Source organism: Anarhichas minor, unplaced genomic scaffold, assembly GCF_050575085.1.
Source record: "Anarhichas minor isolate MPS153535 unplaced genomic scaffold, ASM5057508v1 ptg000086l, whole genome shotgun sequence".
NCBI lineage: Eukaryota > Metazoa > Chordata > Actinopteri > Perciformes > Anarhichadidae > Anarhichas > Anarhichas minor.
In genome coordinates this window covers 1,114,896-1,175,843 of record NW_027466532.1, presented here as the reverse complement: position 1 = coordinate 1,175,843, position 60,948 = coordinate 1,114,896, and the positions used below count along the sequence as shown (strand labels likewise).

At 40.0% G+C, this 60,948-nt stretch overlaps 3 protein-coding genes across 5 annotated transcripts; 1 reads left to right on the top strand and 2 right to left on the bottom strand.

Moving 5' to 3' along the window:
* The first annotated feature begins 3,432 nt into the window (after window positions 1-3,432).
* Window positions 3,433-10,920, top strand: lactbl1a (lactamase, beta-like 1a). The gene is made up of 6 exons (XM_076081750.1): window positions 3,433-3,538; window positions 5,133-5,236; window positions 5,344-5,501; window positions 5,912-6,132; window positions 9,648-9,753; window positions 9,942-10,920. Exons 1-6 carry the CDS (start codon window positions 3,433-3,435, stop codon window positions 10,918-10,920), a joined length of 1,674 nt encoding a protein of 557 aa, XP_075937865.1.
* Window positions 10,921-23,674: 12,754 nt separating this feature from the next.
* trappc6b (trafficking protein particle complex subunit 6B) lies at window positions 23,675-30,624 on the bottom strand. Of its 3 annotated transcripts, none has more exons than XM_076081705.1 (6): window positions 30,385-30,624; window positions 30,231-30,298; window positions 28,799-28,916; window positions 28,553-28,636; window positions 27,818-27,929; window positions 23,675-25,868 (listed from the first exon to the last, which is right to left on the bottom strand). In XM_076081705.1, exons 1-6 carry the CDS (start codon window positions 30,463-30,465, stop codon window positions 25,837-25,839), a joined length of 495 nt encoding a protein of 164 aa, XP_075937820.1. In that variant the 5' UTR covers window positions 30,466-30,624; the 3' UTR covers window positions 23,675-25,836. The 3 variants fall into 3 exon arrangements, with proteins under 3 accessions (XP_075937820.1, XP_075937821.1, XP_075937822.1); XM_076081706.1 differs by having other exon boundaries at window positions 27,818-27,911; XM_076081707.1 differs by lacking the exons at window positions 30,231-30,298; window positions 30,385-30,624 and adding an exon at window positions 29,438-30,230.
* Window positions 30,625-31,586: 962 nt separating this feature from the next.
* On the bottom strand, window positions 31,587-42,907 carry foxp3b (forkhead box P3b). Its single transcript, XM_076081692.1, has 11 exons — window positions 42,761-42,907; window positions 40,383-40,470; window positions 40,049-40,223; window positions 39,023-39,115; window positions 37,287-37,374; window positions 35,843-35,917; window positions 35,498-35,651; window positions 34,411-34,487; window positions 33,338-33,439; window positions 32,285-32,406; window positions 31,587-31,886 (listed from the first exon to the last, which is right to left on the bottom strand). The coding sequence occupies exons 1-11, from the start codon at window positions 42,905-42,907 to the stop codon at window positions 31,829-31,831; spliced, it is 1,179 nt and encodes a 392-aa protein (XP_075937807.1). The 3' UTR covers window positions 31,587-31,828.
* Window positions 42,908-60,948: the final 18,041 nt, after the last annotated feature.

Here is a 60,948-nt window from a genome sequence, read left to right as displayed (position 1 = left end):
GTCTTCCGTTTATCCGTGGATGGGTCGCAGCTAACAGCAGGTTAACCAAGGTATTCCAGATGTCCCTCTCCCCAGCAACATTTAAAACCTCTAAACGGAAGCGTCCTGATCAAATGCTTGAACCAGCTCAACTGGCCCTTTATGACAACCATAGGTGAGGGTAGGAGCATAGGTCAACTGGTGAATTGAAATCTTTGCCTAATTGGCTCAGCTCACTCTTCACCTTAAGGGTCTGGTACAACGGTCTGCATCACTGCCAGAACAATCTCATGCTCCATCTTACCCTCGCTCGTGGACAAGACTCTGGGATACTTGATACTTGGGGCAGTGACTCACTCCCAACCCAGAGTGAGCAATCCATGGTTTTACAGCCTCAAACTTGAAGACTGATCTCGAAAAATACTCAAAAATCAAGTATTTAATAGTATAACAAATAGCTGTTTGTTGCGTAAGAAGAATCAATGTAATACGTTACCACCACACCTGGAGGTGAGGCTGAATCTCCTGGCGGATGAAGATCATCTGGAATGACAACATAAAAACAAGGCCATGTGTAAAAAGGATGAAAGGTAAACAAGATCATAAAGCAAAAAGTCCAATAAATGCCAGATAAAAACTAAAGCACACAACCACAGCCTCACATACCTCCTGAGTGCATACAGGGCTTCTCCTATAGGCGTATGGCACCACAGCAGGATCCTCTGCCTAAACTATATAAGGACAAAGCCTCATGAATTGTAGAAGGCTGATCTGGAGGAGTGTGGACCTGAATCATCACATGCTGTCATCAATCACTCACAAGCAATTGGTAAAGTAATAAATAAAGGATTATCTTATCTTATCATATGTTCTGGTGTTGTTAGCTAAAGGCATTATATTTCTCCGGTATGGAACCCCAAAGTGTTCAATATCAGATTCATAGAAAATGCATTATTAAGAGGTATGGATATAGATAAATATATGAATGTGATAAGTGAATCAACCAACATTTTGTGACATAGTTAAAGGAAATTATTAAAACTAAAGTCACTGTTTTGAAATGTGCATTTTATTGAAAATAGTACTTTAAGAAACATTAATTAAAGGAGCAATGTCTAATATCTATCATACAATCTCAATTTAAAGTCATCATTGTTCATATGTTCTGTTTGGTTTGTTGGGATTTTTGCATAATTACATAAACAAAAGGTGAAGGCATTTTGGCATAAAATGTATTCTTTACCTTGAAAAAAGTTATTTCTAACAACTGAGCAAATATATGCACTGCCCTGTATGACAGCTCAGGAAATAGGGCATTGGAACTGATACAACTATGCATACAATAATGAAATGTTCATCAGTATGGTTGCGGATAAAAGAGCAGAAAATTATTCCAAAACAGTTAAAAACATTTTATGAAACAAAAATGGACATGTGCTCTGTTTATGTGGTACGTTGGTGAATTTATCATGAAATGTGTTCTGATATGTAATTCCTTTCTTCAAACTGTGATGTCTGATCTTGCTTGTGTTGCGTTAATAAAGATTTGTGAAAAATGAGTCTCATGGCTAATGACTAATGATTTGTTGTCCAAATAGCATATAGAGGCACAAAAACAGGTGTTACATACATACAATACAAACACCTTCTATATGTGAATAAAGTGACATCTGTATCATATATATGATATATAACTGAGCCACAAGTAGAATCATTTTCTAAAACCAAGACTCGAAAGACAAAGATAAATGTTGATACAACATGTTTTCACTGTATGTGTCTTTGAGGAATTGTTGTATAATCCATGATTTAAAGAACCTGTACATGTATGTTTCCAGGGATTTTGTGAGTAATTCAACACATTAAGGTTGAATGCTTAAGAGTACAATGGAGAGACTGTATGCTGGATTTCTTTTCTATTGAATTGGAAGTCAACAGTTCCATCTAGGGGTTGGAGAGGTAACTCCACACAAAAACGTAATTTGGAGGCAACAAGTACCAACTTGAACATAGAGCATTTTGAACAGATCACTCTGACAGCTCCTAAAGCACCTGATATCAGATACTGGTATGTGGACAACACTTTGTCTAAACCGCACTGCTCCAGCATCGATAGATCAGTACCATCACATGAGTGGTAAGCTATTATTCCCGTCACTTGTATTCAAGTAAAAGCTGAGGGAGCATAAAGACCAGAGTGTACAGCAAACCCACTCACACCGACCCCAATCTAAACCCTCACTACCTCTTAATACTGTCAACTTATATACTTTACTGTTTTACAACCTGTTTCATTTTTATTCTCATTACGCATATACAATTATTACATTCCTGATTGATTGATTCGATATTCATATATTAGTTTCTTGTTTTACTTGTGTGATTTTCTTTTTATACTTATGTAATGAGCATTGTTGGAGGGAGCCTGAGATCTATTCTGAAACACTTACAACATAACGATGAGTGGAGAGGAGGCTCCTACACAGAGAAGTACTACCTATCAGTGAGTGGAGAGGAGGCTCCTACACAGAGAACTACTACCTATCAGTGAGTGGAGAGGAGGCTCCTACACAGAGAACTACTATCTACCTATCAGTGAGGATAGAGAGAGATGTAAGAAGCACTCCAGGAACAGATAGGTTAATCCTGCTCTGATTTACTATAAAACAGGGACCACCAGGAGGATCCCCGTGAGAATCCTTTATCGGGCTGAACTGTCAGAACATCTATTGAGTCACAAGCAGCCAGCACTTACCACAAACCTCTGGTGGTACACCCTAAAGACACCCCCCCCTCTACTCAGCAATTTTCTTTCGAATGCTCTTAAAGATAAAAAAAAAAAGAAAATCCTCCCCCGTACCGATATGGTGATGAAGTCATCCACTGGATGAGTGATGCATGTGTGGAATTAACCCCGGAGGATGTGAGATGATTTGATTGTAGAGAATGAATGCTTAGCAGGTTTCCATCCCACAGCTCTCCATACATTTGACTTGCGGCTGAATCTCCCAGCAGATTATGACGTCACGGTGGAGTGGGAGAATCAACGCTTCATCTGGAGCCAGTCAGGATTAAGTGCATGTAGGTAATGCTCTGTAGTGAATGCTCAGGAGCAGTAGAGATGAGTTCATGCAGTCCTGCTGGCTTCTCCCCTGTAGACCTCGCAGAAAAGGAAATTGTGGATTTTAGCTGTCTAAAGATGAGGAATGACAAAAAGACAATGAGAGACATCTGTGGCTTGTTTTCCCTCCTTTGGTAAGATAAATAATCTGTCTTGCAGCTGCTGTTTGTGAGAGTAATTTTCAATTGAACTTGTCAACGGAAAAAGAAAGTCTTCGTCAACCGTTATTCAAATCCTAAAAGAGGCTTGTGCTTTATGTTGAGGTACACTCATTCTTCAGTACGTGTTACTAACACTAACATTGTTGCTACTCATAAGAACCAGCAGGCAAGATGAAGGTGAAATGGACCATGCTGGGCATGGTTGTCTTCTTTCTGCTCTCCGTGGTCATGACCTGCTGCTTCATATGGCAGTATAGGATGCCAAAGCTGAAAACAGGTAAAGTCTATCAGACCAACACAGATTTACACCCCAGAACACCCACACATGACTTTCCAACCTGGAACTACGTTTGGGCCTGCACCTCCTTAGTCTCTTTGGTGTAATTGCTCGTTTGCAGGAGCGGCAGCAGGATTACACAAAACTGGAAATAGTAGCAGCAGGATTAGCAGCCGCGTTAAAGCTGATTTGAACTCCTGCTGAGAGACGAGAGGAGCAAATGTGGAGCTGAGCAATGCCGGATGTTTCTGGGTGAAATGACAACAGCCACGACCTTCAGTTGCTCAAGCGTTGTGTGTGATGTAAATATGAATTTGTCTCAGTGTTCAGAGTGTACTGTCTGACTGTGACAAACATGAGGTTATATAATATAAAACACTCATCTTTATAACCTGGTACTGCTGGGAAAATGAAAGCAGGTTGACATATTTACAGCACTTAATGATAAACTGTACAGTAGGATTGTTTTACAGCTACAAGCTGCATTTTTGTTCTATCAAAAACCTGCATTCCCTCTTACCTACTACCACTAATACATCATGACTTTAGCACCTTAATGGTAATATATATTTTATAAACTGGAGAATACTGTCCTATCAAAAGACTGTATTAGTAATAATGTATAGATAGGTATAAGATGTTTTTCTCACTTTTAGAAGCATGCTTGTCATTTACTTTTACTAAAAGGGCCATTGAAAAATATTTCAGTTGTGAGCATTAAAAATAATATTCCATTAACTTCCATTGTGTTGAGGTTGAGACATGTCAGAACCTGGACCAGTAAAACCAAAACTATCTGCACAGAGGTACACTAACAGTGTTAGCAACCCTTTAACATGCTGCACATAATACAATTAAAGATGTGCCATTCCCTTGCTAGTTATGTCTCTGCTTATATTCTAAGCTTGCCATTTTTTTTCGTGGAACCATTGCATGGACCGCTTACTTGAGGGAGAAATGTGGTGAGCATCTATTAATTCGATTTTTGAAGAAAGGATAACCAAACAAGAGGCAAGGCTATCAAGATTCAGGTTAGCAAGATTTAATAAGATGGACGGATCATTGATGGGAAGGAAAAGATCATCAATCAAACATGTCCATCAAATCCCAAATAGAGGGAAGCATGAAGTTCATGTTTATCTAAATGTCATATGGATTAAATCCAACGTTTTTCTCTCTTTTGCTCAGAGTTAATAAAATCCAAATGACAAACGCTAGATGCTTAACTACAATGTTTTTGTGTTCTGCATGTGATAATCGCACAAGTTACAACATGAACAATAGACCGCATTGGAGTTCTTGTTTACGTTTGACTCGGCTAGGCTAGCAGTTTCCCTCTGCATCCTGTCTTTGTGCTAAGCTAGGCTAACAATCTCCTGGAACTAGTCAATCTCTAGGATTGACAACAAACAGCTGAGTTTCACACATGGTCAAAATCTTTTAACATGTTTAATTGATGCTCATTTGATCCACTTTTGGATGTCTGCATCTCTGTTACGATTGGGGTCGTATTGGCGATTGGCGTCCCCAACAGTGACGGATGAGTTGTGTATACATGTTTCATACGTGATAAGCCTTTCATCCTTTTCCACAGAAGTGGTTGGAAAACAAGAGGCAGTAGAGGAGATGTGCCCTCTCTTTCCTGAGCCTGTGCCCCTCACACATCCCATCACATCGCTGAGAGTGGCCTTAGAAAGAGTGAATCTCTTTTTTTTGTCTAATTTTTTTTCATCATATTAAAATGTTTTGTCATGGGAATATCCTGGGTATGCTTGTAGTTTTCTTACTGAATCTTCTCCTAACAGATAGATGTACTTCTGAGGTCGAGCGTTCATACCACCAAGCTGCCAGCGATATCAGCCATTGTGGTTTTAAATGACTCTGTTTTGTGGAATGGAAACTTTGGCAAGAAGAACGTAAGCGACCCCTCCTCATCTGCCCCCAATGAGTACACAGTGTACAGGTGAGATTTACAGCTGGTGTCAAAGAGATTAACATCAAATATGACAGAGATATGACAAAAGGGAAGTGGTGATTTGTCTAAATGCCAAATACTTAGTCATTAATAATAATGATAGCCAGTCCATAATATTAGCAACTCCATCTGAACAATAATCATTACCACATGATGTAACCTGCAGTCTAATTCTTCTATTGGATTGCATCTTAGATTTAGAATTAGGATTAGACATCATTGTATTAAGTAAACTCCATATAGGATCAGTGATCAATGAGACTGAACCACTCAATAAATGAAGTGCTTTAATGGATCTGTGCAGCAGCAGTGGGGATGCTATGTATTAATAAACCAGGATACATGTAATCAATGATAATATGCATGTGTTACGCTCACTTTATTCACTGTGATTGCAGAATTGCAAGCCTCTCTAAGATCTTCCCCACACTGATGCTATACAAGCTGTGGGAGGACGGCCTTGTGGACTCTCTGGACGACCCTTTGGACAAATACGCAGACAACTTCACCATTAAGGACCCTCTGTGGAAAGGTGGGGGGCCGGCATCCTCGTCAGTCAGGACCCTCGGCAGCCACTCTCCTGGACTCACCTTACGCAGGATGGCCGGCCAACTCTCTGGTAACCACACTTTTTTTTTGTCTTTAATGACATGGTGGCCATCTTTGATAATCAACATTAAAGCTACAATACAGGGAAACCAATATTTAGGATAATTACACAATTTATTCAGCAAGATAATCATCCCAAATGAACACCAATGTTTTTTTTATTTTGAAGTAGAAATACAGTCAGCAGAAGTAAAAAGCTAAAGTTAGGCTATAAACAAACTACAATACGGTCACATGATTTCATGTCACCACCACTGAGCTAGAGGCGGTCTAGTCGGCGTGATGACGTTCTCATTTAGCCACTTGTTAGCAACCGCCTGTTTTAAGATCCGTAAAAGCTTGTGGGAGATTTACTGATGTATTTCATGTCATTGAACAAAACGTTAAAATCTCTTCAGTTTGTGTCAACCACAGACCTTATATCAGGCATCTAACCAAAAACACATAAAAAAAAAGAAACAGAAGTACAACAAATGTCAGGGTTTTAGAACTCATTCCTGCAGCACTGTATGACATTTAATAGATTCCACTGGGCCCGAAGAAACACAAGCAATCAAAGCCAAGGAGTCAATTACTCTGATCAATATTAAGTTACAACATTGCCTTTTTCACCTCAAATGTTTTCATAAAAACTTCATACTGTTCAGCTGCAAAATGAGAAAGTTTGTGACCCAGCCGCCATGTTGAAAGCAGTCAAGCCAACACCAAGCACTGGCCACTGAAAAGTAGTTTGTATTACAGTTACTAACTGTAGCTTTAAAGGAACAAAAGAAATGTGCAGCCTGATTCCACATCTCTGAATCACCAGCATCATCTCTGATTTGTTCAGTGATTAACATAGTTTTGGTGTTCTCTCCGGAGAAACAGTCAAATAATTGCTTGGAAGTTGGGAGTATAAGAATGGGGGTGCCATAAGTTATCTTTTTTTGCAGATTCTTCATTCATATGCAGAATTTGTAGGCAATGGGACAACACTTTGGTATCAGAAGCGTTCTGTTTCCCTTTGCAGTTCGTGTAGTATTGACCAATCATGTACAAGCAGGCTTTGGTGGAATGCAGGGAAACAGTCCGTGTGGAGAGCAAATGAGGCAATCAGGGAAGCCACTGGCTATCTTTTATCTATGATTTGCTTTTTATTGATTTAAAATTAGCTTAAACTGGCTACTTGTGAAATAATCCGGTCGTTTCACGTCGTCTCTCAACTCCAACTCCAGACCCGCATCTTGCAGTTGCTAATCAGACTGTAAACAATGAGCAGCGCATGGAACAGGAAGTCTTGGCCCAGATACCTGCTGGCTGCACCGGAACCCTGGAGGCTTATCTGCTGTCAGGCCGATGGGTTCCGCGATTACAATTCAAGTGACCAAACTACATCCAAACTATGCAACAAGCATGATTGCAGGGACCGAGCTGTACAGGTTGTTGTAAGAGCGCTTCTGAAAAAACATTGAAAACAACATCTTTCTTCAATAATCATGGAAACAATAAGTTAACTGTTAACTGCTCCTAGCAACTTCAGTTTTCAGGTCAACGGCTCGATCCTCGACTGGGACGTGTCACGTGTCGAAGTGTACCTGAGCAAGACACTGAACCCCAGGCTCCCTGGGCGCCTGTCATTGGCAGCCCACTGCTCCCTATATACAGGGATGGGTCAAATGCAGAGACAAATTTCCCCCTTAAAGGGATCAATATAGTATAATAAATTAAATTAAATTAAATTAAATTAAATTAAATTAAAAAGTGAAACAAAACGTCAATTCAGTCTGATTATCAGGCTAAGAACTTTGGAACAAACAACATTTTATTTGATATTGTGTAGAGCTGGACCAGACTTGAGTATGGAGGGCACACTGTCAGACAGAGCTTGAAGGCATTCTTTCTACCGCGTTCTGTTCTTCAAACAGTGGCAGAAGCAGTTGTGTGAAGGATGAAGAAGGAGCTTGAGAGAGAAGCTCCTCATTTCACAACTTCACACACCTGACCGATCCCTTTTTACTCACTCCCTAACTTTGGGCTTTGCTACAAAAACCAAACCACCCCCCCTACTAGATATCATTACATGGACTAACCACACCCTGATGACCGCGGTGGAAGAATTGCCGTTCTTTACCGCCAACTCATATAAGCCAGCCTGACTAACATCCAAAGTCCATCCTCATTTGAACACCTGACATTCAAACTCTCTGGTCCTAAACCCCTGGTCATTTCAATTATCTACCGCCCCCCCAAACCCAATCCTGCCTTCCTCTCTGGCCCTGTCTCGAGTCCTCCCTCCACAGCCCTCTCCAGGTTCAAATCATACCTCTCGGACCGGGAACAGTTCATTACTATCAACAAATTCAAGTCTGACACAGCCCCAGTCTCTCAAGGTGTCCCCCCAAGGTTCAGTACTCGGTTCATAACCTCGCCCCTTCATACCTTTCGGACCTCCTGCATCGACACGCTCCCACCCGCAACCTCAGATGATCCACCGATGCCAACCTCCTAACCCCCCCTACTCTGTCCAAGCACCGGACCTGGGGGGACAGGGCCTTCTCCATTGCTGCCCCCTCCCATGGAACTCCCTCCCCCAGCAAATCACACATTCTCCGTCACTCGTCACTTTCAAAACTGCACTTAAAACTCACCTATTTAAGTCATTGATACATTAGTTATGTATGTTTTTTGTGCTGTTCCTTATTGTTATGTCATCTATTTTGTTTATATTGTAATTGCTTCTATTGTAGTACCTTTTAAAGTGCTATACAAATAAAATGTACTATTATTATTATTATTATTATTATTATTATTAAAAGACACATAAATAGAACTCCTGCATTTCCACTAAACCCTGCATTGAACATATATTGTGAGGTGCAGAAACATCCAATGGACTAATAGAATAATTCCTTAGATTTGGGGCGGTGGAGCATTGGTTGTGCACATCTACAGAAATGAACACTGTGTATCCATGTCTAATACTGTCTAATACTTGGTAATAACAAAGCTGTTACATTGTGTAACTGGTGCTTCCACATCCTATCATTCCATTCATCACAGTCACATAGCTCAGCAGCAGCGTGTGAAGGAAGCACATTGGTCATAATGTAGCTCTAGTCACTCATACTCACCACGTTGTTTCTGTTAAGGACAAGTCTCCCACTACAGCACCTTAGCTAACCTGGGCTCACATGAACAGAGAGAGAGAAGCTATATTTACACTGAGCTGTGTCCAGATATAGAGCTAATCAGCTCTGTGCACTAAGAATGAAAAGGAGGGATTAACAGAGGGGGATGCACTGCTGAGGGTACAAGTCTTTCAGGTACAGCTATTAGAATTCATCTGAGAAAGACGTGAATGTATGTACCAAAATTCATGGTTATCCATCTAATCAAAAAGATCCCCCTCATGCTATGGAGGAAAAGTCAGATCAACAAAGTCAATGGTCAAAATGAAAGTCAAATTCACAAAAGGGTACCTGGACGACATAGTTTACAGATTTACTCACCAGTTTTGCTCACTGGTGTTTTCTAATATTTTCACAGGGTTACCCAGAAGATTAAGGTCAACTAATCTTCTTTGGAGCGGAGACACACAGGCAGCCCTTCATTTGTTACAGGATGATGTCCTTGTGGCTGATCCAGGCACCAGGTAATACTCTGTTTCCTTCCTGTGTTGCTCTATTTTTGACTCTAGTGACTTTAGACTTTCCGTGCATTTCTATATTCTGAAAAGAAAAAGGAGGTTGATTCTTATTCATAGAACAAGGATCCTATTGGTATTTTGCTTCCAAAAAGAGCTTGCAAACCTTTCTGACATTACTTTCTCTTTTCCCTCAGATGCCACTACAGCAATGTTGCTTTTTCCTTATTGGCCAACATCTTAGCCCAGAAGGTGACTGGCTCAGACTTTGAGAGCTGGGTGTCAGACAATGTTCTGGAGCAGCTCAGCATGGAGGACACGGGTTTCAACTTAAATCCAGCCATTCAGAGGCAGATGGCTGTGGGTGTGTACAGCAATGGCCAGCCAGCTCCCCTCTACAACCTCGGCTGGTACCGACCTGCAGGCCAGATGTATTCCACAGCAGCTGACATGGCCAAGCTCATGATGGCTCTTCTGGGCGCATATGGCGGGACCTTGCTTCGCCAGGACACCCTGAACACGATGCTGACCCCGCTCTTCCGATGCCACAGCGGCTACTTTGCCAACTCCACCGGCACACCTTGGGAGATCAACGAGCAGTTTGGCTATGATGTGGTGAGGAAGGACGGCGACCTGGACGGTTATGCGGCCAGCCTCTCCCTGGTGCCACGGCTCAAACTGGGACTGGTGATCCTAATGGCTGGGGTTCGGCCTGCAGACCAGGACCTTGTGAGCCAGGCCTACAGCTATCTCATCCCTGCAATGGAAAGGGCTTTCAGAAATGCTCGACGAACTCTCAGACCGCCGCCCAACCCAGCTCCATATGTGGGTTTTTTCACTTACAGGAATATGACCTTCTATGAGATTAAGGTAGACTCAGACGGGGTGCTGGTGATGCAGCAGTTTGGACCACAGGTGGACTCAACTGTCCCTTCCAAGTATCGAACTATTCGGCTGGATTACCTGCAGGACAGGGTGTTCAGGGTGGTGTTTGAGAGCCCATACCCCTGCAAGCTGAAGGTTAACAGTGCCTCTGTCTCCCTGGAGGCACAGGACAGACAGCTCTTCAACTTTTACCTCTTTAACAAGAAAGGCGTGTCGCCAGGGTTTGATTCCCCAGGACTCAACACTTACAAGGTGACAAGGATAGCTGGCAGACCATACTTTACTTCATAAATACAGGAACTCAACCAGTTTCACACTGTGAAGGACAAATGCAGTAGGAAAATTGATATGGCAAACACATGGCAGTTTTCAACTGTTGTGCCACTGGTCATGTGATGCTATGGTTAATCAAAACTTGTATTTTAATATTATTTATTAATACACCTCTGCTTATAATACTCTACCAATTAAATAATTTAGTCATATCCAAATGTCCAAAGGAATCTTTGAACTAGCTACAAGCAAAGCAACACTGATGACAGTACTGTTTCAATGTTTCCTTAGACGTGTTTGGTTAATGGACGATGTGGCAGTATTCCTCTTCAACCTTTAAGTGCCTACAGTGTGACCTAGAAAGAGGAAAAACACAACTGTTGAAATGTGGAGTAGTCAAGTTTTTCAACATTTAAATCCACCATAGAAGCATGTGAACATGCTATGAGCAATAAAGAGAAAAGTTACAGAAAAATATGCTAACTAAAACTTGTGGTATAAATGTTTATTAAGTTTGTATTAAAGCATGAATTAAGTGTTTTAAGTGATAATGTACATGTGAACATTAATATACATGCATATCTTTCCTACATACTGGTAGACAGACATATAGCTAACACTGAGGTGACGAGAAAATAATCCATTGAACAACCCAATATAACAACCCATATCTACATACAAGAAAAAAAATGATTAGAAACGTTTAATAAAACATAATAATTTCAAATCAGCATCTAAAATGAGAGTAGACCTCACTTTTCACACAGTGTTCACAAAAAACTGAACCGTAGGTACGTTTAATGCAGTTTTATATTGAATTAGCGCACATTATATTACATTTCTACTTACATGCTTCCAACAACAACGTGTACCGCTGGGATGGTGAACATGATAAACTAATAGTACCTATGAATCTCCCCTTTACATACTTACTTTATAATAATCCCATGCTGTTTGGGGCAAAAACCAAGCAGTTTTTTTGCATGCAGTATAAATTGGTTATTTTCAACTAATTCTCATTAGGGTGTGTATATATTATTTTTTTAATTACATATGGAATCGCATTAATTGGGAATAACTGGAAAGCTCAGACTCTTGTGGATTCAAAGAGCCCAATTGTATTCATGTGTGATGCTGTGAGTCCCTATAGTAGTCATTGTATTGTAGTGAGGCCAAACTTGATGTCACTGTATAAAATGACTTGTGTGACTTCTGAGATAATCAGTCTCATGAAACTTTACAACTACAACTTAAAGACCTGGGGCATTCAGAGGACTGATAGCTGCCCTGTGGATATTGACAATAAGAGGTTTTCTGAGCAGTTTTAAAAGCTCGCCATCCAATCGCCGAGAAATGCAAAATGCATGAGGAGACTCTGTTAACTGACAATGTAAATGTGGCGTCAATTCTACGGCGCATGTACAGCGTAGTTTTGCATAGTTTTTTTTTATATCTGGGTCAAGTAAATAAAAAAAATTGCAGTCACTAATGACGGTTGCTTGGCTATTAAAAAACAGTGTGTTTGTGCAGAATGCCTTGTGCTAGTGGAGATTATCTCTGACCAATCAGTGGTCTGCAGCAATTTAGCTCCGCCTTCTAGGATTGGGTAAACTCGCTTGGAAACTCGACCGACAAGTACCAGGTAGCCTACTATCCACAACTTTGCCCATTGAAAAACCCCAGAAACATGAGTCGAGTGGAGCGGTGGAATTGTAGCATCAGAGACTGCTGGTGAACATCGTGGGCATTTAGCAGCTGAAGAGACAGACATGTCTCTGGATTGGGAGTTGAGGGAAGTTTGTGTTTCCAGCAACTAGACAAAAAAACAATGAAAGCAGCTTTTAAACCGATTACTGTATCATTGGAGTTCAGAAGTTTTAATTAAAAAAAGTCGAAGATGGCTGCAATAACATAAAATCATGGGAAATTATACCCTGAACCTATTCATCTCAATGATGGCTAAATAAAATATAACTATTAGGGACAAATCTGATGAGGTTGTAACTTCACCTGACAAAACTAAATGTCTAATATGTGACACAATAAAAAAAAATCTCAAGCCAGACTCAATACTTCTCAATAGCTTTTTCTGAGGTAAATTGAAGGTGCGTTTGAGTCTCCTTGGCGAATATGCTATTCCAAAGGTATGGGTTAGAAAATACAACACAAAAGTAAACACAGAAAATACCTCATAGCTCTCATTTAACATTTGGTTTCATTTATTTATTATTTTACATGCTCTTATCTATTTTCATTGTTTTTTACATACACAATAATGGTCTCATAATAACATAATAACAACCAAGGCCTAACTAATTATAATGTTGTTTTTGTGTTTGAACGTCTTGGACAAATGTAGATGCTGACCCCTGACCATTCCCATAGTGTATGTGCTGCTCTACACTAGACTAATGCTGGTGCGGACATCTGTGCTTCCAGTTGTTCCCATGTAGAGTAAAAGAGGCCTAACCTTATGTAACTACATGTTGGCCAGTGATCTGAGGCCACTTTATGTGTTTGTTGGTTTGAAACGAAAAACGAGAATACCATGGTATTTCCATATTTTCGTCTGAACGGTAAAACAGATGACTAAAACGTACACAGACCTTATTTGACTTTGGTTCTTGGTTTTTCCGTTTTTGAATTCAGAACCAAAAACGGAAATACGACCGCCCATTTCCGTTTTCCCGTTCTTGGTTTGAAACGAAAAACGAGAATACCATGGTATTTCCATATTTTGGTTTTTCCGAATTAACGGTAAAACAGATGACTAAAACGTACACGGACCGTGGAGATCTGCGGACGTCACTGCATGACTGACGAGTCTGAAAGGTCTGGAGAGGCAGCCGGTAAGGGAGCTGACACTGCAAACAACAAATTAGCATTAGCATTAGCATCACGTAGCAGTCTGATCTTCACAAATGCATACACCGAGAACCCTTTGTTTTGTAATGCCATTGTTTAATGATTGATTGTCCGAAATGGTTTCTATCTGGTTGCGGTAAATTATAATAGTTAAATTGTTCACTGATAGTATTGTAAATACACATGAGACAGCATTAACTGTATTTATTAATATCAGGACATTTTTAGATTATAGGGTTTGACACTGGTGCTTTATTTAATCAAGCTATCATGAAAGCTTTGCCTGTGTAAATTAATTTGTATATTTAATATGGGTTGTTTCTTTTCTATTTAAAGTTTTTTTACCGAACAGTACTAACAGTGCTAAAAGTGCTAAGCTAAAAGGCTAGAAGTGCTAAGCTAACTGAGCTAAATGGCTAACAGTGCTAACTGAGCTAAGTGGCTAACTGAACTGAACTGAACCTACCAAAAATAAAAGGAGGAAAAAGGAAAAGTTGTTTGGTTTCTGAGGCCCTGTCCACATTACTCCGTTTCTCCTTAGATGCAGATTTGTCAAATAGAAACGATCTCCGTCCACACGGGAGTTTCAGCATCATTCTCGAGTTGATCTGCGTCCACACGGCAGCCTTCGAAGGCGGACAGCACGTGACCATTAACGTACACTGGGCATGCGCGTGACGGTGTAAACAGGAAGTGGATTGCTTGCTTAGTTAAAAAAAAAAAATACGACAGAGTAATAAAGTAGTCTTTAATAATGAAAGGTTGTATTTGATACTTAAGATCTTCCTCTAAAATCTCCCCCTATGAACTCAAACGGACACAGTTCGTAGAAAGTTTTAGAAGTTTTATTTTTCAGACGTAGTTACAGCGCTGCGGGTCTCTCGCTCTCCCTCTCTCCAAATTTACTTTAACATCAACACTTACACATAAACGTTTACTAGATTATGGGTCCATCAATGTGGTCTCTCACTCGTTTCCTCCGTGTTGTTGATGTCTGTTCTCACTAGTATCTCTGAACATCATGTCCGCCTAGCTAGCTTCTAAGCTAATTTTAACTTTACCGCCAATGGAGAAATGCTAACCGCGATTAGCATTAAAGCGCTGGTCTATCTCTCTCTCTCTCATCAAATTTACTTTAAAATCAACACTTACACGTAAACGTTTACTAGAATATGGGTCCATCAATGTGGTCAACACACGTCTGTCACTCTATTCTGCTCTTGCTTCGTGCATAAAGCTTAGCAGATCGCTAACAGTAGATCCGTGAAATAAAGACCATGGAATCCATAGAAGAGTTTCAAGACTTCAGTGTGAATCTTTCTTATTTGTAAAACTGTGGAAGCACAATATGAAATATGGCTTTACAAACTGTCCCTATACACATTACATGAATACAAAACAACAATCCATGATATAGCCAGCATGTAACATGTCCGCCTAGCTAGCTTCTAAGCTAATTTTAACAGTACCGCCAATGGAGAAATGCTAACCGCGATTAACATTTAATACAACACAAATGTTATACTAAACACGCGAATAGAATATATCTACGTACATCTTTTCATGCTTCATAAATACATACTTACAGACTAAGGTCTCTCAAGGCTACCAAACGGAAGAAGTAAAACGTTAGTGCAGCGTGTCTTCTCATTAGAATCTAAAAACAACGAGCTGCTCCATAGGGCTGATGCCGGTCACGCCGCTCGCTAATCACTCCAATAACAGCTGCTTCCTCCACAGAAATGCAGACTTTTACTGCACAACAGCTGCTAGCTGCTGCTAGCTGTTGTGCTAGCAGCAACATCATGTAGCTGTTGTGCTAGCAGCAACGCTTGCAATTAGTTATCCATGTTGAAATGAATCGGGTACGGGTCACGTGATAGTGAGTGTGACGAATCAGGGACGGAGACGTCATGGTTGCCAAGAACCAATCCAGTAGCGAACACGAGTGTGGGCGTAATTTTTTCTAAGCACATCCGTATCCGACCGTCCACACGCAAACGCAACCCCGGAGTTCTCAAATACCTCCAACCTCGGCGGAGTTTTCAGATTCCTCCGTTTAGGGTGCTCCAAAACTCCGGCGTAGTGTGGCCGCTCAGTGTAAACGTAGCAAATACGGAGTAAAAACGGAGTAGTGTGGACAGGGCCTGAGTGGAATCCAGTTGGGACCCTTCAGGTGGACTCGATCCTTTTCAAGTGGGGAAAATGCAGACGTTAAGAACTTAACTTAACAGTAAAAAACGGATAACTTGACACATGTAGTGTTAAACAGCTTTGAGTGGTCAGAAGACTGAAAGGCTCTATACAAGTACAAATCCATTTACATTCCTTTCCAGTGAAACCCACGAATCTACAGAAGGGAAAATTCTCATACTTCTTCAGCTAAATAACTATTTAAAAAGCCTCTTGGAGGAACTGGAACATGCATTGTCACACAGCTGAAAACAGGGCTGTTTTTCTTTTTAATTCTCACAGGACATTTAGAAACAACGATGTATCCATTTTATCCATATGGTTCCCAACATGGAGGTCAGGAGCCCCCAGGGGTTAATAAGATAAAGACAACATGATTGAAGGGATAAGAAAGAAAATAATAATACTTGCAACTACAGTACACAGTGTTTACTACTGACATTTCATAAATGTTTGGCATTTTCTTGTAAAATACTGAACACTTTTACCTCTTCAAACAATATACAGTATATCCTTCAAAATGAAACAATCTGAAAAGATCACTGTTTGGTTAATTCATCGCAACTCACATCCACACTGGGTCATAAGTAAACACTTGTATTCTACAGGGTCACAATCAAACGGATTGGAAACTGCTGACTATAACCACTTGATTTGGAGGGCAAACTGAAAGTGAGCACACCTGAGAGCTGATAATAATCCTTCACTAATCTTGACTAACTTTGTTTCCAACCTGTCTGGTCATCAGTATCATTGTCAGTAATGTCACTGTGTTCCCAGATTTAAACAATGTTCTGACTTTATCTGCTGTGGATTCAGGTTGAGGTGTTGTTGTCCTACAGCAGAGGCCCAAAGGCTTCAGAAAGCTTCAAACAAACTAGTTTGTATGACGTGTTCTCGGACCACATCTCATGTGTTCATAGCGGTTCTAAATGGCCCCATGTTGTTTGATGCTGAGGTCTTGGGGATGGTGATGTTCCTTGTTCAGTCTATGCAACACTTTGGTCCACAGTGAAGTATCTCAACAACTACTGGCCAGATTTCCATGATATTTCCGTGGACATTTATGGTCTCCAGCAAATGACTTGGACTATTTTTGGTGACGTTTTCTTTTCCTTTTTCAGCACTTGTGGCTTCCCACTCTGACGCCTGTGAGATCTGTTGCCTGCACTGGATGTTGAAAGGGAAACCTGCATTGTGATGTCATCTGTCCCAGAATGAAATATAAAACAAAACAAAAAGAAAAAACATTGATATATTTTTGTTTGTGTAATGATTGATTATGTGTTTCTTCTGATCTGTCTTCTAAGGTTTGTTTAGTCATTAGCTGAAGGTGTCTGATCAACAGAGCAGAATACATGTCAAAGTTTTGTACATCTTTTAAAAAAGGATTTCATTGTTTGTTTTTAAAATCTTTCATAAAAAGGTATATTTTTCTTTAGAAACTTCCTGTAGGTTTCAAAGCAGAGTTATACTATGTTGTGTTAAGGCTGAGTGCTAAAACAAACACTCTTGACTTGGATTGAATTCCTAACCTTGACTTAAGAGTGTTGCGTCATTGATGTACAGTGTAGTGCCTGGTTTTCTCCACACATACCGCTTAGAATTAACACCAAAAAGTTCAATCTTGGTCTCATCAGTCCAGAGAATCTTATTTCTCATAGTCTGGGAGTCCTTCATGTGTTTTTTGGCAAACTCTATGCGGGCTTTCATATGTCTTGCACTGAGGAGAGGCTTCCGTCGGGCCACTCTGCCATAAAGCCCCGACTGGTGGAGGGCTGCAGTGATAGTTGACTTTGTGGAACTTTCTCCCATCTCCCTACTGCATCTCTGGAGCTCAGCCACAGTGATCTTTGGGTTCTTCTTTACCTCTCTCACCAAGGCTCTTCTTCCACGATTGCTCAGTTTGGCTGGACGGCCAGGTCTAGGAAGAGTTCTGGTCGTCCCAAACTTCTTCCATTTAAGGATTATGGAGGCCACTGTGCTCTTAGGAACCTTGAGTGCTGCAGAAATTCTTTTGTAACCTTGGCCAGATCTGTGCCTTGCCACAATTCTGTCTCTGAGCTCCTTGGGCAGTTCCTTCGACCTCATGATTCTCATTTGCTCTGACATGCACTGTGAGCTGTAAGGTCTTATATAGACAGGTGTGTGCCTTTCCTATTTAAGTCCAATCAGTTTAATTAAACACAGCTGGACTCCAATGAAGGAGTAGAACCATCTCAAGGAGGATCAGAAGAAATGGACAGCATGTGAGTTAAATATGAGTGTCACAGCAAAGGGTCTGAATACTTATGACCATGTGATATTTCAGTTTTTCTTTTTTAATAAATTTGCAAAAAATTCTACATTTCTGTTTTTTTCTGTCAAGATGGGGTGCTGAGTGTACATTAATGAGAAATAAAATGAACTTTTTTGATTTTAGCAAATGGCTGCAATGAAACAAAGAGTGAAAAATTTAAAGGGGTCTGAATACTTTCCGTACCCACTGTACATTCCTCGTCAGCCTGTCCAAATAAATTGGGCAAAGAAAGCTTTAACCACATTAAACTTAGCTTTATTAAATGTCAGGTCTCTGTCAGGAAAAACATTTTTAATCAATGATTTTATTGTCAGGCACAAACTGGACATTTTGTTTTTAACTGAAACATGGTTAAATCAAGATAACAGCTGTTCTTATTGAATCAACACCTCACAACTTCAGGTTCATGAGTGAAACAAGAGTGCATAAGAAAGGAGGTGGAGTTGCTATTGTATTTAATGATTCTCTTCAATGCAAGCAGATGTCCTTTGGTCATTTTACTTCTTTTGAATATGTGGCTCTGAATTCCACTCAAGCTTTATTCCTAAACATTTACAGACCGCCTAAATACTGTGCAACCTTCTTTGATGAGTTTACTGAACTGCTGTCTATAATCTGTATTGATTTTGACTGTGTTGTTATTGTTGGTGATTTTAATATCCATGTTGATAATCCCCAGGACAGAGGGTCTATAGAACTATGTGGTGTCCTTGATAACTATGATCTGACTCAGCATGTGACAGGACCCACCCACAACAGGGGTCACACTCTGGACCTAATCATCACCAAAGGTGTAAACATTTCCAAGGTCACTGTGACTGATGTTGCACTCTCTGATCATTTCTGTGTTTTCTTTGAGAGTGCAATCTCCTTGCACACAAATGTCCAAACCAAGGTTGTGACAAAGCGTTACATCTCTGAAAACACCAGTGAACTATTTATTCAGAAGTTCTCCTCCACACCAGCCCTCTCTTGCATCTCAGTCAATGAGCTTGTAGATGGCTTCAATTTTAAAGTTAAAAATATTATTGATGCCATTGCACCCACTAAAGTGAAGGTTGTCTCGGGTAAGCAAAGATCTCCTTGGAGAAATGCTACGCTGGTCAAAATAGAGAAACGAGTGTCTGAAAGCTGAGCACAGGTGGCGAAAAACTAACCTCCAGGTTCACTGTGACATCTATAAAGAGAGACTTCGCAATTATAATTTGGAACTTAGAAATGCAAGGCAGTCCTTCTTCTCTGACATCATAACCAATAACAATACACGCGCCTTATTTGCTACCGTCGACAGGCTAACAAACCCTCCAGTGTCGGTAGCTACTGAGCTCCAATCCACCTGGGCATGCAATCAATTTGGCTCCTTTTTTACTGACAAAATTCAGAAAATTAGACAAGCAGTCAGTGCCTCCACACCAACCACAGGATATGTGTTGTCCCCTTCTCTGAATAACATCCATTCAAATGTCATGACACAATTTCATTCAATCGACCGTAGAAGCCTGGAAGACATTATACAACATCTGAAGTCATCCTCCTGCTGCTTGGATATTCTACCAACACACTTTTTCAAAAATATTTCAAACTGCGTGACCACTGATCTTTTACAAATTGTAAACACATCCCTTCTTTCAGGTGTCTTCCCACAAGCCCTAAAAATTGCAGTTATTAAACCGCTCCTAAAGAAGGCTAGTTTAGACTCCGCAACAATGAAAAATTATAGGCCAGAGGTAGCCAACACGGTGCCCGCGGGCACCTGGTCGCTCGCAGGGACCATGCAAGTCGCCCGCAATGCATGTTCTAAAAATAGCACTAGGTCCCCATGGAGCTCCGTCCATGAACGGCAAAAACGCTTGCATTCATGTCGATTTTAAAAGGAAGAGGCCGCCGCACCGCACTAGGTTTTCAGGTTCCGAATGGCGGGCGCTTCCTGTTGGCACCGGACGCACCGCCCCCGCCGCGATCGCACACCATCGTCAGGTCCATCAGTCCTCGGAACAAGCCGCGGGGCAACAACTCGTAGGTGGCGGGGGTAGAGGCGAGGCAACGCAGTACGATCGAAAAGGCCCAGACTATAGGTTTGAACGCAGGCGACCAAAGACGCTCGCGTGCCTCGGAGGGTTGGATCCCCCCCCCTCGGCTATAGACAAGACTTTTTACTAGTTTCTTCGTGGAGAAAAAGGTACCCAAAAAAAAGCTGGTGACTACAGACTACAGGCCGGCATGCAGGCTTCATTGCACAATGCAAAGTTGACCCAGATTTCCCAAAATGTGGTGATTAGTACTAATGTAATAGGATTCATTTAAACATGTGAAAGAGTTGATTTGTTTTATCTTATATAACTGATAATTTGTATAAACATGGGACAGAGTTCATGATTTGTTCAAAAATGTTACGAAGGTAGTGGTTAGTACAAACGAGTCATTATGTGAAGATATGAGAGTTAATGATTTCCAAATTTTTTTTACAAGTGATCATTTTTACAAAAAAGAACAGGTGCGATTTTGAACAAAATACACAATCATTGTTAATAATTATTGTGAGGAATAATTAACATTGACATGTGATCAAACAGTCTCTTCACATATATTATTATTGTTAAAAGGTGATCTGTGCAACTTTGTTATTCATGAAGTTTGTATCAAACAAGTAGCCCTTCATACTGCTCAGTACCCTTGAAGTAGCTCTCAGTTTCAAAAAGGTTGGTGACCCCTGTTATTGGCCAATATCAAACCTCCCATTTTTAAGTAAAATAATTGAAAAAGCGGTTTTCCAACAGCTGAACAAATTCTTGGCCGTAAATAACTGCTTTGATGTCTTCCAGTCAGGCTTTCGACAGCACCACAGTACTGAAACTGCTCTTGTTAAGGTTTTCAACGACATCCACTTAAACACAGACAATGGCAGAAGTTCAGTCTTAGTATTACTGGATCTCAGTGCTGCATTCGACACGGTCGACCATGCCATACTACTAGAAAGACTAAAAATCTGGGTGGGACTTTCTGGCACAGCACTTAACTGGTTTGAAGCCTACTTGAAGGAGAGAGAATACTTTGTGTCTGTAGCTAATTACACATCAGAGCTGACTAAAATGACATGTGGTGTTCCACAAGGTTCAATACTGGGGCCTCTTCTGTTCAACATCTACATGCTTCCACAAACTCAGATTATGGAAAACAACAAAGTGTGTTATCATAATTATGCAGACGACACACAAATCTACATAACTATATCACCAGGGGACTATAATCCCATACAAGGGTTGGGTAAATGCATTGAACAAATCAACAACTGGATGTGCCAGAATTTTCTTCAACTACACAAAGATAAAAACAGAAGTAATTGTTTTTGGTACCAAGGACGAACGATTGAAAATCACCGCTCAGCTTCAATCACTGATGTTAAAACCCACAAACCAAGCCAGAAATCTAGGTGTAGTTATGGATTCAGACCTCAACCTGAACAGCCATATCAAGACAATTACAAAATCAGCCTACTATCACCTGAAGAATATATCAAGGATTAGAGGATTTATGTCTCAACAGGATTTGGAAAAACTTGGCCATGCATTTATCTTCAGCAGACTGGACTACTGTAACAGTGTGTTTACAGGTCTCTGTAAAAAGTCAGTCAGAAAGCTGCAGCTGATTCAGAACGCTGCAGCTCGAGTCCTCACTAAGACCAGGAGGGTGGATCACATTACTCCAGTTCTGAGGTCTTTGCACTGGCTTCCTGTCAAACAAAGAATTGACTTTAAAATCCTGCTGTTGGTTTATAAAGCACTGAATGGTTTAGGGCCAAAATACATCTCTGATCTGCTGCTACCTTATGAACCATCCCGACCCCTTAGGTCGTCTGGGACCGGTCTACTTTCTGTTCCCAGAGTCAGAACTAAACATGGAGAAGCAGCGTTCAGTTTTTCTGCTCCACATATCTGGAACAAAGTCCCAGAAAGCTGCATGTCTGCTGACACCCTCAGCTCCTTTAAATCAAGATTGAAGACTTTTCTGTTTGCTGCTGCCTTTAATTCAACCAGATTCAATTAATATACTAATCAATTTCCTGCATTTCTGCATTTTACTACTGTATTTTATTTCTTACACTGTTTTTTAATGTTTTAATGACTGTTTTTATTGTTTCAATGAATGTTCTTAATTGTTTTTAAATCTCCTTTTCTTTTGCCTTATGTTTTGATGCTTTTAATGGTTTTATGTGAAGCACTTTGAATTAACTTGTTGTTGAAATGTGCTATACAAATAAACTTGCCTTGCCTTGCCTATGGAGCAGAGACGGATAGCCGTCTATGGAGCAGACGGATAGCAGTCTATGGAGCAGAGACGGATAGCCGTCTATGGAGCAGAGACGGATGGCTGTCTATGGAGCAGAGACGGATAGCAGTCTATGGAGCAGAGACGGATAGCCGTCTATGGAGCAGAGACGGATGGCTGTCTATGGAGCAGAGACGGATAGCAGTCTATGGAGCAGAGACGGATGGCTGTCTATGGAGCAGAGACGGATAGCAGTCTATGGAGCAGAGACGGATAGCCGTCTATGGAGCAGAGACGGATGGCTGTCTATGGAGCAGAGACGGATAGCTGTCTATGGAGCAGAGACGGATAGTTGTCAGGCCCTGGTCAGTGCTGGCCGATGCTACGCTGATTGGCCAGTCTGCATTCCAGCGGCGGGACTGAGTGCATTGTCATTTCATACTTACTGCAAACGCTGCATTAATGCACATAGTTTATATTAACAAGGTGTCGCTCTTCAGGACAAACCCACAGACCACAGTCGCTCTACAAGAGACTCAGGAGTCCTCTGGTCTGCCTCTAGCTTCTCTCAGACTGAGGAACTGCTTCTAGAGCCACAGTGCTTTGTGATTGGACACTTCAATCCTAAAATGATTTTTATTATTTCAACTCAGCTAGTTAAGAGCTACTTCCAGCCTGGTTTCCAGTAGCAGCAGACAGCTGACGTCCTGTTCTGTAACTGTCAGATGGTGGGCAGGTAACAAACAGTGTGCCAGCTGCCTTCTCCTGCTGGGAATGAGGATGATGAGAACGCTGAGATAACCAACACAGTCTCAGTAGGTCAAAATCTGGAAATTAAAGTTGTCTGAGCAAATACTTGAATTTGAGTAGCTTGAGAATTCTGATAAAGTGTATTGCATGAAATGTATTTACAGTGTCCTCAGAGAGTATTCATTTCATAAACATAGTTTTGGCTTTGTCATGAGGTATGGAGTGTAGATGAATTAATTTGAATTATTTTAACATAAGGCTGCGACATAACCAAATGAAAACATGTGAGGGGTCTGAATACTTTATGAATGCTCTGTAGTTTCTGAGATCTGTTTCTATATATCAGAAGAGTTGATATCTGGGCTTCTACCCAGAGAATGAATCATGTAAGCTGGAACGTAGACAGAGAGGTATTTATTGCAACTTAAAAGATGACATCTACATATTGTAAACACTTTGGATATTTCCATGCTTCAACAGGATGGCTGACCAGTATTAGACAGTAAGTGTCTTCACTATGTGGGGAGCACTGTGATCACAGGCAATGTCTTTATTCATTCATGTACTCATCGCTTTATGAAATCACAGGTTGGCATGTCTGAGGATAATACTGTTGAAGGGAACTCTGTCTGCCTTTTACTGTCGCCACACCTTCAACTCAAAGTTGCTTTGTTTGACGTTGAATTGTAGAGACATGGACTTGTGTTGTATTTATTATTTTTGGTATATATAATGTTATTTTTGTTTAACAATTGTTATTTCTCTTTGAACTGCTTAAACATAAAATTGGTTTTTGAGAAGCTCTACAGCTCCAACTAGTAGGGCTGGGACCATACACATCCATCTTCAATCCAAACAAACTAATTGATTATTTAATACATTTATATCATATTTTAAAATGGATGAACAGTTTACTGTGTATGAATTCAAACTGCTGTTACCTTTGTGCCACCAGAGTGAAGGTAATAGGACCCTATTTAAAGGCTTTAAAGCTCATGGTCTAAGTGTATGCATGGCGCAGGTGCATTGAGGACATGTCCAACTCCACTTCTGCATGGTATTTAGTGTCGTAGTTAAACGGCACATAACCTGGGAGAAAAGTAAGGAACAAGGGTCACAAGAGCTGTATTTGGTCTCAGGTGTGTTTGGAGGTGTAACATGAATTAAACCCGTCAGAAGGTCATCTCCATTCCCTTAAACTGGAGAAGCAAGCCGTTTTCTGCAGGGAAGTTTTTTTAAGGGTGAACGCCGATAAATATGGACTGAAGCAGAATATTTTGTTATATCAAAACATGTGAATTTTAGAAATGATTACAGCCATCTTTTTCCAATTAATTTGGACTTTACATCACACATTGTCCATTGGGGGGGGGGGGGGGGGGGGGTAATGCACAGAGACATCAGCCTCAAAGCGAGGACACAGAGGGGTGATGCTGCGTTCACACCAAACGCGTCGCGAATTATTCGCGTGAGTAGATTACATACAAAGTATATGCACAGACGCGATGAGACTGGCGTGGCGCGAATTTGCGATGGACGCGAATCCGCGTCAAACGCCAAATTGCCCCAACGCGCGAGTTGAAATTTTTCAACTTCTGCGAAATATTCGCGTTACGCCCCGGCGCGATAGCCTATCAGCGTTGAGTTGCTCCCCCTGTCATCAGCGACGTCCTGCCGTTGTTGAATCAGGAAATAAATCCTGTAGCCGTCTGTGTTCACCCAGAGCTCTACGATACCTCATATCAACAGAGACCGGACCAAACTATGTGTGTAAATGTGTGTGTGTAAACCATATGGTACAAACAATGAATAGACGCTGCCGTATTTACGTCTAGATGACGTTATTCTGACTGTTGGTGGAGCTGCTACAATGTTAGCATAGCCTAGCACCGATCCATCCGCTCCATTGAGAAGACAGGTAGCCTACAAATCGGCATCATTACGTAGTTATTTCGGAGTCCCTTTTTGTCGGTTTATTGCCGTTAAATCACAGCCAAATCAGTTTATTTTGTGTTCATACAGCTGTAGTAAACAGCGACAGCGACGTGTGGCTTGCACAATGTGGCTTGCACAGTGAATACAGCTCAATAAAATCCATGGAGCTCCTCTGGACAATATTATGAACCCACACATGAAGGCGTTTAGTTTCCCGGGATATCTGTGACTTCCACAACACCTACTAAGCAGAAATAGGTTATTTTTTTTCATGGTTAATTGCGGACAGTTGAACAGCTTTCAGGGCGATAAGGCCCGCCCCCTCTCCGGCGCGTCCAGTTCGATTCACGCGAATGAACACTTGGTCCCCGGCGTTTTGACCGGCGGCGCGATGGACGCAAATATGTGGCGCGATGAATTCGCGACGCGTTTGGTCTGAACGCAGCATGAGGAGGCGCTGAGGACACAGAGGGGTGAGGACACAGGATAGTCGTAGTTGGAAGTCTAGACAAACTAAAGTGCAGAGTGACATTTATTTTACTGATGAAGATGGGTGGCATTTCCCTTTAATGGCGGCAACTCAAGGATGTATGACAGCAGTAGAGTGCAGAGTGAGTGTGGCCTCATCACATTTTCTGGATCATGATCTGGAATTTACCTGCAGCGATATAAAGAACAGAGAGAGAAGAAAGCATGCGTTAGTCCACACGTCATTCTTATTCAGAAATAAAAACAATTTCCTTCCTTAAATGTTTCAAATTCATACTCTGATCATTCATACACTGCGGGCACCAGTGGTGGGCCGTCAGGGCCTTCAAGGCCTTCTCTGCTGGCCTAAACAGAATCACAAAGTTATAGCTATTTTATAATTTAATAATGTTTCTTAAATACACTACATGTATTATAATTTATAATAATATTTTCCCCATTATCTTGTGTTCTCATTGCACAGCTACTGTCTTCCTCAGTTGCTCTGCTTCCAGTGCAGCTTGTTTTAAGTAGAGCTTTTATCCAATCAGATTTCAGCTCTGTGTCTCTAGGTAAGAAGAGAGGTGCGAGGCCTGCAGACTCACAAGTGAATCCATGTGCAGTTTAAGTGAATGGGGACGATATTGTTGATTGTCATAGTGTTCAACCAATCAGATCTTTAGTTTGACATGTTGGGCGTATTCTTTGACGTGTCAGAGCCTGCTAGCTGGCCTACAAGTACGTCATCATTACGTGCAGCTCAGTTTCCAGGTGCAGCTCTGCAGTGAGGTGCAGCGTGCGCTGTGATTGGTCAGTGGGCGAGCACGTGACTATCGTGAAACAAAACTTAACAGCAGAGGCTTAGTAGAAGTGAGAGTTCAAATTGAAAGATATGGAAGAAATGACATTTTTTGCATTTTGCTTGGTGTAGATTATTATTATTTTTACCCAGCTTTGTTTTTCTATCACTCAATGGCTGAAGGAGGAGAAACGGATTTGTGGGTTTAACCGTGAGATTAAACTCTTTGTCAACAAAGAAAGGAGGATGGAGTTTGGTAAGTCAACTGGTTTGTTTTTTTACATCTAATATAGAATGGCCCTTGAGTGTGTGTGAGGGAATGCGTGGTGTTGCTGTTGTTTTCACGTTAAGCTAGTTAGCGTAGCCTCCCAGAACACTTGCGGAGCTCCAGCTGTTTTTTGTTGTGGTTTTTTTTGTTCCGGTTCAGAGGTCACACAGACCGTTGTCTCCTACATCAGTGATTCTCAATTGGTGGATCGCGGACGCGGACCCGTTTTCAGTGGGTCGCGGCCTTTGCCTGACAAAAAAAAATAAATCTTGTGCTTTTATTTTAAAGGATATTTTTTATGCAGCGGAATTATTCCAGCATTTACGGCACTTGTTCACCGGTGCAGGGAAACACTAACCAATGCGTTGTGAATCACATCACGTGATGCAGCTCAGCCAATCAAATATGGGTATTCTGACAAGTTTCCTGACTCGAGTGAGATGTACACACACCGTGACACACGGGGCTGAGACGACGAAAGAGAAGGAAGAGCAGTACAATTATTACGTGAGTTGCAAAAATAAAATCTTTAAACGGTCTCCAAAAGAGAAAAATGGGTCGTGGCTTGTCATTAAGGGGTGATGATGGGTCCTGCAGCCAGACCAGTTGAACACCACTGTCCTACATGAGCGCAGAAAACATTATATTTCCCACAATTTAACCTTCTGCCTTTTCCAAATGCAGTACTATTATTCAAACGTATTGTTCGGTTTGTAAGCCTCGTACCGAACGAATATGTATATAGTTACAGCCTTAGAAACTAATAATAGATGTGGCGCCATCATGAGGTGATAAGGTGGTATTTCAGCTGCAGCACAGCAGTGAAGGCCCAGGTATAAAATGCACAGCTTACGGGAGCAAGGAAACACAGACATTGACTAGAGGAGCCGGGGATCAAACCACCAACCCTCTGACTGAAGGACAACCTACCACTGAGCCACAGTTGCCCCTAATTAAAGAACTCGATTCGCTGATGATAACAACAGAGATGCGGTTGAAAGCTCTTGAAAAAAGGCAAAAGTTAAGATTTTTCTTTTCTCTGATTGGATGATAGGCAAGTGATGTGTCTTACAAGCAGGCATGATGGACACCTCAGCAGTCACAATGCTCTTCACTCCCAGGTTGGACAGAGCTCCTCTCACCAGACCACAGGTGAAGGCCAGATACTGCAGAGAGACACACATCTGCGTCATAAGAGGAGTAAGGATGTCCTGATGTCACATAGAGGCATGTCTGATGGACATCATCAGCTATATAAATCCTGATTAATGTGCGTTTGCTGTGGGTACAGTGATCTACTAAAACACTGATAATGGACAGCCATGAATGAACTAAAGAAATACAGCAGTGTGTGTACGCGTAAAGGAGGTTAAGGTTTAAACTGCATCATGCTGAAGGAGGTTCTCTAAATCCTATCCGGTTATCTACATTACAAGAAACACCAAAGGTGAGCTGTGACACAGGCTTTATGTTCTTACAGAACTACTCATACAACTCTAGCTGTGTACTGTCAACCTATTAATGAAACTAAAATCTAAAAAAGATGAAGCGTGATTTGACAGCAGATGCTCAATATTAAAAGAGTTGGATTGTGACCAGGATGTGTCTGCACCTGAAGGTAACAAAGTGAACATGAATAACCTGCAGGCTATTTGCTTACAGCTAATCAACCTACACTGTGCAATGTTGCTCATTTAAAAGTGATCTTAATGGGACTCTGGAGCAGGTCTGGGATCAGCTGCCTCACAAACAGGAAACTGCAGAAAGTCATAATAAAGTGCAATTGTCTGAAATGGAGGCGGAGCACCTTTGGGGCATGTTCCAGGTACTGCTTCCCAGCTGACAGCTGACTCAGTAATCGGAACTTGTTGTCCTGGAGAACATAGATGCCCTAAAACACAGCATTCAGCAGTACATCTGGTGAATAACAGTGATAGTTATTTGTGTATTATGCATGTTTGAAACTAAATGAACGATGTCAGTTTGTCGGGCTGGCTCGTGTTACGTTAAAGATAACCTACTGTATGAATGAGAGTAACTACAGAGAGCTTGCCTGGTGGTTGGTTCGAAGGTTGTCGATTTGCTTCTTGAACACGCAGGTCCAGAAGTCTTTGCAGACAAACTTCATGATGTCCAGCTCGTCTTTGAACCGTGCTGTGTCTTTTGTAAGTCTGGAGAAAAGGAAAAGCGGTTCACATGAAGTCCAGAGGCTTGACACTGTTCGTACCATTGTTTTTTTGTTTTTTTTACACGAGACCCAATGTGTTAGTCCCACTTCTCAGCTTTGTCGGTGGCTATATACCGTATGCAGTGTCATTCAGTCTTTTGTGAAACAGCTGGTCACTGCAGTTTAAGTCAAGCAGAACTCAAACAACAGGAAATGATGCATGTATTTGGGGACCATTCTCCACAGTTGTTTCTCTAGTGAGTTCATGTGGCAGCAGGGTGGTGTATGTAATAAACTAAAGTGTGTGTTCATGGAACATATCAGTGCGGCTCCTTGATGTGTTTTCATAGTTCCGGGACAACACTGGAGGAAGAACATATATCAGGCTTTGATACACACACACAGTACTTGGTAGTAGATACATTCAGTAGTCACATTTCCCTTCAATTGTCAAGCGAATCTTAAGCAATTCAAGCTAACTTTTTAAAATATCAAAAATAATGAGTGCATTTCCATCAGACAAACCGTGTTACAGCGTAGCTTAGTCTGAAGTTATGCTGGGCTCCTCTGTTAGCATGGCTGTAATCTGAAGAAGTAGAGGTTATGAACTGGAAACAACAAGTCGGCATGGCCACCAAACCATGAGAGAAAATAGAGAGGTCTTCAGGAATTTGTTTTCATTGTTCTTTCATGTCAGCTAGTATTGGCCATGTGAAATGCAGAGACTAAGACTGAATAAATGAATAACCAGGAAGGGGTGGAAACTGGTTGAATTACAACTTCCAGGTGTGTCACGTGACGCCATAGGGCCCAAAAAGATAGGAGTCCTTCATAGGAATGAATGAGACGCATCTTCATGTGTCCATGGTGTCCATGTTCAAACTTCTTTCTTTTAAATCGAACTATGCTGTTTCCATACAGCTTATTTTGATGCAATACAAATATGGGAGTGGAAACACAGCTAGCGTTGGTTTGCCTCTGCATATCAGATTTCACTTTAAAGTATTATTATTGTAATAATTAATTTGTGTTGCCTCGTGCCTGTAATGTATAACAAATAAATTAAAAACTGGTTAACCGCTCATTTGGTTCCATTTACAAGGTGAAAGTAAAGTAAATAGAATCCATCAGAATATATGAAACAATGAAGAGTCTCTGGAGGTCCAAGGCATTGCTATTGAATCCATAATTAGCCAGTGACTCAAACACGTATTTAGCATTGAATGCAGCCAGAACACTGGCCGGACTGCAGACACACCTTGTCAGTGTACAGAAGAGTTACCTCTCTATCAGACCTGTCAGTGTACAGAAGGGTTACCTCTCTATCAGACCTTGGCCCACTCTGAAGCCCATATTCTCCAGCGTGGCGATATTTCGTCCATTCTCCTGAGCGAAGGACAGAGAAGTGATGAATGACACAGGTGACGACCACTGACTGTCCGGAGGAAAGTGCAGTTTACTGACACTCTTACCGTCTCTCCGTTCTCAGCTGACTTGTAAATGTACTGAATGACTTCGTTGTGTAAAAACTGGAAAGGAGCTTCGTCTGCCATTGTTGTTGGTCTGTTAGCAGCTGGTTCCCCGGGTCACTCACACTGGGACCGACATCATGACACCCACAGACAGACCTGTGTACAGGACCTTTCTTAAATAACGTTACACTCCAACACTAAACAAACGCGTTCTGCTGCTTCCTTGTTGAGCTCGTTCACCCGCCGGTGAGGGGCTAAGCGTCGAATATCTGCACCACTACCGCCACCAGCTGGCCTGGAGGTGAAACTGCGTCATCAAAATAAACAGACAAGTTCTGGAAATAGCAATAGCAAAGAAAGTTAATCTAGCTTTTGTTAAACTTTTTAGCAATAATCTTTTGTGTTTTTGTCTGGCGAAAATATTTGTAATGTAAAAATTAGGAAAGCAAAGACAGAATAGATATAGTTATTATGTTATGTTAAACATGCAGGTCCAGAAAACTATCAGAAAGTCACACATGTCCCTTCATTACCATGCATACACAGAGCTTATTTTGACTCAATCCCACATACACCATCCTGCTGCCACGCATACAAGTGCAAAATGTGGATTAATCTGCAAAAATAGTTCTGAATTTATACACACATGTATATCCACCTGTTTGAATAAATGATAAATTGACTTAAGCGCCTTTCTAGTCTCTTTAACACTACATGTCATCCAGCCACGTTTGTTACCAATTAAAGTGACCAGCTGCTCTAGGAAATGACTGAGCCTTTTTGGCAAGATTTAAAACCTTTTCTTTTTAGGTTTATGTCTTCAGAAGAAACCAATGTGCTCAGAGCTGAGAGCTCAGGAAGGTTTTAGTCTTTTCATGGGATTTGTTACCTTTAAGAACAATATAGAATATCACATAGCTGATGGATCAAATACATTTATTTGCATGACAGTTTGTTGCAACTCTATAAACCACATATATATTTCAGTATTAAATCATGTCATAGAATATATGGTAAATAAAATAAAACAATAAAAGCAGATAACTAAGTGTAGGAGGACGTTCTCTGTTGAGCACACAGATGGCTTGTTTGAGGTGATGTGAACATATTTTGACAATGTCTGACCTCTGACCTTGTCTGACCTCTGACCATTGACGGGATTCACCAGTTCATGAATGTTTAAAATCAGACTGAAGACACACAAATGTTAGTTTCATTTATTTTTCCAACACTTCTTTTGGAATTAAAAATCGGTGAGTACAAAAACTGCTGTCGTACACGTATGTGTACAAAACATATTGATGTAACAAACGTCACAGAAGTGTTCAACAAGGCATTCGAAAATAAATCAAAACAAAAACAGGCATTTCAATAATTCTTCATGCAGTTCTGTACACCTCTCCATGTGAATGGGACTCAGCTCAGTGCTTCCACCTGCTGGTGTTCAGGGGTCCTCTGGACAGTAACGGGGGTAGGAGGTGAGCCACTTCACAGGACAGTCCCTAAAAACACACACACAGATACACGTACACACTTATTGTGACACACACAGTGCACTGCCTAACTGTGCTATCACTCTAGCCATTGTTGTTGTTTCTATCTATGGGCAGACATTTGCTGGATTAGAATCTGCTGAGTATTAAGTGGAATTGAATTTCAAATTTCTTTTTAAGCTCCACCTTTTCTTTCCTACATTCTCATTTCCTTTCCTACAAACTCTTCTCCTTCCTTTCATTGTCTTTCCTTGTCTTGTGGAAGTTGGAAATTCATTAGTGCCTGTCTCTTGCTTTGGCTGAGGAAACAGGAGTGAACCAAATTCAGCACTTCCAGGCCCAAATGTCTGCCCATGAACAGCACTGGACTTCTGACTCCTGAGTGTTTCTTGTGAGGATGTTTGTACCTGTGATACTTCTGTCCCTTCCTCCTCTGGTACTCGGTTTCATCCACCGTCCACACAGCTCCCTTTCCTCCCTCCACCCGCACAAAACACTTGTGCAGGCTGAGGTTGTGCCGCACTGCATTCTGGTTAGAAAAGGGACATTGTATTGTCAATAGATGGAAACTCTTTTGTTGTTGTTATCACTTAACACATGACTAAATCACAAGGCAGCAAGACTATGGCTTTTAACAGTGTAACCGTGATACCGTGATACCTGCTGCTGACTTGTCGTATTTATGAATGAGAATCTCCGATTTGTCTGAGAGCTTCAACATATCTGACTCAGCCAGAGTAAACCCACATTTTATTTAATTCAGGCTTCATCTGCACTCATTACCATTTTCCTGTTGAAATTTGTAATGGATTTAAATATGTAGCTTGCTATCTATGTAGCAATATGACGAGCCCATTCTTAACTCTGCCTCTAGAGCTCTGATTGGTCAACTGTTTGCCTAACCTGAGGAACAGCCAGCAATGAGCACCACACACTCTTGCTCTTTTCTGGAATATATGATTAGGAGAAGCACTTGTACCAACCCGCCGCCAGACATTTGTTTTGACTTTGTACGTTTCTGTAAATCACTGATACATTGAATGTTGACGTTTCCAATCCAAAAATACGTTTCATAAATATGTCTTATATCAGCCTCTTTTCATGCTTGCAGCAACACACATTGCCATCAGGTAACATCGTGAAACATCGTGAAACATCGTGAAACATCGTGAAACATCGTGAAACATCAGTCAGGTCTAGGCAACATAACTACTTGGTTAATGTTAGTAGAAAGATCATGATTTGTATTTAAATAATAACATAATGTAACAACTGTAACAATTGAAGTAAAATTAACTTAATATAGTGTGAAATATTCCCAACGTGACTGAGCCCTAAGAAAAAACAGATGCATTTAGATGTACATAGATGATTTAGCAAGTGATATTTGCCGTAAGGCTCCAACAGTTTAATGCATATCATTTCATCAGGTGTGAATGTGTAATCTGAGTAGTTCAAACCTTCCAGGTAGCAGTGTTGTGTCTGAAGTAGAAGAACATGGTAGTGAACCAGTTGTAAATCTCATTCAGAGTGCGCTGTTTGTCTAGAGACTCCAGGATAGACTGCAAACGGTCAGACACAGTGAGAAACACACTCGGACAAGATGTGACAGGAACTGCCATCCAATGTAGAGATCAGCCACCATTGCAACAGTGTGTAGCAGAACTACAGTGCATCAAATACAGTTACTTTCAGCTGAGGCATCATTTCCCTAGCTTGAGCCATAATGTCATTCTGTCCAATTTAAACCTGCACTCAGCTTTGCATCATTGCACACACACACACACACACACACACACACACACACACACACACACACACACACACACACACACACACACACACACACACACACACACACATACGCACACACATTAATTACACCTGTCTTTGTACTGATTAGGTTATAACATGTTTTATTGGACCCATATCTTCATCCCTTCTTCAGCTCGGGATTAACCGAATATATTATACCTTTAGAGCTAACTTAAAGGTATAGTGTGTAGCATAAGGGGATCTATTGGCAGAAATGGAATATAATATTATTATGTTTTCTTTAGTATATAATCACCTGAAAATATAAACTGTTTTCATTACTTTAGAATGTATATCTACATACGGAGCGGGTCATCTTCACAGAGCTAGCCGCCATGTTTCTACAGTAGCAGACAAACCAAACACTGGCTCTAGATAGTGTTTTCGTATTTTAACGTCGTCTACCGTAGTTCTCCTACACGCTTGGCACACAGGAGAACTTCAGTTGGGTGCAATCTGCAACCTCACCACTAGATGACACCAGATCCTACACACTAGACCTTCAAACTCATTTTTGAAAGGTTAATCTAGCCATGTATCTGAATATATTTAAAGATGTTACCATGAAAAGATCCAAAAAGTAACTTTACAATTTACTGTAAAACACTCCTAAAGAGTGCAAAGTCTGCTCTCTGAAATCACCAGTGAATGCCAAAGTACATCGGTCATAAAAAGACCAGCTTTACAAATAATAGAACATCTTATAAAAGAAACTCACCCATCTTATCAAGTAGGCGTAGGTGTATGGAGGTCTGATGTTGTTGTATTTGTAACATTCAATACTGGGGACCAAATCTGTACAACAACAATGATATGTCATCAATTCATGTCATCAAACACATGTGATTAAGATTATGATTATTCATCTGATCTTCTAAACTACCATTGTGTAAATACGAGTGTGTTGGTGGGAAGCTTTAGTGTAGTCGCATATGAATGAAAAGCAGTGAATATAACTGTACAATGTTCAGGCGTAGTTTGAAACTCAAAATTTGAAAGAATTGCATTACATTACATACATTCCAATATAAAGATTGAGATAACAAATTGTTAGAAATTGATAAGAGTACTGTAGCTACAAATCTCATGGATTTAATTTAGAATTTTGACTTTTTATTTTTCAGACTGCTTTCTCAAGCAATCAGATAAGTTATCAGACGTTATATACTGTATGGTGTCGGATGAATTAGGACAGAGTGAAGGTTTGATTGTTTTATCTTGTGTGCTCAAGCTCAGATCTATTGTATGTTATTATCTTGCACAAGATGAAAAAAAGTATTACCTCCTGGGACTGTGGAGGTTTCATAGAAAGAAGAACTATTAACATATAAATATAGAATTCTGACATTAATTTAACTATTGTCAATACTAATTACAATTACTTTCTACACAAACTCCAACTGCCTAATCTAATCTAATGATGAAATGTGTTCTATCAGTTTTTTAACTGTCTAAAGGACTATAATAGTGAAAACGTAATGAATATGAAACTGTATGATTTTAATGTGCCCTGCGATAAACTGGCGACCTGTCCAGGGTGTACCCTGCCTTCGCCCAATGTCAGCTGGGATCGGCTCCAGCGCCCCGCGACCCTGAACAGGATAAGCGGTTTAGATAATGAATGAATGAATGAATGATTTTAATGGCCAGATGTGGCTGTTGAATCATGATAGTCAACATCTGTAAGCCCATTTGTGTCCTTTCGAGAGCTCAGAATGTGGCACAACAACAAAAATGTGTGAGCAGGTATTGCTTTATTTCTTGCTGTAGTGTTGGTCATTAAGCTTCCATACAAAGTGTGTTACCTGGGAGAATATGAGCAGAACCAGCAGCCATGCTGTAGCCATGCTGGGACAACTCCTCCAGATGTTTAATGCCCCATTGTTGCACTCTGTCTCCATCTGTTACCTGGGGCTGGGGCAGGAACAGAGGAAGACTGTACGGCCACTCAGAAGCTGCCTTCAGCATGCAATGATGGAAGTGGACATGAACAGTTCAATTTGCTTTCTTTCCAGGTCAAAGTTCATTCAAGAATTTTTACTAAATATTCAAGACTTCTTAAAATTGTTCAAGCTACACTAACCCTTCTTTTATCAGACAAATAAAGCTGAAAAAACAGTGAAAGCCAAGAGCGATTGGAACCAACATACCAAATCAGTGTGTTTGTGTTCAGAGAGATGCAGATGAAGTTGCATCGCAATGAGTTTCTGTCTTTCCAGGATGAGCTGAAAGAAGAGAATGCCCATGGTTCAATTTACATCAAATTGACCCTAAATAAGTGATTTTATAACTCGAGACTCATAGAGTTTGTAAGTATTAAAAAGTGGTGAGACATGAGTCATCATTATTGTAAGCTGCTCTGAGTGAAGAAGTCCACGCGGAGCCGGAAACTCAGGAATTGTACGAGAGAGATGTAACTTTCACAAGTCTATGTAATCATAAAAATATTCATAGAGATATTATGGTTAGTTGTTGTGTCTGTCTAGCCAAACAGCTACTGTGGTGCTAACGTGACACAGCTAGGTGGCACATGCTTAACAAGATGTGGCCGTGCTTGGCTCCGGATTGGCTTTGGCGGGTGTGTGGGCGGGACTTCAGCGCCACCCTCCCACCACCCTCCATGCAAACTCTAGCTCCGATATTTTGGCTTCACTTTAGTACATTGGGAGGAAGTGCAGGCACGCCATCCATCATATATGAAGTCTATGCTATTTACTGGAGTATTTCTTCAATGTACGGCAATCTATGTATGCTTAAGTTTAGGTTAAAGTCAGGCAACTAAATCCAGTATGAGACAGGATGGACCTCCACACCTTATTATAATTTATGAACCACACAGTATTTCCAGCAGTCACTAATGCAGAATAGTTGCATTTGGATGTTAGAAGCTATTTTAAACTGAACCGTACTAACAGCTATTGCTATTAGTCTCTTTTCTTTCATTTAGCAGGTGTTAAGACATTAAATAGCCCCGTGTAAAAAAATGCTTTCATCTGAGACAAGAGTGTACAACTCCAGAAAATATTTTCAGAGGCATTCAGCAATCATCTGGATTTCTTCTATTGTCAAAGATTAGTAGAAATACATCATTCATGTTACAAAGACATCCAACAGAAATATGGCTTTTGATTGGCCAACGCAGCGTATTGCCAGAGGATGTTGAATTGCAGTCCATTAAAAGTTGAGCCCGGTTCAATCGGATGACTCTGTGTTGCATGGCTAAAGTCAGCATGAACACTGCCTGAGGCCCTATTTCTTTTCAATGTCATGGTTTACTTAAAGGGTGTAGTGTGGGGAGACAGCTTACACCATGTTTTATAATAAGTCATGGTGTAGTGTGGGGAGGCAGCTTACACCATGTTTTATAATAAGTCATGGTGTAGTGTGGGGAGACAGCTTACACCATGTTTTATAATAAGTCATGGTGTAGTGTGGGGAGACAGCTTACACCATGTTTTATAATAAGTCATGGTGTAGTGTGGGGAGACAGCTTACACCATGTTTTATAATAAGTAACATAGACAATAATAGACAATTAGTTTCACAAGCATATTCATGATGTGTTTGTAGACCTTCTAGGTTTCTGTAGCCCACCTGACTTTCCATGCACTGAACAATATCTTGCTGGACCTTCCACTGAGCAATGCTTCTGTCCCCATAACTGTGTTCAGAATGGAGATGCCTAGAACATAAAATAGTGCAAGGTTAGTTGTCCAGTGTTTGTGGGAAGTACACTTGTTTCTATGAAACCTAAAAATCAGATGAGAAACTCAAATCTATTGGTGTCCAGTACAGAGACAGATCTGATGTTGTGTTTCAGTCTTCCCCCATCCATTTATGTGTCTCCTTACCTTAACCAGAACCCAGATGTAGCCCCAACCCTAACCAGTCATCTCTGCCTTGCCTTAACTTGACGTTAACTCAAATCAAGTCTTAACGCCTTCCTCTATACTCCCATCTGGTCACAAGACACTAACTGTAGATGGGTGGACTGAAGTATAGTTCCCTCTGCCATCATGCTTCTGAATTCCATATCCTGGTAATGTATTCATCTTTATTGTTTGCATTTATGACTGTGATGGAACTGCATTTTTAATGTGAGTTATGTAGTGTTCAATGTATCTGAGTTTTAGAGGTACACATTATGCACAATCTGTGGAACACAACATAAATCCCCACAGACGGCAGCAATATTGGAAAAACTATTTAGCAAACCGGCACTTATATAATGTTGATTAAGGCATTTTTCAAAATCGAATTGCTTGTAAACTTTTCAGAATGTGTTATTAACAATAACAAACAAAACAAAAGTATAATTATGTCATTTATGATACTTCTAGAATCATTTAAAGATGTTGGATTGTTTTTCCTAATGCATTCATATATGTTAGGTAACCCGTTATTGTTGAAGAAAATCATCATATAACTTAAGATTGAACTGAACACATTTGGTTTCACAAGTAAACGGTTTATATAACTTGTTATGTTGAACACATTCTGGTTCACAAAACATTCTTAGGAAGTGATTAGAGCGCCAGACAAATTGTAATAAATCTCTCCAATTTCTATCAAAACATTTCCCGTACATGAATCGTGTGTTCTGCCAAAATGTTATCTTGACCCAAACGAAGTCATGAGAGCATGACATAGTGAAGAGACCAGATGTGTTTTGTTTGTGGTTCAACGAACTGGTTTGATTGGTGGAAAGTGACTTAAGGGGGGTGAATTTGGACTATAAAACTAAGATGTGAAAAGTAATACATTGGATTTGTTTGGATGTGCTGAACTTGTACTATGTTGGCTTGTTCTCATTAAAACACTTCCCGCTGGGTTGCAACTTCAGTTCGTCATTTCTTCTCATCATTTTGCCACAACATTATTTAAGACCCACTTTGGTCCTATTCTTGGAAAACAGACAGAGCTAAAACTTGGCAACCTCACAGGACTTGTGAGGTGCTTTGTGCAGTTACTGGGTCTTCACAACGACTCAATTACAACATTTTCAATGAAGCCTAGTTTAGCACAAACACTGGGAGCAAATGGAAGTGCTGGCCTAGTTCCATTAAAACTCAAAAGGTGCCTCCTAACTACATGGCACGTTCTGTGTTCATAGTGTCCTCAGTGAATGGTGCTGCCAGGATGGAGCACTGGACTCAGTACTGTTGATCGTACTCTGGGTGAGATGGAGCAGCATATATGCTGATACATTTATTTTAAAGAGGCAAATAATGATTGTTAGGTAATTGTCACATTACATTACCGATATCAACTTAATCTGTACCTTCCCAAATATGCCACACCATGAATGTAATATACAGCCGTCGACTTACTTTAAGAAACTAGGGAAATCTTCAGACATCACGTCACAGCCGGGCCAGCGACAGAGGCCACTCACAAACAAGGCACTGCTCTCCTCAGGGATGCTGGCGGGAACAGAAATGTGTCAGTTATATCATCTCCTTGTGTTGTAACAGAAGTACGTTCAGACTTGTGCGGTACAAGGGAAGACCTTTGGAGAAAGAGCTGAGCCAAGAGTTGGAAGATGTTTGTACAGTGAAAAAAGGCTCCTTTTTTATCACTTCCATATATTTCACCCTCTGCAGCAACAATGGTACAGATGTTGGGGATGTTGGCGGTCAATGATTAGCAGCGGGTAAGTACTAGCAGGCCAGCCAGGCTTCTTTTCTCACCCAGAAAATATCCAGCATTCCTTGTTTTTTTTTTAACACTTTAATTCACCTTTGTGGAATTTTTCTGACAAGCAACCTCTGGTTGTGAGAATAATGACCAACCATTTAATCGTACCCTAACTAGTGAACAAGACCCCAACATACTAGAAGTGCTTCACTTGGGGCAGTGACAAAAAATCATATTGCAGCAAAGTTCAGTTGCTGGCACTCATCTCTGCAACCCTAGTGCCACAGAACCATCTCAATCCTGAGGTCACGGAAGTGGACACTTTCACATCTCGTCTGCACATTGAGATTCCGTCCAAACAGAATCAATGAAAAGGCTGAACCTTGATGTGGCCCAATGCTCACGAGATAGTGTTGCGGTGATAGCAATACCCCTTCCCCTACCACATACCCTAACAGACAGGATCATAAGCTTTTTCTAAAGATGGATGAGAAAACTCCCATGACTCCTTCAGCTGGTCAACTGTTCCACCATCACAACTGAATCTGTATTAATTAATCTCACCACATAAGGAAACTTGAATCATATGTGATAAAGATATATTTCAATTTTTTATCACACCATATTCTTACTCAACCCATGGCAACTGATCTTGCTATCTCTTGATGCATTGAGTCATTTGCATTGTTTGTCAGTCAGTGTAAATGTGAGAAAGTCACCCATCATGAAGCCTGGCCTGGACGGAGCTCTGCTTTGGGTCGTCTCTGCTCAAGGGGAGGAAAAGATGGCTTTGCTTGGAAGAGGAGCCCATGTGTGGTGAAGAAAATTGGGGTAGACGGACAGCATCTACCTCTTCCTTGCAAATGGAGACGGCTGCACTATTTTCTGGATGCACTAGGGGAAGAAAGCATTGAGGTATATAACAACAATACAGCCACTGTCGATGCTGAAGATGGTCCTAAAATCTGTATTCAGTTGACTTATTCAGATAAGAAAACTGATGAAAAATGATGTTGCTTGTGTGGAACTCAGGATACTGAAGTGTCTGCGTACCGTGTTGTCGTCTGGAAGCTGTTTGGGTAAGCTGACGCAGCACTGATGGTCTCTGCTGCTTCTGCTTTATGCCTTCCATACTGGAACTCTGGAAGGACAAAAACACCAATGTCAACATGTGGATGATGTGAAAATTTAAAAATAGTTAATCGGGCCTCATATAAGAACATGATAGAATTTGTATCCTTTACAAGGTCTCTTAACTTGACAAACTTGTCATAGGTGGCTCATTTCAGCCTGATAAATATCACTGATGATCATGAGGAGGAGCGTGTTTGTGAGATTTCATTATTAGCATAATCCACACGCCTTGAACCTGTTCAACTCTGGCTGTTTTAGCCTTATTTAAAAAAAAATGTCTAATGTTAATACGCCCAAAATAAATTAGGTATAGCTCCTAAACCATGTGGCTTATATGCATATTTCTGCTCTCCATTGAGACGCTAAGAAATATGAATCCAATTTAAGTAAACATAATCTATTACAATTCCAGAGGAAATGGAGGTGCAAGAAAAAAGCTGAGTATAAATTGTAAATTTCAGAGCCAATATATCATTAAAATCAAGAACCCGTAGACAATGAATGAGACTGAATATCTGCTCCTAATCTTTGACTTCAACTGTAACTATAAATGTGATGAAAATACACTAAAATACAACATTTATGATACAATTTTAAATGATATACTCAGGTGGTCGCAATGTTATGGCCATGTTTACTGTTTACTTGTTGACGGTTTACTGGGAGTTTTAATCAAATATGTATTCATTTCCATATAGCCATGTTACGAATAGCATAAATCTCCCCAAGATATTGAAATAGTAATAAACACAATAAATATTGCTCAATATTTATATGACCGAAGAGCTCCATGCTATACAGGCAGAGACATTGAGGAATGCAACGGCCCACAGGGCTCTGAGCTATCCACAAAACAATGATGTAGAGTTTGGTGGCTGTAATGAAGTACTAAGACCCAAAGGTTGGCTGAAGTAAACGTAGAGTTTCAGCCACAATGACGCCTTGTTCCCATACCCGCTGATCTGTGTAGCATCATGTCCACAATAATTGAGCAGATATGTAAGACTAAATCTGCCTTTGGGGCGTTTTGGGCAAAAGGTCCTTGGTGAAAGATGTAAAAATGTGATGTTTGACTACTTTGTTCCCCCGTTGACAGTGGCCGCTGTGTCTTCCGATGTGAAGTGAGCTCAGGTGCATTAGAAAGCTCAGAATTCCTAGTTTCCAGCGATGCCGATCATGCTATTGTAGAGTGACTAGAAAGTTATCCTGTATCTTTTGATCACAACTTGTTCTTATGTTTACCAAGTTTCTGTACAACTTTATTTTTAAAATACTTTCTAATAACACATAGTTTGGACAACATACAATTGGTTTACAGAGTCTGAAAGCTGAGGAACTCACATTTTTAAAACAGTATAAAATGAATATGTTCTGTAGATAGACGATTATGAAATAGCGATATTTCTTAACTACATCATGGGTTTCCCCCGGGACCCGGGCGCTCCTTTTCAGGAGGTTAAAGTACCATGTAAGGGTGCCTGTTACGCTCCATCTGTGGGCCAGTTCAATTCTCAATGGAACAAAATGTTACCAAAGAATGCAAAGAAGTCCTGATGCTGGAAATCAGAAGAGAACTATAGGATTTAGCAGTGTGAGTATAGTGGTATTAATGGAACCGAAACAGTTATCAAACATAGTACAGCTGCCAACGATGTGTCACCAGAGCAGCTCCATACTGACATCAAGAGGGAACCATTGCACATGAATTTAGATGCAAAATAACGTCTCTCTAAAGCAGGAGTCACCGGGTTATCAGACGGTAGGGGATTTTATACTGTTTGGTGCAACAGAGATAATAATGGAGAGCTTTATCCTAACATATTGCCACGATATGTCAATACGAATTATGAAATGTAGCAGCCATGATAATGATAATATGGTAAACAGAATATTAGTTTTGCATCAAGTTTGTCTTGGTTATTTGAAATAAATGAATTCAGATTAAGGCATTATGATTTCAAATCAAATGAGAGTATTTGTGCCATCTGTGCTTGACTTGAGCAACACGTCTAAACCAATATTGTGTAAGAAAGGAGTTGTGGTTGCCTTACAAAGTAAAAACTATGAATTAGACATATTTAATGCATTCTTCCAAAGCTGAGACGAGGTCATTGTTTTGCAAGTCACAAGTCTGCAAATTCAAAAGTCTGTTAATTCTTTTACAGGTCCCAATACAACAATCACTGTTTCAAGAAGTTTCCAGAACGTGTCTTGATTCTAGTGCTTCCTTAATCTGTCTTTCATGATAGAGACAAATGATCTGGGAAGTGTGTTGCATGTTGTCAATTGTTGCATACCTGACTTCCTGAGGGGTCCCTGGTATGACGAGGAGGCTGAGGAGGCTGAGGAGTAGGAGGTGTAGCAGGGCGGGGCTCCTTCAGCTGTTTGATCTTGTCATGTTGTGGTTGAGCTTGGCCACCTCTCTCACAGGAAGTCTCTGGCATCTCTGCAGTGACAGAAGTGACATTAATGCTTCACAACGCTGCAACTTGTAAAACATTTAAACATACTTTTTATAAACCTGCGGTTTGGGGGCTGCTGGCTAATCTAGTTATTTTATCTATTTTTAACAGAAAAGTGCCTCTCGCTGCTCCCCATAGTTTGAACCAGGGGTCCTCAGCCTTTTGTTACTGATTAGTAAAAGACTTTGAGGGCTACCTTCCCAAATAATAAATAAATAAATGAGAAGGGAGGTTCATGGGTCAAACTAACAAAGGACTTTTAACCAGAGGCCTGTAGAACGAAGTGAGTTCAACATACCCAGGGTATCTTTTGGTTATCTGGTTTAACTAACCTTATCAACTCAGTAAATCCACCAGTTTCTCTCAATCTGGTTGTGAGCGCCTGTTTGCAGCATCTGACCAATCACAAACTTGGACACATTTTACAAATAAAGAGAAAACTATGCTATCAGAGGAATACGTAAAAGATAAACACATAATTCAGGAAGGACAGCTGGAAGAAATCCCTGAGTGTGAATGTGTTTAAATCAATAGCTTCATAATATCACTGCTTCATATAGAACACCATAGATCTGACTATGATTACATGTGTCTATTCTCTAAGTTCATGTGTTCTTATTCTTTCAGCTGTTAGGCCGCTGGTGTGAAACAGACTTGGTAACAATTCAAATAAATATAAAAACATAATTCATGGTAAGAAGGTTTCCTTCCATAACTTATAATAACCCACAGCAAACATTGAAGTAACCGCAGCAGAGTAACGCTGCATCCAGTCTGTGAGTGTAGACAGGACTCCAACACGTCACACTGCAACACACGGCTCACACATAATGAATATATGATGAGAGGATATATACTGATTTGTCTGTTTCACACCACCGGGGTTACAGAGGAAAGAATACGGCTAACATATTGTCACACGCCATCAGAATACATCTGCAACACATGAACTTAATATAATACACACATGAAATTATAGTCAGATCTGTGGTGCTCTAGATGAAGCATTGATATTATAAATCTGTTCATTTACACAGTCAGTGATTTATTGCCAGCTGTCCTTTCTGCATTTGTCTGTTTAAACTGTTGCTGTCAGTCTGAATTATGACTTAAACGTCTTCGTACTTGTGTAATATTATCTAAGAATCCAGGTACCGAGCTGTGATTGGTCAGTAGGCGGAGCCTTTATACGAGTTAATCTCTAATCTCAAACTTAACCTGCTCCAGAGCAGGTTATGTGTTCAGCATCAGTTACCATGATACACCCAGTAAGAGGTGAACCTCCGTCGTGGAACTGAAAACCAGAGTTACCCTGAAGTTACCTCACTAACCCCAAACCTAACCTATTGAATATAAAACATATATAAGTTCAGAGCCTCACATGTCTCATGGAGAATCATGACCAATTATAACACTAAAGAAATAATAATTGATCTGCAGAAATTGAAATATTCATTGATATATTAAACAATCTGATGTGAACAGTGTGTCAAGAGTCAAGTAAAGGTAGCCAGCAGGCTATTTTAGTGTGACATGTCTTTAAAAATGTAATTCATTTCTGCATATAAATTTTGTGAGACAATCATGCCCCTCAACACTCTCTTTTACACAGTTGTATACGTTGGGTGTTGCTATCAGGTAGCTGCACTGTGTATCTTAACAGAGACAGTGTCAACCATCAACCATCTTACTTTAAACGTCTTCTAAGACTCCTCCTCCTAAATGTATGTTTCCTTCCTCCTGAGAACTCTTGGACTGTTTTCATGAAAAGAAGTGACTCAAATAAAATCGCAAACCTTTCTCATTACACACACACTTATGTTTCTTTGTTATCTGAAAATGTGCAGCCAAATCCAGTCACAAAGGAATGTTTGCAAACTTACAATGAGCTGGTTTGTAAGGATTGACTCATTTTTAACTCACACCCCACACAAATATAAAGCCTCCGCTGTATCTGCAGAAGACGTCAGTGATCATGCGTAATTGCTGCAGTGAGAGACATAACCTTCCAAAGCTACAACCACATGTTAGACCACAAGGACATTTTAAGCCCTTTCAAAGCATTTCTACACACATTTTTATTCATGTGACTTGGCAAAAGTGTGTGATTTTTAAACCTGAGGTGGCCTTTTATTATATTGAATTATTATTTTTAGATGTTATAATAACATATAATTCATGAGTCAGATCTTGGTTGGGCAACTGCAAGAAAAATCCAAAGGTCACCCGGATTGGAAACATTTTAGATCCCCGAGAAACTGATCCATGAAGCTAAATCAGACTTTTATGTTAAAGAAATGACGGCACCGGTAACAGTATGCTATAATAGTCATTTAATCTTGATAACAAAATCATTACAGACAAAATAAGTATGCTTAATATCCTAAATGGACATTTAATATCTGCAGGCCAGTTGTTTGAAAGGGCAACATAAATAGAGATGTCTGAAAGCTCCTCTGACTCGGAATAAAAGTTGCCTTTTGATCTGAACTTTACAACTTTTGCAATTATTAAAGTACAGGATGCTTTAAAAAACAGAATAAATCAGCTGGCCCTGATGCTTAAGATCTATATTTTGTACAAATTGCTGCTGAAAATATTGCTAAACCTAAAAGTCACAGAAGTATCTAAACTTTCAGTTTCAGCTTATAGGTAACGAATAAGTTCCTATCAAGGAAAATAAATGACATCCTCAATGACTTACTCAATGAAAAAAAAAACATCATCCTGAAACGTCATGAATGCAATTGACTTAATGCATATTGTGCTGCATTATTGCTCGAGCCTTCCTACGGCGCTGACACCGTTGACTCTGTTTTGTTACAAAGGCTGTTTTTCTAAAACCGTTCAATGGTTTGAAAACTATTTTAGCGATAGAACACAGAATGTCCAAGTTGATGTTCCATTTCTAGCTTTTGAAGTGCACAAAATTGTGTCCCACAAGGGTCCATACTGGGTGCTATATTATTCATATTTTGATATTAATATACTGTGTTGCAGTGTTAATAATACAATATTTGATTGTTATGTGGACGACACCAGTATGTATAGTTCTGCCTCATCTTAAGCAAGTGTCATTATTAATTAAACTGCAATCTGTTGTTCAGAGGAATCTCTGTGAATTGAGAATTACTAAATGTTAACAAAAGCTAAATTATATCTTTTTCAAGATGGAAGAAGACCGCTGATGATGTGTATCAGATTGTTACTGTCAAAAATAAGATGATTGAATGAGTCTCAACATCAAATACCTGTTTTCCTAGGATATCAACCTTTAGTGTCTTAGTGTCTCACAGAAACCTCAGGGTGAAGTTCCTCGTAAAAAAAAAAAAATTCAAGCGACGCTTTTATCAGCAATTGATTATGGTGATATGTTTATATGCATGCAAGTTCATCTTCAAGTAGAATAGATCATTGGTACATGCTTCAGGGCCTTATACATCTGCCCTTATCACTATTGCTTTGATCCTATTCTTTTGTAAACGATCCATAATGTGTCGTGTCTTTTGAATAATATCTTGAATGTATTGGTCCTGTAACGGAACACTGCTAATTCATTGGTTGATGCAATGTGCTGTCTTTTTTTTAAAAGTTCGTTATATTGTTTTTATGAAAATGTTCCCCTTCAAAAGAGATTGTACATCTCAATGGGACTATCCTAGAAAAATAATGGATCAGGTTAGATTATGAAAAAAAACATGAGGAATAAGTCAGAATGCAATATCAGAGCTGTGTGGTTATCTGACAATAACGCACACCCTCCAGCCAATCAGCATCCAGAACATAAAGAGATTAAAGTCAGTGGTTGAAAACATTTCCTGTTCCAGGCCTTCTGATAGAAAGGCTGTGGTTGTTCACAGGTGCACAGACACACACACACACACACACACTGATAGCATCACCACAGCAGTCTACAGAATGAGTGGGAGACAGCGCTGCTCCACTTCTGTGCAGCACAGTGATGTGTCACCTGCAACCACTGGGACTTGTGTTTGTCAAAGATGCCTGGATGGTATTTCCAAGTCAGATGGAATCTTTCCTGAAGTAGTACTTTGCTACAGTCCCACTAAAACCACAATCACTTATCTTTACATCTCTGTTTGTGTACAGACTAAACAGACAGATCGCTGAGCTTGGCACATTTTTTAACTCTGGTTCAATTCTTTATGCTAAGCTAGGCTAACCACGTCCTGACTTTGCTCTGTACTTAACATCACAGCTACATGGACCTCTCTCTGGGAAAATAAGTGTGCAATGAGTGTAGCAATTCAAGAAATGTGTCCATTCTTTTTCAAAGGGGCTACTGCAGTGAACCTTCCGTTCACATTTTCTGTTCGTTGACAAGTTGGTTAACTTTTCACGGCCATTCTTTACTTTCTAGTGTGACAGTCCTAGTATTCTACCAGGCTTCATCTCCCATATTCTAAAAGCATGCAGCCATGATGGTTAATCTTGTTTGGTCATGTAAGCCCTCAGAAGCTCATATGACATGACAGATCTCTCTGAAGCATGCAATACTTACTGCATTGTGTACATTACAGATGATGTAAAGTGTTAGAGCGGGTTTCTTTCTTTCAGCTGACTGTTACATCAGAGATGTCTTTAAGGCTTTAGGGAAGTGTGCATCTACACAATATAGCAAACAGCCAACAGCATATGTGCAGATGCACCCCCACAGAAACAGAACTCAGTAGAAAGTGAGATTCAGTTTGTGGCTTCTCACTGTCATCTCTCATTCTGGCTTTCCTTCTCGAATGTATCTCCCCGAGTAGAAGCCCATGAAAGTCTTTGTGTCTATTTTGTCAAAGGGAGGAGAGCTTTAGTCACAACACTACACAAAGTGACTTGATCTGATGACTGATATTTGGTCGGTATATCTGTGAGTCAACTTCTGCCGGCCGCAAATGTGTTCAAATAAGTTCTTGTTTGGATATTGAAATCAGCCACATTAGAGTGTGGAAAGCTGCAGATGCCTCATACTGCTACTCTGATGTGTGGGTTTATTACTCACATGCTCCCATATTTCAAATCACACATCCCAATCACATTTATACTCTAAAAATAAATGTTCTCAGGTCTTTGATCCGAATAACCCAATCACATATACACATGACATTTGACTTCAATAATGCAGTTCATACTGGCTACATTTAGAAATGAACGATGTTATCAAATGAATGACTTATCTGTTAATACAACTTATTAAAAGGTATCAAGATTGTTTCTGGGAAAGACATGTGCGTACTCTTTTGCAGCTTGCCCTGAGTTAGCAGAGCTCTCAGTGGGGTAGCAGCGTGTCTCCTCCCTGTGAGCAGGAGATGTCTTTTGTCAGATTTTTTTTGAGTCGGATCAAAGTAACAGTTTTACAGTTTAGTTTGACTGTACTTTAACGCTCCAATCTTTATGCCATACATATATAACCTACATTTATTTGTCTGTCCTCACAAAATATATGATTAGCATTGAATTGGCAATAAAGAATAAAATCTGGAATATTTGTTTGAGTTTGTTCAGGAGGATGGAGCTTGGAGACCTGTACTATCAGAGTCCTGAAGGTGTGGAACAGGTCTGTACTATCAGAGTCCTGAAGGTGTGGAACAGGTCTGTACTATCAGAGTCCTGAAGGTGTGGAACAGGTCTGTACTATCAGAGTCCTGAAGGTGTGGAACAGGTCTGTACTATCAGAGTCCTGAAGGTGTGCAACAGGTCTGTACTATCACAGTCCTGAAGGTCTGGAACAGGTCTGTACTATCAGAGTCCTGAAGGTGTGCAACAGGTCTGTATTATCACAGTCCTGAAGGTCTGGAACAGGTCTGTACTATCAGAGTCCTGAAGGTCTGGAACAGGTCTGTACTATCAGAGTCCTGAAGGTCTGGAACAGGTCTGTACTATCAGAGTCCTGAAGGTGTGGAACAGGTCTGTATTAGATCTGGGGCCAAGTCCCAAAGTTGAATTTGGCTAATCTGGATTTGTGCTTTACTATTTTAACTATGCGTTCTGAATGTACACAAAAGTACAATGGAGATTTAAAAGTGAACTTGATCAAAATGAATATGTATAATAATGTGCAATGCAGTACATTACACTGAATTAGCAATACTTGTTTGAATTCAGTCAGTTAAATTAATATATTAAAACGGCAAATTTCAGATTTTCAAAATTGATGATGAATCTTTTTGAAACACACCTGTCTCCATCTTGATGGATGGAGACATAAATCCAGAACTTTCTTGCTCTATCCTGACAAAGCCTGATACACTATGTACTGTAGTATTTCAGGGATACTTAAATCCAATGTTTAAAAAAGGATCTCATGCTATCTGCGGTACTACGCTCATAATCTCAGGACCACAATATGACGATCTCCTTGTTTTGGGTGAGCAGGTTTCTATACGTCATGTCTGTCAGAGTGGGTTCTAGGGTTCCCCACAGCCCCCAGAACAAGAGGTACCAGCACAGAGAAAATGATTTGAAATGAGAGGAGCAAGAGGAAAAAGACGTAGGCCTGCACAGAATGTTATTGTCACGACACCTCTGGTGTTCAGAGCACTTCAAAGTTTGACAAAAGAAAACTTCACTCAAGGTCCACTGGCTTTTTCCTGAGCTTTCAACTACATCTTTCGGCCTTCCCCAGCAGAAGATGAATGTGGACTATAGATGGACTACATGGGCCTGAAAATATATTTTTTCAAATTTATGTTTCCAAGGTTGAGAATGAACGTTCATGCCTAAATGCCTATTTTAGTTTCCATTTTTGCTGTGTGTGTGCGTGTGCGTGTGTGTGTGCGTGTGTGTGTGTGTGTGTGTACATTTCCTGCGACATGTAATCTACATGACATTTAACAACCCCAGTGAAAATGAAGCTTTTTGGTGAACATCTAAGGCGTCAGTGTGCTTTAAAAGAGGTGCTTGAAGGATTTTCACAAAGTGTTTGAAACCCAGCGCTCCCCAGACTGAGACAGTCCTGCATTAATGCAAGGGGCACCTTGGTGTAGCTTCAGGTACAGTGAGACATGAAATCCACCATTTTCCATTTGCGGTCTTTGGTGTGGGCCTAAAGATGGTCTGAACGCAGACTAAGTTTCCAAAGCGGACAATCCAAATTTGAAAGTACGGCGGTTTGAACTTCTCTCTCAAGCTCTAATTTTCACATGTACAATCGAGCACAACACCATGAATATCTTAAATGTCGACTCACCCCTCTCTGTGACGGTAGGCTGCTATAGCATGATCTCACTTATCACAAGACAAGACACCTGGGCCTGTACGGAGCATTCAGCTTATAAATGTACAGAGACTATAATGGAAATAATACGGAGGATTTTGTTTTATTTTAACATAAAGGTTAAGACAAAATAATAATCATTACAAAGTCCATCTACTGTCATATATACAGGTACATTTCAGTGCTTCCCAATATTTCTCATTGCCAGTTAAAACAAAGAGAGCAAGAGACCTTGTTTCATTTGAATAACTCTCAGAGGCCTGAAGCTCCAGAGTCACCAGTAAACCAGTAAAGACATAAACAAAGAACAGAGGCAGGTCAGAAAAAACACACCTCATTCTGTGTACATTTATTTTTTTCATTATTATTCAGTATCATTCTGTCTTTCAAAGACGTCAGAGACGACCTGGACTTAATATTAGAAGACCCTGATGATGCTGGTGTGCTGGATGCTCCTTGCCAACAGTCAGATGTGATGTTGTTGAGGGAAACATGTTTTTATGTATATTGCAATATGTTAAATATAAACACAATTTTTGTATTGACATATCTTTAGATTATACATTTGAAATGAGTTCTGGGTTTTTTGCCGAGTGTTCTCACATGATACATGTTCACATTTCACATTTGACTGTTTCCTGCATTCACTACAGTTTGACCTATGAAGAACTGCAATGACATGTGACCATAACACACAATGTTTGTGATGTTTCGTAAGTATTTTGCAGATGAATTACTTTAATTTCACTGCACTGAACATGTAGATCAACTTTATAATTGTGAGTGTATTTAGTGAAACTCTTCCTGTGTCCCGGTTAGATAAAGCACAACAGAGTGCTCTAAGATCCCCATCTCAAATATCAGAACAAAACTAATGAGGCCTGTTGTGTTTCTGGTCCTGAAGGCTTTTGTGCATGACACTACTTTTGTACGTGTTGTTCATGAATTTGTGCTTTGAAATATTTGGACTGTTACGACTGCACACAGACCACATTCTCAAGGTACGCTCTCACTGCACACATTCTCTAATCCTACACATATTCTACGTCTGTTCCTTTTGCCGCTCTGGAATGATCCCAGTCAGATGATTTGAAGTTTTGGAATAAAACAGTAAGTTTTGTGCTTACCGTAACACCTCCGTGCCAAACCTCCTCTTTGCCTCTGAGATACTTAGAAATGATTCAGAGGGGGAGTTATTCCACAGGAAATATGATTTTCGGCAACTCAAACTTTCAGCAAAAGTATAACAGACCTCGTTCTGAAGAGGATTGCATGGTTGTGTGATTTAGGTTGTAATTATTTTTAAAAAGTAACAAGAGAAACAATAAAAAAGAGGAAGTGTACTTTACAATAAAATCAAGCTGTTTGAAAGAAGAACTTCTGCATCATCTTACTATCTTAAAGAAGAATGTTTCCGGTACATGATGTTAGTACTGACACTAGAATAAAGGTATTCACTCACCTGGCGATGTCTCAGAGGAGGAGGGCACATAGAGCGGCGAGACATCACTCAGTATTTATACCCACAGCAGGAGAAGGAGGAAAGTTAAAGCCCAGCAAAGCCAGCAAATCACAACACCATAAGAAACTGCAACGCAGACTTTTACGCTTTCCCACCGCCGCTCTGACAACCTGAAAAAATATGTTTGTTGGAAAGTAAGCTGTTCTGTACTTGAGCAAAAAGAACAAACAAGCCGACTTTGTGCTTCTTATAGCGCCAGTGAAATAACGTCTATTTCTACACATCTATCGTCCTTCAGTCCAAATGTGCCGAGCTTTCAGTAAACGGGTGGATGTTTTGTATTAATTCAGTGTACCTCCATCAGGAATACATAAATCCTAACACATCTTATCTATTCTCACATTCCAGATCTATTAGAAGTGTTAAGACACAGTTCCTAAACATGACATTAAATGATGATGTAACGCACTGTAGTTGTTGCTCTTTCCGATCAAATGGGTCTTCTTTTAAGCATGAATGACAGAAAATATGCATTATAAGAAAATGAAGAAAATGTTTTCAAATAACAAAGATGGATTTCTCTAAAGTTGATCAACAAATTTAGATCAATCAAGTCTCATGTTGTTGTTTTTCCTGTCTTCAAGAATCCACTGAGTAACATTCACATCTGTATTCATATCCAGCTGCAGAGAGGTTAAACCAGCCTGGGATTTTGCAAAAGAATATTCAAAATGAAAAAGGTCAAGTTGACTTTCTGTATGTTACTGCTCTGGTCCTTAAAAGTGTTGGGTCACTAAAATCACTGATCTATCTCTGAACTTACTTTTAGCAGGAACTACTGGAGTTTGTACCGGGACCCACACACAGTGGAGGGGAATGGAAATAGCTTTTTGTACAATAGGACTGAACTATCTGTTCTTTGGTTCTGTGTCATTGGAGATCATTTAGGCTTTTGTGTTTATTAAAAGGTTTCACCCAATACATTTAGCAAAAACGTCATTGCGGCCTGATTTATGTTCACGGGCAACGTTTTTCCAGTCCAGGAATACACAACACATAAAGACGTGGACGTACAAAGAGCTGGACTTTGACACTGAGACTGGGGTTTGTCTCTTGTCCCCCATGTGTCGTTAGATATACTAAAACACTTATTAAGGATTAAGAGTTAAAGAAAGATGAAAAAGTCAACCTGTCCTCTATGTCCATGACTTTCATGATATTTAACTAAGACCACCTTAGAAGACCCTGATGATGCTGGTGTGCTGGATGCTCCTTGCCAACAGTCAGATGTGATGTTGTTGAGGGAAACATGTTTTTATGTATATTGCAATATGTTAAATATAAACACAATTTTTGTATTGACATATCTTTAGATTATACATTTGAAATGAGTTCTGGGTTTTTTGCCGAGTGTTCTCACATGATACATGTTCACATTTCACATTTGACTGTTTCCTGCATTCACTACAGTTTGACCTATGAAGAACTGCAATGACATGTGACCATAACACACAATGTTTGTGATGTTTCGTAAGTATTTTGCAGATGAATTACTTTAATTTCACTGCACTGAACATGTAGATCAACTTTATAATTGTGAGTGTATTTAGTGAAACTCTTCCTGTGTCCCGGTTAGATAAAGCACAACAGAGTGCTCTAAGATCCCCATCTCAAATATCAGAACAAAACTAATGAGGCCTGTTGTGTTTCTGGTCCTGAAGGCTTTTGTGCATGACACTACTTTTGTACGTGTTGTTCATGAATTTGTGCTTTGAAATATTTGGCCTGTTACGACTGCACACAGACCACATTCTCAAGGTACGCTCTCACTGCACACATTCTCTAATCCTACACATATTCTACGTCTGTCAAGCTGTCCTCTATGTCAATGACTTTCATGATATTTAACTATCTTTCCTTAACCATAACCACATAACACATGAAACGTGCCTATTTTGCTGAGCATGTAATCCAACTGCAATTCTGTTGCTAATAAGAAGAATACATACTGTGCTTTAATTGTAATGCAATGCTCACATTAGAGCTCAAATTAAAACAAAAAGATCAGTGAGGTTTAAAATGAAAAGAAAAACTTTTAGATGGAGGTTGAAGATTTTCCATTTAGATTTCCATTGAGCATTTTTAAATCCAGATGAAATAATCACTGTAAAGATTGTAATCGTTGCCCAGCACTAGTAAATATGTGTGCAGCATGGGAATACTGTCCTTGCTGCCTTTTTTATCTTCTCTCATATTTGCATTAATGCGAGTGTGTTCAACTGTTTCCTGAGCCCGAGTGATTTTTAGTTTTTTCTGAGTTGGTCTATCTTTTAATGCGAGATCAGTAAAGTGCTTCCAGTACATACTACTCAGACCACCACAGCGACCGAAGAGCCCAGGCCCTTTCTCTCAGCACACATTTTGAATTGTCATAGCAGGTGTCACAGGTGTCACTAATAACATCGACGATGGCTCTGTGTTATTCAAGTGTCCCAGTAGCTAAGCCATGACAGTGTGACAGCGAGCAGCATGAACAATACCCGGACCCCGAAACTGAAGCAGCTGAATGGAATTCAGCCATCATTTGTTTGGCAAATGTCTAAAATTCTAAAATAGTAAAGCAGTATTTTCCTGTGTTGTTGCATGTTGAAGTTTACTCCAAGTTACTTTGAATCACTGCTGACTTTTTTCCAAAACACACATTTTCCTCTTGATGGGCTTTTCCTTCCTGTGAGGCGGCTGTACAATAGACAGACAGTAGACAGATGGCAGCAATATAAGGGCTCATCAATTCATTCATTTGAGCTATTGAAGAGCTTCATTTGTTCATTTGGTTCTGATCAACTGTCACACATGAGTGATGCGTTTGTGTGCTGGAAACAGTGCATCATGTACGGCCAATACTGCATCTCGCTGTGTGAATTGTGTTAACAGTGTGGGAGAAGCTTTGATGACTACTTGTACCTGAGCATATGATGATGAGGTGAAAATGTTGCTTTGATTCTTGCTGACGAGGTTCTGGGAGAAGTGCATGTATACTGTGAATGATAACCCTCTCGGTCTTTGTGATTCAGAGTGAAAATCATATTTGGTCGATATGCCAATGATTCAGTCGTTCCCTGACGAAGGAGTTAGAGGTGAGGGCTTAGTCAGCGGATTCAGGGCTGAGTGTTTGTTTCATTAGAGGTACAATTCTAGCACTGCCGATGACTTACTGTTGTGAAACTGTTGAATTCAGATCTTAAAAGAAAACAGGAGTATTGTCAGCTTGCTCTATATTTATTCCATCTGTGGTTTAGATATGGTTCAAAGATTTACTCATAACTTGGCCAAAGTGTGTGAATATAAAAAGTCTCGACTCACCACAGAACTACTCTGTTCTTCTCTCTTCTATCTTTTCCAAAGGCAGAATATTTTTTTTGAAACGTTGTCACAACTCAACATGTCAGATCATAGGTTGGCAGACATACGACATCACTGGACCACTTTATATTCATGTGCTAGTTTATCAGGTCCGCCTAGCTATATATATATATATATATATATATATATATATATATATATATATATATATATATATATATATATATATATATATATATGCAGTCTAATGCAACAGCCCTGCAATCAATCTTCCCTTCATGAAGGTTCTAATGTTCAGCTTGTGTTAGTACTGTTGAAGAGAGGTGTTGTTGATTCACCTTCATGACGTCTTTGGAGGCTGCAGTTTGTGCTGCTGTTGCACTATATTGAGTTATACCCGTGTTTCTACCATTTTGTCCTGCCTATTAATATCAGTGTAGGTAGACTTTGATGTTATGCTGCTTCACAACTATGGCTGGGCGATTATTCAGTAATATAATCATCTTTCAATGGAATCATAGCATAATTAAATCACATATTAAGATATCATGATACAAAATGAAGTCATCTAAACTGATCATAAGAAGCACATACAACCTCAGATTTCTCTAAAGATCTGATTATTTAGCCCTAAATGTCTTAATAAATGAAAGAATACTATGCACTTTTCATTCATCATGTATTTAATTTATACAAGAGTATATAAAACCATGTGGTTATTTCACATAGACTATTTATGTATTAAAGTACCAGAAAACATGCTATTTTGTGATATACGTATGTGATATAGTTATCGAGATATGAAATGACCAAAATCATGAAGAACACTTTGGTCTGGTTAACCCCAAGATAATCTTATTGACCAATAAATGAATAAGCATCTTATCTTATTTTTCACAAAGAACTCTAAAGTTGTATGCATGTGCATGTTGAGCAGTTAGTAATGGGACTATCCCAGTGAAATTGCATTTTCTTTTTGCACATACAGGAGGCGTGCAGGGCCTGTGGGTGTGCATCTAGGATAACCATATCGAAAATCTGACTTTGAGCATGGTATTTTCATCTATGGGACCTATTTCACACCCGGCTTAAGGCAGCGCACAGCACAGCGCAACGGTAGTCATTGTCACGCCCAGGGCCCACATTGTGTAAGTTACAAATGTACTCAAATCCATCCGTGCCTTCATGGGCGTGTCTGTCTTAAAATGAGGTGCGGCCGGACTCATTGTTGTTGCATTGCTAGCTTGAGGCAGCTGGAAGCGATTGCACCATTGACCAACAAAAAGCTGGTCTACAGTCAATGACACAGTATGTTCCTGCTGGTTTAAAGGGTGCATTATTCAGATAGTAAGATGTGACTTCATAGGCTGGTTCACAACAAACATTTAGAGCATCAAACATGTTTTTATCGAAGAAAATTTCCTGTTTCAATCCATATTTGTCGCCGTTTTCAAAAATTGCGGAAATTCTCAATAGTATTTCCCAAAAAAGTTTTAATCCAACAAAGTATTTTGCTTTAAATTCATATTTGTTGATGTTTAGTATTTCAAAAGCAAAATTTTCACTGCAGAACACCACTGACTTGAATAGCAATGTGCCGGTGCAGGCGTACCTGACTTTTAAAATGGAAAGTACATGACAAGACACACCTATAATGAACTAAGGTACCAAATACAACCCCTTTGAAACTTGCGCCTTACTTTAGGCCCAAATGATGTGCACTTCAGACCATGTGCTATAAATCGTTTATGATGTATCTGCAATATAACTAGTGATTAGAGCTGCTAGATAGATGTAAAACAATACACACAATATTTCTCTTAGAATGTTGCTCTTACATTCTACAAAACATAACTAATCAAGTGACGCATCACTAAAGGATCACTTTTTTCAGCCTTTCTGAAATGTCTGATTTCTGAGAGAGAACACAGCAGACAGCAGCATGTGGCTGCATTGTAACCCTTCAGGACAACTTGGCACTGTCCATTTATATCCACTAAAAGCGCTTGCTTTTGCCACTGATTGTTATCACAAGTGTCTAAGAACATCATCTCACTCAAGGAGAAGACTGCTGGGCAGACTGGTAGTGTTCCTAGGTGCTGTGACCCTATGAGGCCCACAGAGGAAGAACGCTGTTCAGAGTGGGACCTGTTGCTGCCAGATATTCAGATTTCTCAATGAGACTTCTCCTTGAGCGAGACTTGGTTAGACACAAAATAGGGTGCAGGTTGAAAAATACTTAAAATATCTTTGCACAGCGCTACTTCAATGGCAGGTCTTCATGGCACTAAATTCCCTATTCATACATGAACCGTAGGATATAGTTGATATCCTCCTTCCTTTTTATTGGATATTATAGCATTGTACTCACCAGAGTTATGTCTGATATTTCAGATCCAAGCAATTTAAGCGACTAGTGCCGATGATACAATCCTGTGTGCACATGGCTCGTCACAGTCGGTCTTTAGCTTTCAAACATCTCTGCAGAACCTCAAACTTATACTGAATGCTGATAAAGAAAAATCAACCGACAATTATGTTTCACATCATCATTTATACACGTAATGGTGATGGTACTGAGGCTGTTCAGTTTTGGAAATTAGTCATTTGACTTTTATTAAAAAGAGTACAGTCTAGACCTACTCTATATGAAAAGTGCTCTGAGATTACTTGTGATTTGGCGCCATAGAAATAAAATTGAATTGAACTCAACCTCATGTTGAACATCTGGCACATAATGTAAATGTACGAATGGATTTCTGATATTGGAATATGTATGTTTTTCTATTGAGGACAGGAAAAACATTGTGCAATTGACCACATGTCTTTGACTACCACGAACAGTTAGGTTCAGGTAACAAAACCATGTAATTAAGTTAAGGAAAATGGTCACGAACAGTTTGGCTTAGGCGACAAAATGATTACAATAAAACCGCAACGTGGTGTCAAACACCGGTCTTCTGGTCCAAAGTCCTGTTCATTGGGCCCATACTCCCCTCCTGCCCACCAATAGTCGTCTTCTTGGATATTACAAGGTTCGTCACTTGCTCTGACTGGATTTTATTTGCTTGTCCACCACGAATGAGGATCCTAATTGACTTTTCATTGGCATTATTATTTGTCCAGAGTGACACGAAATTTGTGTCCCTGTACATGAATCAATAGCTGCATTCACAAAGCCCCATGATACTGGGCTGGTGTACGATATAGCAAAGTAGCATCTAGAGGAAAACTTTGGTTTATAAATGTGTCCTACTAAGCCAGTTAGTCCCACCCGTGTAAGTTGCACCATATAGATGGAATGGATTACAAAGGACATTAAAACCTGAAAGTCTCACCCCATTAGATGCATGAACTTTTCATTTTGCACATTTTTAGTGATGTGTGTGATTGTTTACGATGACTGTTTTTGTGTCTTATTTCTACTACTGTAATCAGAGATCTAGATCTCAATGAGACTATCTGATTAAATGAAGGTCCAAGATGAAGAAAACCGTAGTTTTCTTTAAAACCTGCTGATCGTCTGACTGCTCTTGTTCTTGACTTGACTTCATTATAGTGATGTCACCATGTTCACAGATCGCAGCAATTCATTTGAAATGAAACACTTATCCTGTAAGTATAGTATTGTAACTACTTAGGCAACTGAGCCGAGTTATTTTGCACCTCGTGTGCTCTGCATTTTTACAATAATATCGGCCACAGAATTTACTTTCACCAGTCGTGATGAACTAGTAACAAGACCACCTTTACATTGAAGTTTGGAAATTCACTCAAAAATGGAAAAATGCTGTGTCACTTTTGGCGCTTCAGTACCAGTTTATAAAACATTTGTTTTAAACAAGATGCTATTCAATAATGAATGTCTAATTTGTGTTTGAAACACCTCAGAAATATTATTTCCTGGTGTCAGAATGATTGCTCTGTGTAAACTCATCACCTCAGTCATTTTCAGTATCAACAAGCTGAAATGGTAAGAGGAAGCATTAAGAGCAGTAAGCGGGGGGAAGCCCAGTAAGAAGCTGTATGACATTCTAACAGGTGTAAACAACTTGTTCTGAGGTTATTTTTTGTGTTGTCAAAGGTCATCTCAGCAGAATGCCACAGAGGCACAGCGGAAGCCTGAGTCCTTTCAAATCTCGATTTCTTTAGAAGGTTCTGCCGTTATCATTAAGCTCATCAGCTAACCTGTTTTTATGGGACCTTCTCAGATGGTCGCTGTACTTTTCTTTGCACCTGTTTTTGTATGTATGTGAGACGTTTTGCAAATATTTCAATGGCTACGAATTAAATTAAATAGAATCATGCACGTAGAGTGCAGGTGAGAAAGCGAATGTGAGATGGAGGTATGAGCCCTCACAGTGCTCTCTCGTTCCTTTTGTTTAAAAATAAATGCATTATTTCCTCACGCTGCATTTTCCGATTGCTTTGACTTTTCACAGCAAAGTTTCAATATGCAAAACTTCTGATTGAACCAAATTCTTGCCTTTGAACACAAATTGAATGAATCACCTGACATTAGCACAAGTTCAGGGCTTATTACCAAGCGTACATATCACTGAAGTATTGCATCATGTCTATCTGACAGTGCCTTGCTGAGCAGGATGTCAAACTTGCTACTTAGGTCCCTATTTCTTCTAATGCTTTAATTCTTTAACAAAGTGCAAGTCAGAAGTTCACACACGCCGTCAGTTAGTGGTGATAACAACACTCAAAATAAAATGAACTCATATTATGGACTCATCTTGCCATTGTCATTTACATCAGGTCAGAGTCAGGTCCTCCACATGACTGTAATACTCTCCCTGCCCTTACTGAAAAACAATAGCATGTGTTCCACCTCAGCATGACTGCAGTGATGTCATCACAGGCAAGGTCCAGAGTGTGAGCTGGACATAAGATGATTGTGGTGTTTGTACATTTTCCAACAGCCCACTGAGTAAGATCTCACGGTCACTGAAGAAGAGAGAGATTGGTTGATGTTGTCTCCTGAGACCCTGCAGTCTGGTGGAACCTCCTATTGTCCAATAGGACACTGTAACAGCTGCTGTCCCTTCCCTCTCCATTCCTCAACCTCATAGAGGAATTTCTCAGATGGTCGCTGTTCTTTTTTTTGCAACTATTTTTTTCTGTATGAGATGTTCTGCAAATTACAACATTTAATACAGATTAAATGAAATAAAACCGCATCCACCGAAGATGCAGGTTAAAACTGCATGAACAAAAGTAACAAATGTAGATGGAGGTATGAGCTCTCTCATTGCCCTCTAGTTCCTTTTGTTTCAAAAAAATCTATTATTTCCTCACGCAGCATTTTCCGATTGCTTTGACTCAGTTTTCACAGCAAAGTTTCAATATGCAAAACTGAAATTGATACTTACATTACTGTGAGATCAATGTTTTTTGTACAAGTTTTCTGTGACCGGTGCATGAAAAAAACAATGCTTTTACCTGGAGTGTCTTGCCTTAGTAATTGTGTCTGATAGTGTCATGAGTACATGAATATTGAGAATAAACACACACACAAAAACATATACACAAAACACTAGATACCTTTTATCTCTTACAAAAGCAAACACTTTATCAACTCTTCTAAAAAGTGTATTTTTGCTTGACACAGACCACTGCACACTGATGTGAGAAGCATAACACACTATTATGTAGAGTCTTTGGTATTTCAATTTGTAGCATGCTGTAAATATACTATGAACACGAATGCAATGTGTATAGAGTTTTGACAAAGGTCCTCGTTTTAGAAATAGTGTTTTAGCAAAAGCACAAAACTGTGAAACAACAGAGAACACGGCCCAAATCTTGGCAAACAGACAATGAAAGGTGCATATTTAGTGACACAGCCATCCAGGAGCCCTGCACTGCCTCCACTTTTTCATTTTCACTATCTCTGGTTCCTCCTGACAAGATTTTTCTCATTGCTATTTGAATAATCTTTGAGAAAAACACCAGAAAATGAGT

What these genes read in the sequence shown, in the direction of transcription:
- trappc6b (XM_076081705.1), bottom strand. Translation starts at nt 30,465, where the DNA reads ATGGCAGACGAAGCTCCTTTCCAGTTTTTACACAACGAAGTCATTCAG. An exon ending in ACCTTCGAACCAACCACCAG is followed by an intron (nt 28,637 to 28,798) that starts GCAAGCTCTCTG and finishes GCTGTGTTTTAG; the next exon opens with GGCATCTATGTTCTCCAGGA. An exon ending in ACCTGGAACATGCCCCAAAG is followed by an intron (nt 27,930 to 28,552) that starts GTGCTCCGCCTC and finishes CTTATGACGCAG; the next exon opens with ATGTGTGTCTCTCTGCAGTA.
- foxp3b (XM_076081692.1), bottom strand. Translation starts at nt 42,907, where the DNA reads ATGCCAGAGACTTCCTGTGAGAGAGGTGGCCAAGCTCAACCACAACAT. An exon ending in ACGCCTACTTGATAAGATGG is followed by an intron (nt 33,440 to 34,410) that starts GTGAGTTTCTTT and finishes GACCGTTTGCAG; the next exon opens with TCTATCCTGGAGTCTCTAGA. An exon ending in ACAACACTGCTACCTGGAAG is followed by an intron (nt 32,407 to 33,337) that starts GTTTGAACTACT and finishes TTTTCTAACCAG; the next exon opens with AATGCAGTGCGGCACAACCT.
- lactbl1a (XM_076081750.1), top strand. Translation starts at nt 3,433, where the DNA reads ATGAAGGTGAAATGGACCATGCTGGGCATGGTTGTCTTCTTTCTGCTC. An exon ending in GATGGCCGGCCAACTCTCTG is followed by an intron (nt 6,133 to 9,647) that starts GTAACCACACTT and finishes ATATTTTCACAG; the next exon opens with GGTTACCCAGAAGATTAAGG. An exon ending in GTGGCTGATCCAGGCACCAG is followed by an intron (nt 9,754 to 9,941) that starts GTAATACTCTGT and finishes CTTTTCCCTCAG; the next exon opens with ATGCCACTACAGCAATGTTG.